The sequence below is a fragment of the Brachyhypopomus gauderio genome, chromosome 1, assembly GCF_052324685.1.
Source record: "Brachyhypopomus gauderio isolate BG-103 chromosome 1, BGAUD_0.2, whole genome shotgun sequence".
Classification (NCBI taxonomy): domain Eukaryota; kingdom Metazoa; phylum Chordata; class Actinopteri; order Gymnotiformes; family Hypopomidae; genus Brachyhypopomus; species Brachyhypopomus gauderio.
The window spans coordinates 36,510,848-36,576,725 of NC_135211.1; the positions used below are offsets into that span (position 1 = coordinate 36,510,848).

General features: G+C 44.1%; 3 protein-coding genes and 2 long non-coding RNA genes across 10 annotated transcripts in view; 3 read left to right on the forward strand and 2 right to left on the reverse strand.

Moving 5' to 3' along the window:
• The first annotated feature begins 7,232 nt into the window (after positions 1-7,232).
• On the forward strand, positions 7,233-48,382 carry LOC143519366 (uncharacterized). Its single transcript, XR_013132414.1, has 5 exons — positions 7,233-7,547; positions 7,848-7,955; positions 39,021-39,117; positions 39,416-39,523; positions 42,997-48,382. It is a non-coding gene; the product is annotated as an uncharacterized LOC143519366 (long non-coding RNA).
• Positions 16,314-25,568, reverse strand: LOC143519335 (intelectin-like). Of its 4 annotated transcripts, none has more exons than XM_077012689.1 (9): positions 25,422-25,568; positions 24,411-24,487; positions 23,265-23,330; positions 22,136-22,198; positions 17,633-17,880; positions 17,247-17,405; positions 16,895-17,015; positions 16,675-16,778; positions 16,314-16,587 (listed from the first exon to the last, which is right to left on the reverse strand). In XM_077012689.1, exons 3-9 carry the CDS (start codon positions 23,326-23,328, stop codon positions 16,435-16,437), a joined length of 912 nt encoding a protein of 303 aa, XP_076868804.1. In that variant the 5' UTR covers positions 23,329-23,330; positions 24,411-24,487; positions 25,422-25,568; the 3' UTR covers positions 16,314-16,434. The 4 variants fall into 4 exon arrangements, with proteins under 4 accessions (XP_076868804.1, XP_076868778.1, XP_076868795.1 ...); XM_077012663.1 differs by having other exon boundaries at positions 23,265-23,333; positions 25,422-25,567; XM_077012680.1 differs by having other exon boundaries at positions 24,411-24,502; positions 25,422-25,562.
• Positions 48,383-49,192: 810 nt separating the features above from the next.
• Positions 49,193-53,065, reverse strand: LOC143519359 (intelectin-like). Of its 2 annotated transcripts, none has more exons than XM_077012711.1 (8): positions 52,934-53,065; positions 52,336-52,401; positions 51,063-51,125; positions 50,476-50,723; positions 50,114-50,272; positions 49,767-49,887; positions 49,547-49,647; positions 49,193-49,461 (listed from the first exon to the last, which is right to left on the reverse strand). In XM_077012711.1, exons 2-8 carry the CDS (start codon positions 52,397-52,399, stop codon positions 49,309-49,311), a joined length of 909 nt encoding a protein of 302 aa, XP_076868826.1. In that variant the 5' UTR covers positions 52,400-52,401; positions 52,934-53,065; the 3' UTR covers positions 49,193-49,308. The 2 variants fall into 2 exon arrangements, with proteins under 2 accessions (XP_076868826.1, XP_076868817.1); XM_077012702.1 differs by having other exon boundaries at positions 49,547-49,650.
• Positions 53,066-56,162: 3,097 nt separating this feature from the next.
• Positions 56,163-60,601, forward strand: LOC143527263 (uncharacterized). Of its 2 annotated transcripts, XR_013134068.1 has the most exons (5): positions 56,163-56,390; positions 59,061-59,270; positions 59,555-59,612; positions 60,147-60,273; positions 60,491-60,601. It is a non-coding gene; the product is annotated as an uncharacterized LOC143527263 (long non-coding RNA). The 2 variants fall into 2 exon arrangements; XR_013134066.1 differs by lacking the exon at positions 56,163-56,390 and having other exon boundaries at positions 57,628-59,270.
• Positions 60,602-63,207: 2,606 nt separating this feature from the next.
• hgsnat (heparan-alpha-glucosaminide N-acetyltransferase) overlaps positions 63,208-65,878 on the forward strand; it is a 20,311-nt gene continuing 17,640 nt past the window's right edge. The window contains exons 1-3 of the mRNA XM_077012733.1: positions 63,208-63,610; positions 64,771-64,886; positions 65,019-65,155. Of these exons, the coding sequence (XP_076868848.1) occupies positions 63,517-63,610; positions 64,771-64,886; positions 65,019-65,155 (347 nt within the window). The 5' untranslated portion in view covers positions 63,208-63,516. The remainder of the gene's footprint in view (positions 63,611-64,770; positions 64,887-65,018; positions 65,156-65,878) is intronic.

Consider the following 65,878-nt stretch of genomic DNA (forward strand, 5'->3'; position numbering starts at 1 on the left):
TACACATCTTCAGTATTACTGCTCACACTACCCCACAGGGACACTACACATCTTCAGTATTACTGCTCACACTACCCCACAGGGACACTACACATCTTCAGTATTACTGCTCACACTACCCCACAGGGACACTACACAACCTCACTATTACTGCTCACACTACCCAACAAGGACACTACACATCTTCACTATTACTGCTCACACAACCCCACAGGGACACTACACAACCTCACTATTACTGCTCACACTACCCTACAAGGACACTACACAACCTCACTATTACTGCTCACACTACCCCACGGGGACACTACACAACCTCACTATTACTGCTCACACTACCCCACAGGGACACTACACATCTTCAGTATTACTGCTCACACTACTCCACAGGGACACTACACATCTTCAGTATTACTGCTCACACTACCCCATGGGAACACTACACAACCTCACTATTACTGCTCACACTACCCCACAGGGACACTACACATCTTCAGTATTACTGCTCACACTACTCCACAGGGACACTACACATCTTCAGTATTACTGCTCACACTACCCCATGGGGACACTACACAACCTCACTATTACTGCTCACACTACCCCACAGGGACACTACACATCTTCAGTATTACTGCTCACACAACCCCACAGGGACACTACACATCTTCAGTATTACTGCTCACACTACCCCACAGGGACACTACACATCTTCAGTATTACTGCTCACACAACCCCACAGGGACACTACACAACCTCACTATTACTGCTCACACTACCCCACAGGGACACTACATATCTTCAGTATTACTGCTCACACTACCCCACAGGGACACTACACAACCTCACTATTACTGCTCACACTACCCCACAGGGACACTACACATCTTCACTATTACTGCTCACACTACCCCACAGGGACACTACATATCTTCAGTATTACTGCTCACACTACCCCACAGGGACACTACACAACCTCACTATTACTGCTCACACTACCCTACAGGGACACTACACAACCTCACTATTACTGCTCACACTACCCTATGTGCATAACATGCGACTGGAGTGGAGATGTGCACACTACACGACTGATCGCTCACAAGACTCACGCACTAAACAATCTCTCGACTGTGGAGACAAAGAGGGTTGAGAGTACTGCTTGTACTGGTTGTACTGGTTGTACTGGTTGTACTGTCTGTACTGGTTGTACTGTCTTGTACAGGCTGTTTCTGCAGCGGTTTGTACAAAAATCAAGAAAAAATAATTAAAAGGAAAATGTGGGAATGATGAGTTGGAGAGATGTGGACATATTCTATATTATTCTAGAGCTGAAGGTCAGTAGTGCAATAACACCCAGTAAAACATTTGAACATAACCCATTTAAAAATGAATCGACTGAATTACTCTCTCTCTCCCTCTCTCCCCCCCCCTCTCTCACTCCCCTCTCTGCCTATCTCTTATTCCCTCTCTGTGTTCCTCTCCCCTCTCTCTTTCTCCTTCCCTCTTACTCCCTCTCCTCCCTCTTTCTCTCTCTCTGCCTCTCTCTCTCCCTCTTACTCCCTCTCTTTCTACCTCTCCTCCCTCTTTCTCTCTCCCTCCTCTCTTTAACTCCCTCACTCCCCCTCTTTTTCTCTCCCCCTCTCACTCCATCTTTCTCTCTCTCTCTCTCACCCACCCTCTCTCTCTCTCTCTCCCTCCCCTCTCTCTTTCCCTATTTCCCCCCTCTCTCACTCCCTTTCTCTCTCTCTCTCTCTCTCTCACTCCATCTCTCTCTCTTTCACTTTATCTCTCTGTCCCTCCCCCTCTCTCTCATAAAAACTTTCCTAAATGGTGTTGACAAAAACAAGATTCACAGTTTTACATCTTTAATTTCCGGCTGGTAATTTCATCATTTGTTCCCACCCCAGTATAAGATGTGTGTAATTAGAGTGAGTGACTGTATCAACGCAGGCACCCAGCACACAGTTGGACTCTCACATTCTTATTGGCTGATGTTCATTGCCAGCAGTTCAGATGCGTTTGTAAATATTGTACGATCCATGACACAGAGATGGAACATCGTGTCACCGAAAACGTTCAGTCCTCGTGCGTCTAGACGGACAGCCACGTCTCACCAAGCCCAAACATTCGTCTACAACTGCGACACTGAGACTGAAATCATGTTGTGTGCGTTACAGAGTACAGAGCACATGGGATTAAATGTGCTGAAGGATATTTCAAAACAAGAAATCGTCCTAGCGTCCTAAAAGCATCCTAAAATCATCATTAAACACCATGACAACCACGACACTGAACTCTCGCTCTCTCGTCTATGACCATCTTGCATTTAGGAAACAGGCCCAGAATGTTTGCAGAAATACGACCTTGAGTGTATCGCCATGGCAGTGACCTTTGTGTGTGGCACTCCAAACGTTGTGGTTACTGTGGCCAAGTGCAGACTGAAATAATGCGCCTTTATGACAAACAATAGTTTTTATCTGTGCCCTTAATCTCACTGAGGAATAACAATAAAATACACACACACACACACACACACACACACACACACACACACCCAGTGCCTTTAGTGTCACTGAGGAAGGACTGTTAAAATTATCTCACGTTTATGGATATAATACAGAATTTATCTCACGTTCTTCATGGTTATAATACAGGGTTTATATCTCATTCTTCGTTGTTATAATACAGAGCAGAGTTGTATAATCCAGGTTCAGAAAGTAAAAGTCCTCACCAGGATTTTGCTCAAGCTTGCTAGATTTCTAATGAGTGCAATCCAGGTAAAATGAGTGGAATCAACACAATCCAGGAAGCCTGAGCAAGATCCTGGTGAGGACTTTTACTTTCTAAACCTGGATTATACAACTCTGATACAGAGTTTATCTCACGTTCTTCATGTTATCATGTTTATCCTGTCAGGGGACAGACCTGTTAGCTTTTAAGATGTGGAGGACTGAATTTAGAGAAGTGGTTTATATCATGGTCTATGTCATACAGCATGTGTGTGGAGGGGTCTACGTCATACAGCATGTGTGTGGATGAGTCTACGTCATACAGCATGTGTTTGGAGGGGTCTACGTCATACAGCATGTGTGTGGACAGGTCTACATCATACAGCATGTGTGTGGACGGGTCTAAGTCATACAGCATGTGTGTGGAGGGGTCTACGTCATACAGCATGTGTGTGGAGGGGTCTACGTCATACAGCATGTGTGTGGAGGGGTCTACGTCATACAGCATGTGTGTGGACGGGTCTACGTCATACAGCATGTGTAGAGGGGTCTACATCATACAGCATGTGTGTGGAGGGGTCTACGTCATACAGCGTGTGTGTGGAGGGGTCTACGTCATACAGCATATGTGTAGAGGGGTCTACGTCATACAGCATGTGTGTGGACGGGTCTACGTCATACAGCATGTGTGTAGAGGGGTCTACATCATACAGCATGTGTGTGGAGGGGTCTACGTCATACAGCGTGTGTGTGGAGGGGTCTACGTCATACAGCATGTGTGTAGAGGGGTCTACATCATACAGCATGTGTGTGGAGGGGTCTACGTCATACAGCATGTGTGTGGAGGGGTCTACGTCATACAGCATGTGTGTGGACGGGTCTACGTCATACAGCATGTGTGTGGAGGGGTCTACGTCATACAGCATGTGTGTGGAGGGGTCTACGTCATACAGCGTGTGTGTGGAAGGGTCTACGTCATACAGCATGTGTGTGGACGGGTCTACATCATACAGCATGTGTGTGGACAGGTCTACGTCATACAGCATGTGTGTGGAGGGGTCTACGTCATACAGCGTGTGTGTGGAGGGGTCTACGTCATACAGCATGTGTGGACGGGTCTACGTCATACAGCATGTGTGTGGACGGGTCTAAGTCATACAGCATGTGTGTGGACGGGTCTACGTCATACAGCATGTGTGTGTAGAGGGGTCTACATCATACAGCATGTGTGTAGATGGGTCTACGTCATACAGCATGTGTGTAGAGGGGTCTACATCATACAGCATGTGTGTGGAGGGGTTTACATCATACAGCGTGTGTGTGGAGGGGTCTACGTCATACAGCATGTGTGTGGAGGGGTCTACGTCATACAGCGTGTGTGTGGAGGGGTCTACGTCATACAGCATGTGTGTGGACGGGTCTACATCATACAGCATGTGTGTGGACAGGTCTACGTCATACAGCGTGTGTGTGGAGGGGTCTACGTCATACAGCGTGTGTGTGGAGGGGTCTACGTCATACAGCATGTGTGGACGGGTCTACGTCATACAGCATGTGTGTGGACGGGTCTAAGTCATACAGCATGTGTGTGGACGGGTCTACGTCATACAGCATGTGTGTAGAGGGGTCTACATCATACAGCATGTGTGTAGACGGGTCTACGTCATACAGCATGTGTGTAGAGGGGTCTACATCATACAGCATGTGTGTGGAGGGGTTTACGTCATACAGCGTGTGTGTGGAGGGGTTTACGTCATACAGCGTGTGTGTGGAGGGGTCTACGTCATACAGCATGTGTGTGGAGGGGTCTACATCATACAGCGTGTGTGTGGACGGGTCTACGTCATACAGCATGTGTGTAGAAGGGTCTACATCATACAGCATGTGTGTGGAGGGGTTTACGTCATACAGCATGTGTGTGGAGGGGTTTACATCATACAGCGTGTGTGTGGAGGGGTCTACGTCATACAGCATGTGTGTGGAGGGGTCTACGTCATACAGCGTGTGTGTGGACGGGTCTACGTCATACAGCATGTGTGTAGAAGGGTCTACATCATACAGCATGTGTGTGGACGGGTGTATGTCATACAGCATGTGTGTAGAGGGGTCTACGTCATACAGCATGTGTGTGGATGGGTCTACGTCATACAGCATGTGTGTAGAGGGGTCTACGTCATACAGCGTGTGTGTAGAGGGGTCTACATCATATATGGTAGGAATGGATGATCCTCTACAACACGTGTCAAAGTCAAGGCTTGATTATCTATGGCCCCCTGGATGATATTTAATTACTATTAGACCCGGCCCGCAGGCCACAGCCGCCCGATGGTGTTTTGCACGCACAAACACTACACAATGCAACAGTAGCTCACGAAGTCACTGCAGCGCGCACAAGCGGCGAGGGTCTGCACGGCGAAAATGACGTAACCGCAGTGGCTCCGCCCGTGCACGAGGGCGTCGTACGCTGCCGATTTGCGAGGTCGTGCATCTCTCAAATTTTGTAACTGCGCGCACCAGTTAAACTTAAATAAGTTAAATATTTATACATATACTTGAAATGATTCGAAATAATTCGCTTTTTATTCACATTATTTAATGGTTGTTTATTTTCAAAACGCCCGATCTTAACGTCTTCACGTTCTCTCATGTTTCATCCTGGAATTACAAGAGGCTCGTATTTGTTAACGTAATATAAGAGAACTGTTCAGTCAGATAGCTATTTGTTGTGAAACAAACAATTTCAAGCATTTTAGTACTTTAGCCTAAATTCCAGCACTTTTTAAACCTTTATTACTTTATTCATTTAATGTACCATTACTGAACATGTTTTCTTAGAAAGAAGTTTGTTTTTATCTGTTTGCTTGTTGAAAAATGTTTTCACTTGAAATTACTGACAGATCCATAAGAAAATATTTCTTTATTCATTTAAACATTAAATAATATACACTGTGTTGGTCTTGGTTCAATAGGCTATGTGCAATCATTTCAATATGTTTTAATAAACATTGAACCAGTCCGGCCCTCGGCTTGTAGCAAATTTGTTTTTTTGGCCCTCGGTGTATTTGACTTTGACATCCCTGATCTACAACTTTGTGTTGTTCCTCACTGAACTATCAGAACACCACCTGGTTAGAGTCGGTGCTTTAACCCTAACCCTTATCAAGGGGGTGTGGTTTACATTCAGGGCTAGAATGGCCATCTGGACAGTCCAGCAGGCTGTCCATTCAGTCCCCATCAGCTTGGCTTCATGGTTCATTGACCTTAAGATAGAGTGATGCTGAAAGTCGACAGCAGAGGGCGCTGATGTCATTTAATTGATATGCATAAAAAACTGAAACGTGATTTGTTGATCACTTTTGTTTCAGTGGTCGTTGCAAACAGGAAATAAAGGGAGAAAGGTGAGCGAGACCTTAGATGCTTAGAAATGTAAAAATCAGACAGAGTTGTTCAGCACCTGCGACGTCATCACCATATGAACAAACGATAGTGTGGCAGCCAGACGGCTCTGACGCCTGAGACACACCCACACACTCATGATGGTGAGGGACAGACAGCAGAGAAACTGCGAGGCATACACACCAGAGACAGGTAAGAGGGGAACTGACCACTACTTCATGACTAGCCTACATTACTCATGCAACACCACTCACATCTTTATTCACAGCATCTCTGGTTTACTAAATGACTGAATTCACATGGCAAAATAATCACTAGTGTGTGTGTGTGTGTGTGTGTGTGTGTGCTCTAACTGCACAGATGGGTTAAAAGCGGAAAACAAATTTCGATTGTGGTGAAAAATCACAATTGACAAAATATGGCACATTTACATTCATTGCTTATGTGAAATGTGATACGGAGTTAAAAGAGTCCGTATAAAACACATGTAATTATTATGGTTGCCATCTTCAGGGAAGACATTAGGGACACCAAATTGGCAGGCATCATTTTAGCCCCGCCCATGTCTTAGCCCCGCCTGTATCTTAGCCCCACTTTCATCCATTCCAAAACACCACAGTCAAGTGCTGTTTCAAAATTAAGCTTAAAAAACGCAGTGAAATGAAATGACCGAATAATAATCTGTTTGTAACTGATTTGATTTTATCAATTTAAGTGACATTGTAAACATTACAAAAACATGGAAACCACAAATGATTCCCTCTCAATGAAACATGGTCACTCCCTCCCTCTCTCTCTCCCTCTTTCTCTCCCTTTCTCCCTCTGTTTCTCTCACTCCCTCTCTCCTTCCCTTTCTCTTCCTTTCTCCACTCTTCCTTCTCTCTCTCACTCCCTCTCTCCTTCCCTTTCTCTTCCTTTCTCCACTCTTCCTTCTCTCTCACTCCCTCCCTCTTTCTCTCCATCCCCCAGTCTTCCTTCTCTCTCTCACTCTCTCCCTCCCTCTCCCTGTCTCTCATTCTCCCTCCCTCCCTCTCTGTCTGTCACTCACTCCCTCTCTCTCTCTCACTTCCTTTCTCCCTCTCTCATTCCCTTTCTCTTCCTGTCTCCATCCCCCACTCTTTCTTCTCTCTCTCTTCTCTCTCTCTCTCTCTCTCTCTCTCACACACACACTCCCTCTCTCTCTCTCTCCCACAGTTACTCTTAATAGTCCATGATGCATTTTGAAATGGTTTTATATCATTAAACGTTATATATGCTTTTATATCATTAGAGATGATATACAGTAGATTATATAAGGTCTTCCATCACTTTACCGCCACCAGCCACCAGAGGGAGCAGACAGGCTAATGTAGCCAGATGATCAGAGCTTCATCGGAGCTCAACACCTACAACTGGAGACAGCCCGTAAGAAATCTGAAGGTAATCCAGAGGGATGTGGTGTGGATTGTGGTCGTACATGCTAAACTATAATATAATATAGTTTGGTAAATTATGCATCGTTTTTCTGTTTATTTTTCAATATATATTTTGATTACTTTATGTGGAGGGCTTATGTGGTGTCTTGGTTTGCTTTAGAAGATGGAGGTGAACTACCTTATTAATAATCAGGTGGTATCACCCTGGTCACAGTCACGTGAAAGAAAAGATGTTGCCCGTGATCACAATAGTGTGAAATAAAAACGTTCAGCTGAGATCATATTAATTTCTCACATTTCTCAGGTCATAATTCTGGTGGCCAACCCAGCCCACTGCTGCCAGAGCCAAGATGGACCTGAATGGTGTTCAACTGGACGGGTGTTTTCAACACAAACTGGATCAATCTGAAAGGTTTTAATGAAATCTGTGGTAGTGTAATGGTGTCTGTCCCTACACTCACACCTGTGTAGTGTAACGGTGTCTGTCCTTACACACACACCTGGGTAGTGTAACGGTGTCTGTCCCTACACACACACCTGTGTAGTGTAATGGTGTCTGTCCCTACACTCACACCTGTGTAGTGTAACGGTGTCTGTCCTTACACACACACCTGTGTAGTGTAACGGTGTCTGTCCCTACACACACACCTGTGTAGTGTAATGGTGTCTGTCCCTACACTCACACCTGTGTAGTGTAATGGTGTCTGTCCCTACACACACACCTGTGTAGTGTAATCGTGTCTATCCCTACACACACACCTGTGTAGTGTAATGGTGTCTGTCCCTGCACACACACCTGGGTAGTGTAATGGTGTCTGTCCCTGCACTCACACCTCACACCTGTGTAGTGTAACGGTGTCTGTCCCTACACTCACACCTGTGTAGTGTAATGGTGTCTGTCCTTACACTCACACCTGTGTAGTGTAATGGTGTCTGTCCCTACACACACACCTCTCACCTTTCACTTCTCACCTTTCACCTCTCACCTCTCAACTTTTCCTCCCTCACTCACCCAGGTAGAACTTATGATGCTTGGTAATATAGTGGATAAACATAAATTATGACTAAAAAGTAAAAAAAAGACTAGATAAGGTTCAGAAATTAATATAGTATCTGAGAGGGAAAATGTGTCAAATATGTCATTTGAATGTGTAATGCGTCATTCATTGTATGTCATGCCAACGAAGTCCAGGTTAGATACAGTTGTTTTCCCCAGGCTCATGTGCTATATCGGTATGATTTGTTAAAATCTCTTAGCTGTCGTATTCAGACATTACTGAATACGTTAGGAGGGCAGCAGACTCTCTTATGAGCTCAGAATAAACTCTTGGTGTGTAAACGTTTGCTCTGTAGCTCCTGCTGATACAAGCCTCATCGCTGGACTTATCCAGATTCACCCGTCTTGATCCCAGATCAAAGCAGGACTTTCCTTACTTTCTTTAGACTACGACTCAGTGCTTCTCACATCCTTGGCTCTGTTCCCAAAATCCAAACACTGGCACCAATTAAGTATTATATTGCGATCAATCGATCGCCAGTGGTTGGCGCCAGAGCAAACTAGTAACTCATTGAATCAGATATGGATCAGAGGTAAATAAACTAGATTTTTTTTTCGGCGTGAGATATCAGAAGTGTGACCATTACACTACACATGGCTGATGCTAACTCCACACCATGGCTGATGCTAACTCCACACCATGGCTGATGCTAACTCCACACCATGGCTCATGTGAGGAGTGACAATGTTTTAATCAGTGCAATTCTGGTTGTAATTGATTGGATTGTTACCTGGTGTGGACTGTTAGGAGGGGAGGAGTCTGGACGTTGTCCCTATAAATGGGGACAGAAGATAAATGGAGAGGAGCGCGCTTTTTAAAGGACATGGAGCAGTTTGGTCCGGGGTTGTTTTAACTGGAAAAACCGCGACAAGAGTGATTACTAACACACGTCGGTTTGACTGTGGAACGGCAGACAGCGGGCATCAGGTTACGCCATAGTGACATCGCCTGAGCGAGGAGTCCGTGGGTGATGCCGCTGGTTGAGACTGCCGGAGTGAGTTCTACCTGCGCTGTGTACCGCTTCACTGGGAGTAGGCGTTGCTTGCTCCCGGGCAAAGCGTGAGTATAGTTGCTGCGAATTTAAGCCGCGATTAGAGATTTACTGCTTCCACAGCTCTTGTGGGCTGTGGTTTTTGCGATCGAGTACTGCTCCAGTTCTCCTGTGTTTCAGCGCGACGTGGCCGAAACGGTGACGCGGGACCAATTGGATTGGTGGTGGACTCCTCATCGACTCCTCCCCTGGACTTTTATCATTTTATTATTTTTCCCGTATAGTGTTGTGTGGACAGTCCCCTCCGGTGGTTGCCGGTAGACTCCGTGTGTGATTTGTGGTGGATTATATTTTAGTGACAACGTGTTTGTGTACTTTTTGGTTAATTTAGTTTGCTGTGTGGGTTTTACTTTGGTGGGTTTTATTTTTGGTAGGTTGTCTGGCGGCATCTTCTGTGAGGGCAGATCCAATTGTGTTTTATGCTATATTGTAATAAATTTGTGGAATATATCCTTTAGTGTTTTGATTGCTCACCACCTGATCTGGAACCTTTGGGTGAAATACGACTATTTTATTAAGAGTTCCTAGGGCTCTCTTCCTCCTAGGTGGCGTAGTCTGGGTTAAAGTAGTCCGTCCAGCTTGGACAGGTTACATTTTCTGGCGCAGTCGGCAGGATCAGGTATTGTGAGCAATCTTAGTAGGTTTATTTTTTTATTATTTAATACATTTTCTTTTAAAATGATGATGCCTATATTTGCAGGTGCACCCTGGCTTCCAAAATTCAATGGGGGAAAAGGGGAACTTAATTATTCAGAATGGAAAGAGCAGATCCAAGGGGTATTGGCTGTTACACAATATACGGAGGCTCAACAAGTTAGTTTAATTATTGGCGCATTAACTGGCGATGCCAAACGGGAAGTAAATGTTTTAGAACCAGGGGAGCGGGATAGAACTGGCAAAATTTTGCAGTTTTTAGATGGGCTATATGGGGATCAGATGAGCCTTGCAGTTTTGCGTTCCAGATTTTTTGGTTGTATGCAGAAAGATGGTGAACCACTGAGAGCTTTTATTTTACGTTTAAGGGAGTTGTTTGTTAGACTACGGGGACGCGATGAGGCTGAGGCCCCCTCCGACTCTCAATTACGTGATCAATTATTATTGGGTCTCCATAATGGAAGCCTGCGACAAGCCCTTAAGACATATGTACGGCGGAACCCTGAGGAGTCCTTTTCGGCAGTGTGCCGGGAGGCTGAATTATTGGATGGGGAACACCATGGACCTGAGCTCCCAGGTACAGGGGATTATATTAGGGGGGCATGTTCAAGTGTTAAGTCTTACCCACAGGAAGAGGATTGGAGACAAACACTGAAGCGTGAGATTCTGGGAGAAGTGAATGGACAGATGAAAGAATTGACACGTGAGTTACTTAGAGAGATAAAATCAGCTACAAGTCCCATGCCTTTTAGATCTAGGTCGGATAGGCCAGCTGTAGGGAAACGGCGTCTTCCCTTGGCTACCGATTCATGGGATCCAGAGGGGAGGCCAATTTGTCGTCGGTGTAATCAACCAGGTCATTTGGGCCGAAATTGTAGGAATGGTGTTGAAATTAGACCACCTTTAAACTAAATGTTCCTGCTGCTGAGGTCCAAGCTGCAGGAATAGGGGGGCACATCGGGACCACTGATAGGATAATTGGGGAGTGTCCATGGGTGCAAGTTTATGTGGGGGGTGTTCAACTCACTGGGCTTGTGGACACAGGTTCGCAAGTGACACTAATGCGACAAGGTGTGTATGATGAAACATTTGGAGGCATGGGCCTTCAGGAAGTTCCGACAGTGTTAACCCTTAGAGCAGCTAATGGACTTAAGATCCCATACACAGGATATGCAGTAATGGATTTTGAGGTAGAAGGAGTGAAAATTCCCTCATGTGGAGTAGTGATCGTACATGATGAGCATTTGTCTAGCCCTTTTATTATTGGTATGAACGTTGTTGCTGACTGCTGGGAAGCCCTTTTTCAGAAGCAGCCGACTGCTTCTTTAACTGGCTGCTCTCAACAGGGTTGGACTCAGGCTTTTGCCCTGTGCCAGTCCAGTTCGGCATCAAAAGATGGGTTTGTGGGGTATGTGTGGCCTGCCAGTCGCCATGGGATTAAAATACCTGCCAGGAGTGAAGTTGTGGTGTTGGGCTGTGTGCGGACTGGACCTCATGGAGCAGAGTATTGTGGGTTGGTGGAGGCAATGCCAGGATCCCTTCCAATTGAGGTAGCTCGAACAATCACCACAGTAAGGCATGGTCAAGTTTCAGTACGAATACGTAATGTCAATCCTTTCGTTGTGTCGGTTGGGCGATATCAGAAGTTGGGCCGGTTATTCAGAGTAGATGAGGCTGAAGTATGTGGGGAACGAGATCTTCATTTGATCTCTGAACCTGATGGGGCTGTACAGGTTCAGATTGTCGAGGTTGCTACCACTGTCCCTGAGGATAGAAGTCAGATGATGGATCTCCTAGTTGGGGATGCCGATCTAACTTCACAACAACAATGTGAGTTCAAGATTTTTTTGCAGAAATGGCGCAAGGTGTTTGCTACCGGCGATGAGGATTTTGGAAGAACTGAAGTGGTCCAGCATCAGATTTTGACTGGTGACGCTGCGCCAATTCGAGAGAGGCACCGCCCTTTACCTCCTAAGATGTATAAGGAGATGAAGGTTTTGCTGGCTGAGATGCTGAATAAAGGTATTATTCGGGAGAGCGTTAGTCCGTGGGCCGCACCGATTGTGATGGTTAGGAAGAAAGATGGGAGTTGGCGATTTTGTGTGGACTATCGGAAGCTTAATGCTGTTACACATAAGGATGCTTTCCCTTTGCCTAGGATTGAGGAAACTTTGACAACATTGACTCAATCTAGGTGGTTTTCTACCTTGGATTTGGCTAGTGGATATTGGCAGGTGGGTATGGACCCCCGAGATCGGGAAAAGACGGCATTTGTTACTCCGCTAGGCCTATATGAATTTGAGCGGATGCCATTCGGATTGTGCAATGCGCCGGCTACCTTCCAGCGATTGATGCAGCAGTGTCTGAGTGGGTTGCTTACTGAATCATCATTGGTTTATTTGGATGACATTATTGTGTATTCCTCTGATTTTTCAACTCATTTGCAGCACCTAGATGCAGTTTTCATGCGGTTGTGGGAACATGGGCTGAAGTTGCGGCCTGATAAATGTAAGCTGTTACAGAGGGAAGTCAAGTTCTTGGGACATGTGGTGGACAGCCGAGGGGTGAGGCCCGATCCTGAGAAGGTTACAGCAGTTCAGGATTGTATTGCCCCAGTTACTGTGAGGCAGGTACGAGCCTTTTTGGGCCTTGCTGGATATTATCGGCGGTTCATTCCAGGGTTTGCCCGGATGGCTTTGCCATTGACACGGCTCCTCTCTGGTACTTCGGCTGCTAGCTCACGACCACAGAAGGTTGAGTGGACGGCAGCATGTCAAGATGCATTTGATCAGTTGAAGGTGGCGCTGACGCAGGCCCCTATTTTAGCCTATGCAGATTTTTCCCTACCCTTCATGGTGTATACTGATGCAAGCAATCAAGGGTTGGGTGCCATCTTGGCTCAGGTTCAGGATGGTAGAGAGCGAGTAATCGCTTATGCCAGTCGAACTCTTCACCCTACCGAACGCAATGACTCTAATTATAGTTCCTTCAAGTTGGAGCTGTTGGCACTGAAGTGGGCGGTTACGGAGAAATTTAAAGATTACTTGATGGGTACAAAGTTTACTGTGTTCACAGATAACAACCCTGTGGCCCATTTGCAGACTGCCCGGCTGGGAGCAACCGAGCAGCGGTGGGTGGCCCAACTGTCATCATTTGATTTTGAGGTGAAGTACCGCCCTGGTAAGGAAAATGTCGGCGCAGATGCGCTTTCCAGATTATTCCGACCCACAGTTTCTGTGGATAAGGCTGATGTGCAAGTGGTAGAGGCATCTCTAGACCAACTCGAAGAGGCTGTGGGATATAAGGAGTGGCAAACGTATCAAGAGGGTGACCCTGATATTGAGAAGGTTAAGGGTTATATCAAGGCTGGGCACGTACCCAGTAGAGATGAGCGTAGAGCATTGCCCCTTCGTGCTAATCGTCTTCTGCAGCAGAGGAGGAAGTTACTGATTCAAGACAATGTGCTGTGGAGAAAGGCTATAGATCCTAATACTCATGAGCTGTTTTTGCAGGTCGTCTGCCCTGCCTCCAAGTGCCAAGAGGTATGGAGGAAACATCATGAAGCTGCAGGGCATGCAGGGGTTGAGCGTACTTTGCCAAATATTCGCAGGCACTATTTCTGGCCAAGGATGGAAGAGGAGGTGCGTGGCTTTCAGGCAAGGTGTGCAACCTGCAGTCTGCAGAAAGACAGAGCCGAGGTTCGGGCCCCTTTGAACCCAATAGAGGTATCTTTTCCCATGGAGGTTATAGCATTGGATTTCCTTTCTTTAAGTAGACCTAGCGATGTTTATCAGAACATTCTGGTGATCACAGATATGTTCACACGTTATGCATGGGCCATCCCAACACGAGATCAAACAGCCCTCACCACTGTGAAAGTGCTTTGGTCCCATGTGATTAGTACTTTTGGGTGCCCCATGCGGTTCCATTCTGATCAAGGTCCAAATTTCGAGTCTGCCTTGATGAAGGAGCTGTGTACTTTGTACGGGACAGTCAAAAGTCGGACTACCCCATATCATCCCAGTGGAAATGGTAGAACAGAGAGGTTGAATCAGACTCTGTTAAACATGTTGCGGACCTTGGAGGAAGAAAAACAGAACCATTGGCCTGAATACCTCCCAGAGTTGCTTTTAGCCTATAATAATACTGTGCATGGTGCTACTAATTTCTCCCCTGCCTTCTTGATGTTTGGACGACACTGTCGTCTGCCTGTCCACATTACACTGGGTATAGATTCCCCTGTAGATAGGCTAACCCACGGAGAGTGGGTACGGGTGCATAATGGAAAAATGTCATATGCTTTCCAGCTAGCCAGACGGAGAGCCAGTGTGGCTGCTGCCCAGGGTAAGCGTCAGTATGATCGTAGAGCTGATGCTGCCCCACTACTGCCTGGAGAGAGGGTGTGGATTCGAGATCGGGGAAGACAAGGTAGAGGCAAGATGGGGGGGTTTTGGAATCCAGAAGTCTATGTGGTTATAGGCTTAGTGGGGGAGACGGGGGTGGTCTACCATTTAAGATCAGAGCAGGGTGGGAAAGAAAAAGTTTTACATCGGAATGCTTTGAAGCCATGCGTGTCGAGCCCAGAAGGTGCACCTGCAGAGGTAAGGGATGAAGTGATTGTTTGTGAACCCCCTGTACCAATATGTGGGTTGTATGTGAATGTTGCCCCAGAAGGAGGAAATGGACTGGATGTTCCCCGACGTTCAGTGCGGACAAACTTCGGACAACCTCCTGCCCGTTATAGGGAGTGACTCATCCCTATTCTGTGTGTTTGTCAGGGACTGACAAGATTAAAGAATGGGGGGGTGTGAGGAGTGACAATGTTTTAATCAGTGCAATTCTGGTTGTAATTGATTGGATTGTTACCTGGTGTGGACTGTTAGGAGGGGAGGAGTCTGGACGTTGTCCCTATAAATGGGGACAGAAGATAAATGGAGAGGAGCGCGCTTTTTAAAGGACATGGAGCAGTTTGGTCCGGGGTTGTTTTAACTGGAAAAACCGCGACAAGAGTGATTACTAACACACGTCGGTTTGACTGTGGAACGGCAGACAGCGGGCATCAGGTTACGCCATAGTGACATCGCCTGAGCGAGGAGTCCGTGGGTGATGCCGCTGGTTGAGACTGCCGGAGTGAGTTCTACCTGCGCTGTGTACCGCTTCACTGGGAGTAGGCGTTGCTTGCTCCCGGGCAAAGCGTGAGTATAGTTGCTGCGAATTTAAGCCGCGATTAGAGATTTACTGCTTCCACAGCTCTTGTGGGCTGTGGTTTTTGCGATCGAGTACTGCTCCAGTTCTCCTGTGTTTCAGCGCGACGTGGCCGAAACGGTGACGCGGGACCAATTGGATTGGTGGTGGACTCCTCATCGACTCCTCCCCTGGACTTTTATCATTTTATTATTTTTCCCGTATAGTGTTGTGTGGACAGTCCCCTCCGGTGGTTGCCGGTAGACTCCGTGTGTGATTTGTGGTGGATTATATTTTAGTGACAACGTGTTTGTGTACTTTTTGGTTAATTTAGTTTGCTGTGTGGGTTTTACTTTGGTGGGTTTTATTTTTGGTAGGTTGTCTGGCGGCATCTTCTGTGAGGGCAGATCCAATTGTGTTTTATGCTATATTGTAATAAATTTGTGGAATATATCCTTTAGTGTTTTGATTGCTCACCACCTGATCTGGAACCTTTGGGTGAAATACGACTATTTTATTAAGAGTTCCTAGGGCTCTCTTCCTCCTAGGTGGCGTAGTCTGGGTTAAAGTAGTCCGTCCAGCTTGGACAGGTTACACTCATGCTAACTCCACACCATGGCTCATGCTAACTCCACACCATGACTGATGCTAACTCCATACCATGGCTGATGCTAACTCCACACCATGACTGATGCTAACTCCACACCATGGCTGATGCTAACTCCACACCACTCCTGTGGGGACTCTGGGATTCATGTGTTTGGTAGATCCAGGCACACAACAGACCAGAAAATAAATACATTTAAAAAGAGATGTGTTGTAAATTACTGCATGGAAATCACTTTATTTTTAAAAGCTACAATGTTTTTTCTTTTGTAACGTATGCTAACACTGTTATAATAATTATGGTCAGACTGTTAGCTGGGGTTGGGCTGAGCAGGATCTCAACGGTAGAACAGAAACACAGCAGATTCAGTAATCTCTCTGGAAGCACTCCAGCCAGCTCTCGTGCCGTAGCCGTTCCAGTCAAATCCAGTGAAATCTCCACACTGTCTGGGGGTGGCTTCTGGAAAATGACCCCCTCCACCAATGCAGTACTGAAGAACACAAGCCCAGCAGTTACTGTAATGCACATGTTTGGTGTTCAGGTTCCAACTACTGTACAACTGTTTCTATTTGCTCACATGTTCGGTGTTACAGCCAGTTACTTTGACTCCAGAGCAAAGTGCCATAGCTGCCCTCTCATGGTTAAACACTCTGAAAGTGACAAAACCAGGCTCAAACTCTCCTGAAAAGATTAAAATAAAAACATTAATTGAATTTCATCAAGTTACAGTTATGTGGAGACATTCATTGACATTTCTGTGGTAAAAATCTCTTAGCAGTTAAAGAACAGTGACAAACCCCTTGTGTTAGGACCATAATGCTTCCTGATAGATGCTGCATTTCCAGTATCATACTTCACTGGGACAGAAGGTCCATTACTGCTAAGACAGGTGCCTTCTCCATATCTGACTGGGAATTTCTGAAGGGGGAAACACAAGACTACTCAATAAGGGCAGTGTAAAAGACCGTGAGATTTCTGATTAAACTACATTCAGTTCATCTCAGTGTAGTAGTCACACTACTGTATTGAGATAAGCCTGCATTTGTGAATATAAATACGTATTATGGGACCTTTTGGGCTTTTGTTGACATATATAAATATGTTCAGTCATAGAAACATAACGCATGCAAAGAAATGTAGAGGTGTGACCCTGAACAAGTAGAAGAGGTTTCCTCCATGTTGGGTGAGGAAGTGGTCGTCCGTGTGGTAGCGAAAGATGGCGTTGGTGGCCCAGTCCTGTAGCTGAGCGTTATTAGGAACGTGCCATACAGACAGATCCTGTGCCAGGATGTCGTAATACCCAGGATTCTGTGGAAGGGGAGACAGATAGTCTGGTAGGCACAGTCAACACGATGAGCTGACTAAGCATCTCAGAAGACGTTCAGCCAATGAAAACCTCTGCTGTACCTGTGCTTTACATAGCTGTGCTCTGGCCTTTGTGTAGTGTTATCTAGACAAACACAACAGCTTAGCTCACCTCTCTCAGCACTTTCTGACACAGAGGAGGCAGATGTAAGTTCTGTGTTTTACTGTACCTTATAATCATCACTGGTGGCTGCTTCTGCTGTCCCAAACGTCACCGTGTTAGCCCAGGTTCCCTCTCCCCCTGGTAGGTTGGGGTTACTACCTTGCTGGCTAGACCAGCGATCCCCAACGGTGCATTTTCCATACATGTTGTTCTCATGGACACTGGCCACCAGCGTCCAGCCCCCTCCATCAGTGGTCATATCACAGTAGGTCTGGTACACCACCCCTCTCTCTGTGGTGAGATTGTACAGCCCATCTGCAGGTGGGATGGGAGATGTTTGATTAAAACAGTATTTGTAACGTTTGTGGAGTCTGGAAGTGATGAGGTGGACGCATGTGCTGAGCAGAACAAGGTGTTTTGAAGGGCAATCCAAAATCAGGGTCACATAAACAGGCAAGGGTCAAATCCAGGAGAAAGTAATTCATATTTAATACAGCTAATCACAACCAGCAAGAACAGACTTACATACAGGAATAACTGGACAGCACTATGAACCACAGAGATGTTACCAATATAATGACCAGCACAGACTACACAGAAACCAGGGATAAAATACAGGGGAAATCAAGGACAACCAAGTACAAACACCTGGGAACACTAATGGGAGGCAGGGTTACAAACAAGGAGTGAACAGAAACCAGACTCAATGACTTTCAAAATAAGAGTACACAAAGGGAAACCAGGAAATATAAACCAAAACAGGAGGGTAGTAGACAGGAATCGTAACAGTATCCCCCCTTAAATGCGTGGCTCCTGACGCACAACACAAAAACCAGACTATGAGGGCAAAGGACTGGAACAAGAAACAGGCAGAGACGAGGGAATGGGACTGAACCACGAGTGGGACCAGACGAAACAGGAACAAAGAGAGGAACAGGCAGGCAAAATATGACAAGGGGCCTTGGGGAACTGGACAGTGACTGGCAGAGATCCAGGAACAGGGCTGGACGAGACAGGACTGGGAGCAGACATGGGAGTGGGGCCAGGGAAAGGGGCAGAGGCAAACACAGAGGCAAAAATACTATGCACAACAGATACAGGTACGGGTACAAAGTGGGTCACGACCTGGGGAACAGACACGGGGACAGGAACAGAGATGACACCACTGGGCACGGACACGGGAACAGCAACATGGACTTGGACAGACACAACTACAGGAACAAGGACCAACACAAAACCAGGAATGGGAACATTGGCACAGAAGCAGAAGCAAACAATACATCAAGTCCATGCCCACAAGTGGGCAACACAGTCACTGAGGGAACAGGATGGATGGTGACAACCTGGCGGGGTGCGGGGACAGGCGGCGGGGGCCCCTCCTGGGCCTCTGGGTCGCTCTCAGGCCCCTCCTGGGGAGTGTGTCCAGTAACCCCAAAAAAAACCTTTGGGGTCTCCAGGGGTGAGGCTGGGATGGTGGATGGGATGAGTGGAGGGAGGTCAGTGGTGACGTCCATGGGTGCAGCATGGAGCACAGGAGACATGGGCGTGGTCCCTCCTTCACCGGAGCTGGCGGGGAGGCATTGGCGTCCTCCACCACCACTGGTGCCTTGGAAACCCTGGAGGAACATACAGATACAAGATCCCCTCGGCAGCTCTTTTTGCGTTTGCTCCTCGCTCTCTCGCTGCGTCCTGGTAAGGCTGGTCATTCTATAACGTTTGTGGCGTCTGGAAGTGATGAGGTAGACGCATGTGCTGGGCAGAGCAAGGTGTTTTGAAGGGCAATCCAAAATCAGGGTCATATACACTACCGTTCAAAAGTTTGGGGTCACCTAGACAATTTTGTGTTTTCCCTGAAATCTCATACTTTTATTTATCAAATGAGTTGCAAAATGAATAGAAATATAGTCCAGACATTGACAAGGTAGAAATAATTTTTTTTTTTTTTTTTTAATAATTTTCTGCATTAAACTTTGCTTTCGTCAAAGAATGCTCCCTTAGCAGCAATTACAGCATTGCAGACCTTTGGCATTCTAGCTGTTAATTTGCTGAGGTAATCTGGAGAAATTTCACCCCATGCTTCCAGAAGCCGCTCCCACAAGTTTGATTGGGTAAATGGGCACTTTTTTTGTACCATACGGTCAAGCTGCTCCCACAACAGCTCAATGGGGTTGAGATCTGGTGACTGCGCTGGCCACTCCATTACCGATAAAACACCAGCTGCCTGCTTCTTCTCTAAATAGTTTGTGCATAATTTGGAGGTGTGCTTTGGGTCATTGTCCTGTTGCAGGATGAAATTGGCTCCAATCAAGCGCTGTCCACAGGGTATGGCATGGTGTTGCAAAATAGAGTGATAGCCTTCCTTATTAAAATCCCTTTTACCTTGTTCAAATCTCCCACTTTACCAGCACCAAAGCAACCCCAGACCATCACATTACCTCCACCATGTTTGACAGATGGTGTCAGGCACTCTTCCAACATCTTTTCAGTTGTTCTGCGTCTCACAAATGTTCTTCTGTGTGATCCAAACACCTCAAACTTTGATTCATCTGTCCATAACACTTTTTCCAATCTTCCTCTGTCCAATGTCTGTGTTCTTTTGCCCATATTAATCTTTTTCTTTTATTAGCCAGTCTCAGATATGGCTTTTTCTTTGCCACTCTGCCCTGAAGGCCAGCATCCTGGAGTCGCCTCTTCACTGTAGATGTTGACACTGGTGTTTTGCGGGTACTATTTAATGAAGCTGCCAGTTGAGGACCTGTGAGGCATCGATTTCTCAAACTGGAGACTCTAATGTACTTGTCTTCTTGCTCAGTTGTGCAGTGGGGGCCTTCCACTTCTCCTTCTACTCTGGTTAGAGCCTGTCTGTGCTCTCCTCTGAAGGGAGTAGTACACACCATTGAAGGAAATCTTCAGTTTCTTGGCAATGTCTCGCATGGAATAGACTTCATTTCTCAGAACAAGAATAGACTGTCGAGTTTCAATTGAAAGTTGTTTTTTTCTGGCCATTTTGTGAGTTTAATCAAACCAACAATTGTAATGCTCCAGATTCTAAACTAGCTCAAAGGAATGTCAGTTTTATAGCTTCTCTAATCAGCAAAACTGTTTTCAGCTGTGCTAACCTACTTGCACAAGGGTTTTCTAAATATCCAATAGCCTCCTTACAGAGTTAGCAAACACAATGTACCATTAGAACACTGGAATGATGGTTGTTGGAAATGGGTCTCCATACATCTATGTAGATATTGCATTAAAAACCAGATGTTTACAGCTAGAATAGTCATTTACCACATTAATAATGTATAGAGTGTAGTTTTGATGCATTTAATGTTAGCTAAATTGAAAAAAAAAAAACTGTTTTTCTTTCAAAAATAAGAACATTTCTAAGTGACCCCAAACTTTTGAATGGTAGTGTAAACAGGCAAGGGTCAAATCCAGGAAAGAGTCATTCATATTTAATACAGCTAATCAAAACCAACAAGAACAGACTTACATACAGAAATCTCTGGACAGAACTATGAACCACAGAGATGTTACCAATATAATGACCAGCACAGACTACACAGAAACCAGGGATTAAATACAGGGGAAATCAAGGACAACCAAGTACAAACACCTGGGAACACTAATGGGAGGCAGGGTTACAAACAAGGAGTGAACAGAAACCAGACTCAATGACTTTCAAAATAAGAGTACACAAAGGGAAACCAGGAAATATAAACCAAAACAGGAGGGTAGTAGACAGGAATCATAACAATATTGGATTACACTTGGTGAACAATATACATTCTTCATACTCTGGTGTCATCTGGTAGTTTCTAAGATTTTGTCTTAAGTCAAAAAAACTTGTTAAAAAATTATTAGTTATACTTATAACTAATAAGTTAATGAGATTACATGAGTCAGCAAATGTTTATACCAATGAAGATCTGCTGGTTCATATAAGAGTTAATAAAAGAGTTAAGAGTTATATAAGAGTATATATAAAATAAAAAGATAAGTGTTGTTTAACCTGGCTGTTCAAAGATTAACTCTGGAGGTTATTAAATCTGGTAGTACGTCTAAATATTAGCCCTGGGTTTTTTTTTTACTTGGCTGTTCATCTAAATATTAGCCCTGGGGGTTGTTTGGCCTCAGCATATATACAGGGTGGCCAACTCTCACGCATTGAGCATGAGATACACGCATTTAACCATCTTCACACGCTCTCACGCCACACTTCCGATTTCTCACGCCGAAAAGAAAAATCTAGTTGTTTTTTACCTCTGATCCACATCTATGATTCATCTGGTATCAATTTACGTTTGCCACCCCCGCTCAACAACTTCCGTTCGCCACCCCTCCAGGTTCAAATCTCACTCCAAGTGATCTTCAAAAGTTGGCAACCCTGATATATGTGATGTACATATATCACATAGCAAAGGTCTCGGGTGTATTTTTTTAGTAGCACCTTATGTGAAATGTAAGATGTATAACCACAGTTCTGTAATTGTGACACTATTTTCTTTGTCTTTACATTAGTAATTGTGTCACCTACCTTCTTTGTCTTTATATTAGTAATTGTGTCACTTACCTTCTTTGGTTTTATATTTTTCCATGACGTCTTTGCAGCTCCTTGGGCTGTAATACTCCGTGACTGTATTCAGAAATTAAATGATTCAATAATAAAAATGTAATTAATTAATAATTATTGAATTTATATAACAACAGTAATCATATTAATAACAACAATTATAATTATAGGTTTTATTATTATATATTAATTTTAGATATTAACGGTTGGCACTGTAATGTGTGAGAGGCAAAGTTAGAGTAGTTCAAAAGAAAATGTTTATTTTAAACAACATGGAACATGCAGCGGCAAAAAACAAGAAAGTGACACAGATGCAAACTTAAACGCACAAACGTTCACAAGACAAGTGCAACATATAATGCGCTTTTAACCCATCTGTGCAGTTAGAACACACACACACTAGTGATTAACTAGGGGGCTGTGGATCACACACACACACACACACACACACACTAGTGATTACTAGGGGGCTGTGGATCACACGTGCCCAGAGCGGTGGGCAGCCCTAGCCCGGCGCCCGGGGAGCAGTTGGGGTTAGGTGCCTTGCTCAAGGGCACCTCAGTCATGGCCTCAGGTCTGGGAATCGAACCCACAACCCTCCGGTCACAAGACCAGTTCCCTACCACCAGACCATGACTGCCACACATATAACATGAGAGACACAAGAGACCAGGTGAAAGCAGGTGAAACCAGGCCCGGTGAAACCAGGCCCGGTGAAACCAGGTGAATGCAGGCCCGGTGAAACCAGACCCGGTGAAACCAGGTGAAACCAGGCCCGGTGAAACCAGACCCGGTGAAACCAGGTGAAACCAGGCCCGGCTCTAGACAGTTTGGCTAAGGGGCAGCACTCAGTTGACATGAGCATATCAATTATGAATTTTTCATATCAGACAACCATAGGGGCAGTATAGATGACCATAGGGGCAGTACAGATGACCATAGGGGCTGTACAGATGACCATATGCTCCATACAGATGACAATATGAGCCATTAAATTAAATTGCTTACTATTATTATTGTAATATTGTCACTTTGCATTTTTGTCTGAGTTTAGAGACCACAATTCCCTTTATTGTAAAGAGTAAAGAGAGTGAATAGAGTGAACAGAATGAATAGAGTGCTGTCGTACCTTGATCAGAGCTAGAGAGCTCTAAGGAAGAAACTATTAGAAACACAAGAACCCACATAGTCATCTCTGCTGCAAGAGAAGTCAAAGATACAGGATATACAGTTACTGACATGAGTACATCGGTTTAAAGAGCTTATTCTGGACATACTTACATGAGTACATGAGTTTAAAGAGCTTATTCTGGACATACTGACATGAGTACATGAGTTTAAAGAGCTTATTCTGGACATACTAACATGAGTACATGAGTTTAAAGAGCTTATTCTGGACATACTGAAATGAGTACATGAGTTTAAAGAGCTTATTCTGGACATACTTACATGAGTACATGAGTTTAAAGAGCTTATTCTGGACATACTGACATAAGTACATGAGTTTAAAGAGCTTATTCTGGACATACAGACATGAGTACATCAGTTTAAAGAGCTTATTCTGGACATACTGACATGAGTACATGAGTTTAAAGAGCTTATTCTGGACATACTAACATGAGTACATGAGTTTAAAGAGCTTATTCTGGACATACTGAAATGAGTACATGAGTTTAAAGAGCTTATTCTGGACATACTTACATGAGTACATGAGTTTAAAGAGCTTATTCTGGACATACAGACATGAGTACATGAGTTTAAAGAGCTTATTCTGGACATACAGACATGAGTACATGAGTTTAAAGAGCTTATTCTGGACATACTGACATGAGTACATGAGTTTAAAGAGCTTATTCTGGACATACTGACATGAGTACATGAGTTTAAAGAGCTTATTCTGGACATACTGACATGAGTACATGAGTTTAAAGAGCTTATTCTGGACATACTGACATGAGTACATGAGTTTAAAGAGCTTATTCTGGACATACTGACATAAGTACATGAGTTTAAAGAGCTTATTCTGGACATACAGACATGAGTACATCAGTTTAAAGGGCTTATTCTGGATAATGAAAAAACACCTGATGAAAATGTAGTTTTAATGTTTATTTTCTTAAAACCTAGCTTTTTTTTTATTTTGTGGTCTGAAAAAAAGAACCTAATTAAATTATGTAACAAAAATTCCTAAGAATATTTTTTTATCCCTAAGAAGACGATTAAAAACTGTGTAGTTTAGAAAGTCAAAATCAACAGCCAGAAGAAACACACTCACTCTCTGTGTGGTCACACCAGTCAGTAGGAGATTCCTCTGATTCCAGTTATTCTCTGAGTTGAGGTTCAGTTTGTTGGCTGTATGAAGAGACACTATGAGCAGAATGAAGGTGTTTGTTCTGGTGATTGTGAGAGACACACGGCGCCGCCCCCCTGACCATGTGAGGAACATCATAAACCCACCCCACTGCACACGGGACACCTCGCCCTCTGCATTAAACAAAATATCCCTCACAAAACAGAAGAATTCCTAAAAATCTGAAAGTCTTCATGTCTTTAATTCATCGTCAGCTCAGTGCAGCAGGGACACACACTGTGGGGACAGACGTGACTGTAGGTCCCATACGAGTCCAGTATCATTTAATGAAGCAATAATACACTAGAGGTTCGTGCTATAACGTGTAATATTGGCACTGCTGTGCTGCGGTCGTAGGCACGAGTGCCGTAGATCAGCACAGCAGTGCCAATATTACACATTATACACAGTATTATTGCGATTATACCACAGTTCAATTATCGCTGTTTATTGAAAGATTTTGAGTTAAAGAGGACGACCTGTTTGGTTAAAAATACTCCGCCAGTTAAAATAGATCCATTCAATGGCTGGCTGCTAAACTTACACAGCACTGGAACAGCCTTACCCAATAAATATTATAGCGGTAAATATACACAAAAACAACTGTTGATAAAGTTGTATTTATTAAAAATAAAGTACAACAATTATTGACCATCCACGGCTGATTGGAGGTTCGTTCAGGTATCTGTTCAGTCCAGCTCTTAAACCAACGAAGCTGCTGATGCCATATAACTTCACGTTTCTGACGGATCCATAAAAACGTCGTAAAAGCTGATTAATCTCATTTTTGTTTATAATACTAAAATCTACTGCAATGTCGTTGCTCTTTAACCAGGATGTAAATACATTAAGAGCCCAGGACGTTTGTTTTACGGTATTAACTTCATTTCTCTGATTTCCAGCTCATACAAATCATTGTTTGTAAGCGTGACAAACCTTGGCTCATTGGAGGAATCAGTCTGGTCATTTATAGCTTCATCCTCCAGTTTCCGATCGAAACAAATAGATTTAACGAACTCCCTGTAATTAATTTTGATAATGTTGCTGCTTGTTTGTAGTTGCGCTGTTTGACTTGTAAACGCTGCTTCGTTGCTAGGTTACCTGTATGTGGCGGAGTAATACATGGAGAGCTTCGGTTACAGTGCTATAACGTGTAATATTGGCACTCCTAGATCGCCTCTCAGCCAATCACATTGTAGGGTCACAACTAACTGTGGTATAATCAAGATGTAGGTCATTCAGATTTGATTCAGATTCAGAAATATTTGAATGTAGTGGAATATCAGAGTGTAAATGTGAAATGACCTTAACAAACAGTGTGAAACGATCTTAACGAACAGTTAATGTGATGTTTTGTGCGATTTGTGGGGTGCCACATCTCACATTGGTTGTTTTTTTTCACAGATTCCTGTTCCAATAGATTCTGCTTCATTTTCAGCACATAGTTTTATGGTTTGAACTTTTTGTATGTCTTTCCCTACTGTTGTCACATGGAATATTACTTATAATAAAGTAGAGGCCATGTTGTAGTTCAGTTTAGTGTTATTCACCAGGTTGTGTCAGCTCACCACTGCTTCTGTAGACTAAGTTCCATAATAATAATGTACTAAATAGTCATGCATTGGCTAAGAGTAGATACATCTGTGGATTGTGGTTCACCAGTTACCATTTAATAAAAAGCTTCTCTGAAAGAACAGTGTGGGATGTCTTTGGCTTTCTGGGTGATGGTTCTTCATTCTTCAGCAGTGGTTAGCAGTAGGGATGCAAATGATTAATCAACTTTAGATTAATTAAGTGCGTTCGCGCAGTGTCCTGTGCTCGTCGTTGTCAGAGTTGTTGGAAAAAATAAATTTAAAGGTGAATAACTTAATGTTTAAACTTAATGTTTTCCTGAAAGACTGTGGAAGAGCAGAAGTGAGAAGGCCTCAGTGGCCTTGAGGAGAATAGAATGGGCCTATTCAGTGTAAGCTGCAAAACAAGCAGTTTGAGATAAGGAGATGGATGGCTAGAGAGGAGCAGGGGGGGCTCTAAGGAAGAGTAGCAAAGGTGGGTGCAGATATCGAAACTTAGAGAAGAATCGAAACTTAGAGATGAGGTATGAAAGGGAGGACATCGCCCAGCACGAGGACTTTTTGCTTGGACGCTGCTGAGATCCACTTGGGTTAGGTAGAGTTCTAGGCAACTAGCACCAGTGCACTGGAGAGTTTGTACCACTTATACTTTGACTATATATATATATATTTTTTACAATTTATTTATAAAGCACATTTTAAAATAGCCAAGGCTAACCAAAAGTGCTGTACAACAGATTAAAAAAGTATACACAGTATCCATACACACACCCATATACATACATATATATATATATATATACATATACATACACATACATACACACACATATACACACATATACACATACAGACATATATGTACATACCGTATATACATACATATATACATACACACACATATACATACATAAAATTGAACCTACAATAAAATCTAATAAAAAAATATAAGATAAATCACTAAGAAGGCCATAGACCATAAACCACATTATTGAACTGATTGACGTATCACTTGCAGTCATGAGCAAGTGAAAAAAGATAGGTCTTAAGGCATGATTTAAACTGCTCAATTGAAGACACTGATCTAATTTCATAGGGCAAAGAGTTCCACAAAGTTGGGGCAGCAACAGAGAAAGCCCTATCACCCTTATGTTTTAAACGTGAGGTTGGAATTTTAAGCAGTAGTTTGTTAGAAGACCGAAGAGACCTGTTTGCATTATATGGGCTAATCAAATCAGAAATGTACCGCGGGGCCACACCATGAAGAGCCTTAAAAACAAACAGTAGGATTTTAAAATGGATCCTGTACCTGATAGGAAGCCAGTGTAATGAAGCCAGGACTGGAGAAATATGGTCACGTTTTTTTGTTCCGGTAAGGAGTCTAGCAGCTGCATTTTGAACAAGTTGCAGACGGGCCAGAGAGGACTGATTTACCCCCATGTACAGGGAATTACAATAGTCAAGGTGTGTTGTGATAAAAGCATGAATAACAGTCTCGAGATCCTTAAATGACAAAATCGGTTTAAGTTTAGCAATTTGGCGTAATTGGAAAAAACTTGATTTTACAACGGAGTTGATTTGCTTTTCAAATTTAAGTGCTGGGTCAAAAATAACTCCAAGGTTTTTCACACAATGAGATAAATTTTGAAAATGACAACTCAGATTATTTTTGAAGGATTCAATGTTACCAGGCTTGCCAAACAGGACAACCTCTGTTTTGTCCTCATTGAGCTTAAGAAAGTTTTTAGTTAGCCATAGTTTGACTTCCCTCATACACGCTGACAAGATGTTTAGAGAGTGCGTATCCCCCGGTTTCAGTGGTAAGTATAACTGAGTATCATCAGCATAGCAATGATACGAGATTTCATATTTTTTTTAATTAAACCTAAAGGAACTAAATAAAGTGAAAAGAGAATGGGGCCTAAGATGGAACCCTGTGGCAAACCAGTAGCAATGGGAGATGATAAAGACACTGACTTACCCAATTGGACAGCAAAAGAGCGATCTTTTAGGTAGGAAGAAAACCAAGCTAGTGCTTTCCCCTGGACCCCTGCCACCGTGTTAAGACGCTTTATTAAAATATCGTGATCGACAGTGTCAAAAGCGGCGCTAAGGTCCAGCATGGCTAAAACGACACATGAATTACGGTCCAAATTAAGGAGGATATCATTCGTTAATTTAAGTAAGGCTGATTCTGTGCTGTGATGAGCTCGGAAACCTGATTGAAACTTGTCCAAGATATTATTCTCTGCTAAATAAGAAGAAAGTTGATTACAAACAACCTTTTCCAGGATTTTTGATGTGAGCGGCAATTTTGAGATGGGTCTATAACTAGACAAGGCAGCTGGGTCCAAATTAGGTTTTTTAATAAGAGGCTGAACAACTGAGTGCTTGAAACACAAAGGAACCAGTCCACTTAAGAGGCTAGAATTTATAATAGCGCATACACTAGATCCGATAGTGTTCCAGACTTCTTTAAAAAGGCGTGTTGGAAGGGTGTCCAGTATAGATGTGGCTGGCTTCATACTAGACACAATCTTAGTCAACAGGGACAAAGAGATTTGGTCGAACTCTGACAAAGAAGCAGAGCAGGCAGGATTCTCAAGGATCGCATTGTCCAATAAGGGAATGGTTGATCTGATAGCTTGAATTTTGTCAGAAAAATAGCTACAGAATTTCTCACATAATTCTGGAGACTCTTTAATATAAGAGGTATCAGCCGGTGTTAAAATCGAGTTTATCGTATTAAAAAGAACCCTAGGATTGTTTGAGTGAGTAGAGACTAAATTTGAAAAGTATTTAGCTCTGGCCGACTTCACAGAAAGCTGGAACTTGATCAAAGAATCCCTAAAAATTTTGTATGAAACTTGGAGCTTATCTTTTTTCCAGTTTCGCTCTGCTTTCCTGCACAGTAGTCTAAGTGAGTGTGTTTCAGTGTTAAACCAGGGCTGTTTTTTAGCTTTGGGCTTTCTAAGTCTAAGTGGAGCTATATCATCCAGGATATCTGAGCATGTTGAATTAAAGGTATTAGTGAGGTCTTCTAAGTTCAGTTTTAAAGAAGAGGGTTCATTGGCAGAGTGAAAGGGTGATGCTAAAAAGGCATCAGTGAACAAATGGGAAGTGGACTGATTTATTGTACGAGAATAGTACGAGTTATTATGCACTTTAGGTGATGATAATGAAAAGGTTGAGTTAAAAACAACTGGTTTATGATCTGAAAGACAGAAATCCTGCACTTCCACATTACATACAGAGAAACCTGATGAAAGCACAAGATCAAGAGTGTGTCCATGCTGATGAGTAGGACTAGTAACAGACTGAAGAAGGTTAAATGAGTCCAGTAAGTTTTGAAATTCTGTTACCAACGGTTTAGCGGGGCAACAGATGTGAATATTAAAATCCCCAAGGATCAAAAGGGAATCCGTGGTTGGAACAATTAAAGATAAGAAGTCTGAAAATTCCTGTATGAAGTTAGTATTGCTTTTGGGAGGACGATAGAGAAGAACACAAAGTAGCGGAGATGGTAATTCCACTTTAAACATCTGGACCTCAAAGCTTGAGCACATTTCCACGGGCATTACCTGGCATTTGAAGTGAGAGTTGAACAAGGACAGCAGTCCTCCACCTCTGCCAGCCTTCCGTGGCGTGTTCAGGAATGAAAAGTTCAGAGGAGTCAGTTCATTCAGAGCAGATGAATCACCTGGCGTGAGCCACGATTCAGTCACAAATAGAAAGTCCAAATCACGTGACTTAATAAAGTCGTTCAGAATGAAAGTTTTGTTTGAGACTGATCGCGCATTAATAAGAGCCATCTTTACCAGAATGGGCTTAAAATGTATCGGCGGCTGAAGATCCAAGTGATGAAGATTCTGGTGGTTAATCCCTCCACTTCTTACGTGCAATCGCCCCGTAAGGCGAAACTGAGCCGGCGAGGAAGCGGGGAGCAGCTGAATGAGGCCGGAGTATCCACACTCCATGGAGCGTCGGGAGCAGTGATGTCAGTAACGCGTTACTTAGTAACGCGTTACTCTAATCTTACCACTTTTTTCGGTAACGAGTAATATAACGCGCTACTATTTCCAGTCCAGTAATCAAATTAAAGTTACTTATCCAAATAATTGCGCGTTACTATTTTTATTTTCCCTAGTAAAAATATATATTTTTGCTTTCTTCTTGGCTCAGTTCTACTTTTGTGTCTGACCGTAGCGCTCGACTCCGCATGCTGCGCGCGACCCTGTGAGAGCGCGAGCACGTTTTACAAGTCATTTTTTGCAGTGTCCTCCCGTAACGATGTGTGGTAGTATAAAGAAACACCCATCAAAAACAGGGGAAGGAACATTTACCTGAAGAATTTTAATGTTGCACTGTGTTCCACGTTTGTAAAGTGCTGTGTTAGTGGAATTTTGACTAACGTCGCCTACTTTAAAATGCTTGAAATTGTAATGGTATTTCGTTTCACAAGCTGTCTGACTGAGCGCTACGAACGTTTCGGGAAACCCACCCCAGTTCGCTTGTATTACGTTTACAGATAAATTTACACATAATACCGCGCAGCTACACGCGCCAGGGTTGCTTTATCAATAAAGTTTCCCTCCTCGGGATTTTTGGATTAAGCAGTTTCTGCCTCGGTTACCGAACCTGCTTCAATACATTGTTACTGCTAAAAATGCACTTCCAATAAAGTGAGTATTGGAAAAATTTATTTTGCTGCTGAATGTAACTACTAAAGTAACTTGTAATCTAACGTAGTTACTTTTAAAATCAAGTAATATGTAACGTAACTAAGTTACTTTTAAAAGGAGTAATCAGTAATCAGTAATCGGATTACTTTCTCAAGGTAACTTAGCCATCACTGGTCGGGAGATATAGCGATCGCCTTCAAGTTTGAAAGTCAGAGGCGCGCTGTGGATCTCCGATGATTGTCCAAGTAATCTCCCAGTCCTCACCCGAATTCCTCCTCGCTTTCCACGCTTTCTCCGGCGTCTTTTCCTCTGAGCATTGCCGCAGTGAAGGCCACAGACGCTGACAGGTAAGGAGGTGTAACGCCATGAACTGAAAGGGCAGTTTTCTCTGAGATTTTCACTGTACGCTTCCATCATAATGGATCGAATTAAAAGAAGTGTCTCCCGATCATAGGAGAGAGCAGATAATGCAGTAGGTGCTATAAAAGCCACAATTAGGTAAACAGTCACTATGGCTATGGTAAATTTAGGCGAGAGGGGACGAGCAGCCAAACAACACACCGGCGCCATCTTTAATCCACAGTCTGATGTCCTGTGATATATATATATATATTGTGATATATATATATATATATATATATATATATATATATATATATATATATATATATATATATATATATATATATATATTGTATTCAATTATATTCCATATAAATTAATCTAAAATAACTTTTGGTGTTAAGACTTTGCTTGGGTAACTCAGTCAAAACCAATTGGTTCATCGGGGCAGTGTTGGGGCCTATCTGGGTCAAGAAAAAATATCCCAACAGAGTCTACACGTCCCTGTGTGTTTTCATGTTAAATATGCGCTTACTGCTCCATCTGTGTTTTCATTAAACGTAACGTTCGTCTGAAAGAGGATTTCTGTCTCATCCTTCCTCGTGCCTCTGGACGTTACTGAACGACGAGCCGACAAGAGACACCATGCCAGGATACACCACCCAGGCCAAGAGGGGCCAGAGACCCAGCCGGCACCACCATGCCTCTTCTCCTGCCCAACACCGCAAGGCCAACGTAACCCCCGAGATGATGGAGCAAGACCCGTTATGTAAGGTCATGCTGCTTCAGGCTCTGGAAGCCTCTTCTGCAGAGATGGCAGACTATTTCCGAGAAGCCGCGGAGCGGATGTGGCGGGAGCGACACCCCTCTCCTTCCCGAGACCTCTCCCCGATAAGGTTAGGTGTCCTTGAGCTCTGCTCTAACGCCAAGACCCCGGAGAGCGAGTTCAGGGATGAGGAATCGGAGGATGAGGAGGAGGAAGAAGGCGAGGACTGTCCCCCCTTCATGGGCTCCGCCCCCTCCGTAGATTACGGTGAGGGTGAGGAGGAAGAGGAGGAGGAGGAGGAGGAGGAAGAAGACCGGGCTCCCTCGGTTTGTTCCGCCCCCACCGTGGACTACGATGAGGGTGAAGGGGGAGAAGAGGAGGACTATCCTCCCTCCGTATGCTCCGCCCCCACCGAGTATTACGGTGAGGGTGAAGAGGAAGAAGACCATCCACCTTCCGTGTGCTCGGGTTTCACCAAGTACACGGACAGCGAGCTACTGATGGAGGAAGAGGATGAGGGGAGCTCACTCTACTCGGGGTACTCATCCAAGACTGTGAGGGGGAGGAGGAAGCCTCTCGAGCCTTCCACATGTCTGCACTTAAACCCCTACGAGAGGGGCCCTTAAGCGAAGACCATGCCGCTAGGCCGACCTCGCCCCTGCAGCTTCCCAACAGTCCGGCGTACCATGTACACCAGCTGATGGACTCCAGGCGCAGAGGTAAGGGGCTCCAGTACCTGGTGGACTGGGTCGGCTACGGGCCTGAAGAGCGCCGCTGGGTTCCGGCCTCCCATGTGCTGTGCCCCTCCCTCATCGCCTCCTTCCACCAGGCTCATCCTGACCGTCCTGCGCCTTGTGCGTTTCTTTAATAGTGATACAATCAACCCGATGACTGATGATGCAGGGGGCACCAACCAAAATCTTGCCTAGGGCACCACATTGGTCAGGGCCGGCTCTGTACACACACAACCAGTGCCTTTAGTGTCACTGAGGAAGGACTGTAAAAAATAGTTATAACTTAACATGCAGTTAACACAAATTCCATACATGCACATCATACATGACAAGTTCCTGCTCTAGTGGTTATAATACAGGATTTGTCTCACAGTCTTCATGGATATAATACAGGGTTTATCTCACGTTCTTCATGGTTATAATTCAGGATTTATCTCATGTTCTTCATGGTTATAATACAGGAGTTATCTCATGTTCTTCATGGTTATAATACAGCGTTTATCTCACGTTCATGTTAGCATGTTTATCCTGTCAGGGGACAGACCTGTTAGCTTTTGAGATGTGGAGGACTGAATTTAGAGGGGTGGTTCATATCATGGTCTATGTCATACAGCATGTGTGTGGAGGGGTCTACGTCATACAGCATGTGTGTGGAAAGGTCTACGTCATACAGCATGTGTGTGGAGGGGTCTAAGTCATACAGCGTGTGTGGACGGGTCTACGTCATACAGCATGTGTTTGGAGGCGTCTACGTCATACAGCATGTGTGTGGAGGGGTCTACGTCATAGAGCATGTGTGTGGAGGTGTCTATGTCATACAGCATGTGTGTGGACGGGTCTACATCATACAGCATGTGTGTGGAGGGGTCTACATCATACAGCAGGTGTGTGGAGGGGTCTACATCATACAGCATGTGTGTGGAGGGGTCTACGTCATACAGCATGTGTGTGGAGGGGTCTACGTCATACAGCATGTGTGTGGAGGGGTCTACGTCATACAGCATGTGTGTGGAAAGGTCTACGTCATACAGCATGTGTGTGGAGGGGTCTACGTCATACAGCATGTGTGTGGACGGGTCTACGTCATGCAGCATGTGTGTGGAGGGGTCTAAGTCATACAGCATGTGTGTGGAGGGGTCTACATCATACAGCATGTGTGTGGAGGGGTCTACGTCATACAGCATGTGTGTGGACGGGTCTACGTCATACAGCATGTGTGTGGAGGGGTCTAAGTCATACAGCATGTGTGTGGAGGGGTCTACGTCATACAGCATGTGTGTGGAGGGGTCTACGTCATACAGCATGTGTGTGGACGGGTCTACGTCACAGCATGTGTGTGGAGGGGTTTATGTCATACAGCATGTGTGTGGAGGGGTCTACGTCATACAGCATGTGTGTGGAGGCGTCTACGTCATACAGCATGTGTGTGAAGGGGTCTACGTCATACAGCATGTGTGTGGACGGGTCTACGTCATACAGCATGTGTGTGGAGGGGTCTACGTCATACAGCATGTGTGTGGAGGGGTTTATGTCATACAGCATGTGTGTGGAGGGGTCTACGTCATACAGCATGTGTGTGGAGGGGTCTACGTCATACAGCATGTGTGTGGAGGGGTCTACGTCATACAGCATGTGTGTGGACGGGTCTACGTCACAGCATGTGTGTGGAGGGGTTTATGTCATACAGCATGTGTGTGGAGGGGTCTACGTCATACAGCATGTGTGTGGAGGCGTCTACGTCATACAGCATGTGTGTGAAGGGGTCTACGTCATACAGCATGTGTGTGGACGGGTCTACGTCATACAGCATGTGTGTGGAGGGGTCTAAGTCATACAGCATGTGTGTGGAGGGGTTTATGTCATACAGCATGTGTGTGGAGGGGTCTACGTCATACAGCATGTGTGTGGAGGCGTCTACGTCATACAGCATGTGTGTGAAGGGGTCTACGTCATACAGCATGTGTGTGGACGGGTCTACGTCATACAGCATGTGTGTGGAGGGGTCTAAGTCATACAGCATGTGTGTGGAGGGGTCTACGTCATACAGCATGTGTGTGGAGGGATCTACGTCATACAGCATGTGTGTGGAGGGGTCTACGTCATACAGCATGTGTGTGGACGGGTCTACGTCACAGCATGTGTGTGGAGGGGTTTATGTCATACAGCATGTGTGTGGAGGGGTCTACGTCATACAGCATGTGTGTGGAGGGGTCTACGTCATACAGCATGTGTGTGGACGGGTCTACGTCATACAGCATGTGTGTGGAGGGGTCTAAGTCATACAGCATGTGTGTGGAGGGGTCTACGTCATACAGCATGTGTGTGGAGGGGTCTACGTCATACAGCATGTGTGTGGACGGGTCTACGTCACAGCATGTGTGTGGAGGGGTTTATGTCATACAGCATGTGTGTGGAGGGGTCTACGTCATACAGCATGTGTGTGGAGGCGTCTACGTCATACAGCATGTGTGTGAAGGGGTCTACGTCATACAGCATGTGTGTGGACGGGTCTACGTCATACAGCATGTGTGTGGAGGGGTCTACGTCATACAGCATGTGTGTGGAGGGGTTTATGTCATACAGCATGTGTGTGGAGGGGTCTATGTCATACAGCATGTGTGTGGAGGGGTCTACGTCATACAGCATGTGTGTGGAGGGGTCTACGTCATACAGCATGTGTGTGGAGGGGTCTACGTCATACAGCATGTGTGTGGACGGGTCTACGTCATACAGCATGTGTGTGGAGGGGTCTACGTCACAGCATGTGTGTGGAGGGGTTTATGTCATACAGCATGTGTGTGGAGGGGTCTACGTCATACAGCATGTGTGTGGAGGCGTCTACGTCATACAGCATGTGTGTGAAGGGGTCTACGTCATACAGCATGTGTGTGGACGGGTCTACGTCATACAGCATGTGTGTGGACGGGTCTACGTCATACAGCATGTGTGTGGAGGGGTCTAAGTCATACAGCATGTGTGTGGAGGGGTCTACGTCATACAGCATGTGTGTGGAGGGATCTACGTCATACAGCATGTGTGTGGAGGGGTCTACGTCATACAGCATGTGTGTGGACGGGTCTACGTCACAGCATGTGTGTGGAGGGGTTTATGTCATACAGCATGTGTGTGGAGGGGTCTACGTCATACAGCATGTGTGTGGAGGCGTCTATGTCATACAGCATGTGTGTGAATGGGTCTACGTCATACAGCATGTGTGTGGAGGGCTCTACGTCATACAGCATGTGTGTGGGCGGGTCTACGTCACAGCATGTGTGTGGAGGGGTTTATGTCATACAGCATGTGTGTGGAGGGGTCTACGTCATACAGCATGTGTGTGGAGGCGTCTACGTCATACAGCATGTGTGTGAAGGGGTCTACGTCATACAGCATGTGTGTGGACGGGTCTACGTCATACAGCATGTGTGTGGACGGGTCTACGTCATACAGCATGTGTGTGGAGGGGTCTAAGTCATACAGCATGTGTGTGGAGGGGTCTACGTCATACAGCATGTGTGTGGAGGGATCTACGTCATACAGCATGTGTGTGGAGGGGTCTACGTCATACAGCATGTGTGTGGACGGGTCTACGTCACAGCATGTGTGTGGAGGGGTTTATGTCATACAGCATGTGTGTGGAGGGGTCTACGTCATACAGCATGTGTGTGGAGGCGTCTATGTCATACAGCATGTGTTAATGGGTCTACGTCATACAGCATGTGTGTGGAGGGCTCTACGTCATACAGCATGTGTGTGGGCGGGTCTACATCATACAGCATGTGTGTGGATGAGTCTACGTCATACAGCATGTGTGTGGAGGGGTCTACATCATACAGCATGTGTGTGGAGGCGTCTACGTCATACAGCATGTGTGTGAATGGGTCTACGTCATACAGCATGTGTGTGGAGGGGTCTACGTCATACAGCATGTGTGTGGGCGGGTCTACATCATACAGCATGTGTGTGGATGAGTCTACGTCATACAGCATGTGTGTGGAGGGGTCTACATCTTATATGGTAGGAGTGGATGATCCTCTACTGAAAGAGCACAACTTTGTGTTGTTCCTCACTGAACTATCAGAACACCACCTGGTTAGAGTCGGTGCTTTAGTGTCCTTATCAAGGGGGTGTGGTTTACATTCAGGACTAGAATGGCCATCTGGACAATCCAGTCCCCATCAATTTGCCTTCATGGTTCATTGACCTTAAGATAGAGTGATGCTGAAAGTCGACAGCAGAGGGCGCTGATGTCATTTAACTGCTAAGCATAAAAAACACTGAAACGTGATTTGTTTTTGTTTCAGTGGTCATTGCAAACAGGAAATAAAGGGAGAAAGGTGAGCGAGACCTTAGATGCTTAGAAATGTAAAAATCGGACAGAGTTGTTCAGCACCTGCGACGTCATCACCATATGAACAAACGATAGTGTGGCAGCCAGACGGCTCTGACACCTGAGACACACCCACACACTCATGATGGTGAGGGACAGACAGCAGAGAGACAGACAGCAGAGAAACTCCGAGGCATACACACCAGAGACAGGTAAGAGGGGAACTGACCACTACTTCATGACTAGCCTGCATTACTCATGCAACACCACTCACATCTTTATTCACAGCATCTCTGGTTTACTAAATGACTGAATTCACATGGCAAAATAATCAATAGGGCAGTCATGGTCTGGTGGTAGGGAACTGGTCTTGTTCCCGGAGGGTCGTGGGTTCAATTCCCAGACCTGAGGCCATGACTGAGGTGCCCTTGAGCAAGGCACCTAACCCCAACTGCTCCCCGGGTGCCGGGCTAGGGCTGCCCACTGCTCTGGGCACGTGTGATCCACAGCCCCCTAGTAATCACTAATGTGTGTGTGTGTGTGTGTGCTCTAACTGCACAGATGGGTTAAAAGCGGAAAACAAATTTCGATTGTGATGAAAAATCACAATTGACAAAATATGGCACATTTACATTCATTGCTTATGTGAAATGTGATCTGAGTTATCCAGATGAGTCCGTATAAAACACATGTAATTATTATGGTTGCCATCTTCAGGGAAGACATTAGGGACACCAAATTGGCAGGCATCATTTTAGCCCCGCCCATGTCTTAGCCCCGCCTGTATCTTAGCCCCAATTTCATCCATTCCAAAACACCACAGTCAAGTGCTGTTTCAAAATTAAGCTTAAAAAACGCAGTGAAATGAAATGACCGAATAATAATCTGTTTGTAACTGATTTGATTTTATCAATTTAAGTGACATTGTAAACATCACAAAAACATGGAAACCACAAATGATTCCCTCTCAATGAAACATGGTCACTCCCTCCCTCTCTCTCTCCCTCTTTCTCTCCCTTTCTCCCTCTGTTTCTCTCACTCCCTCTCTCCTTCCCTTTCTCTTCCTTTCTCCACTCTTCCTTCTCTCTCTCACTCCCTCTCTCCTTCCCTTTTGTTGTGGTTTTCATCTTAATCCCTTCATAGTTTGTTTACATTACAGTATTGAATCAACAGCTTATCATAATTCATATATATTTTGAGAAGTCATAAAGTATTCATCAAATATCTAATATTAATCACTATATGTTTTGCTTACATTATATTATTGATCAAGTTGTTTGTTAGTAAGAATGACGGTGTAAGCGCTTGTGTGACACTTCCAATACTCCATGCGTCTGCAGTAGGCTAAAAATGGGATGTGTGAGAGGAGGCTCACTGTGACCTTATGTGGTAAGGCCAGGTAGTAAGACCTCGCTTCCAGAATAGAGACAGCTGTAGGTTGAACTATGGAATGTGCAGTTCCTATGTTTAGGAAGGAAAGCATATATAATGGTGAAGAGAGCAGACAGCTTCAGAGCTGCACATGGGGTGACATGATTAGGTAATGTGAGCTCTCCAGAGATCTCTGTATTTAATTAATTAATAGGCCTATGTGTATTTTTTAATAAAAGGCTAAAGACAAGACTGGTAATGTTTTCTTTTGCAATCAACGAACACGCTAGGCTAAGGTAAGGAAAGGTTAAGCGCAACACTTTCTCTCCCTTTCTCCACTCTTCCTTCTCTCTCACTCCCTCCCTCTTTCTCTCCATCCCCCAGTCTTCCTTCTCTCTCTCACTCTCTCCCTCCCTCTCCCTGTCTCTCATTCTCCCTCCCTCCCTCTCTGTCTGTCACTCACTCCCTCTCTCTCTCACTTCCTTTCTCCCTCTCTCATTCCCTTTCTCTTCCTGTCTCCATCCCCCACTCTTTCTTCTCTCTCTCTTTCTCTCTCTCTCTCTCTCTCTCACACACACACACACACACACACTCCCTCTCTCTCTCTCCCACAGTTGCTCTTAATAGTCCATGATGCATTTTGAAATGGTTTTATATCATTAAACGTTATATATGCTTTTATATCATTAGAGATGATATACAGTAGATTATATAAGGTCTTCCATCACTTTACCGCCACCAGCCACCAGAGGGAGCAGACGGGCTAATGTAGCCAGATGATCAGAGCTTCATCAGAGCTCAACACCTACAACTGGAGACAGCCCGTAAGAAATCTGAAGGTAATCCAGAGGGATGTGGTGTGGATTGTGGTCGTACATGCTAAACTATAATATAACTAGTTTGGTAAATTATGCATCGTTTTCTGTTTATTTTTCAATATATATTTGGACTACTTTATGTAGAGGGCTTATGTGGTGTCTTGGTTTGCTTTAGAAGATGGAGGTGAGCTACCTTATTAATAATCAGGTGGTATCACCCTGGTCACAGTCACGTGAAAGAAAAGATGTTGCCCGTAATCACAATAGTGTGAAATAAAAACGTTCAGCTGAGATCATATTAATTTCTCACATTTCTCAGGTCATAATTCTGGTGGCCAACCCAGCCCACTGCTGCCAGAGCCAAGATGGACCTGAATGGTGTCCAACTGGACGGGTGTTTTCAACACAAACTGGATCAATCTGAAAGGTTTTAATGAAATCTGTGGTAGTGTAATGGTGTCTGTCCCTGCACTCACACCTGTGTAGTGTAACGGTGTCTGTCCTTACACACACACCTGGGTAGTGTAATGGTGTCTGTCCCTACACACACACCTGTGTAGTGTAATGGTGTCTGTCCCCACACTCACACCTGTGTAGTGTAACGGTGTCTGTCCCTACACACACACCTGTGTAGTGTAACGGTGTCTGTCCTTACACTCACACCTGTGTAGTGTAATCGTGTCTGTCCCTACACACACACCTGGGTAGTGTAATGGTGTCTGTCCCTACACACACACCTGTGTAGTGTAACGGTGTCTGTCCCTACACACACACCTGTGTAGTGTAATGGTGTCTGTCCCTACACTCACACCTGTGTAGTGTAATCGTGTCTGTCCCTACACTCACACCTGTGTAGTGTAATGGTGTCTGTCCCTGCACACACACCTGGGTAGTGTAATGGTGTCTGTCCCTACACACACACCTGTGTAGTGTAATGGTGTCTGTCCCTACACTCACACCTCACACCTGTGTAGTGTAACGGTGTCTGTCCCTACACACACACCTGGGTAGTGTAATGGTGTCTGTCCCTACACTCACACCTGTGTAGTGTAACGGTGTCTGTCCCTACACACACACCTGTGTAGTGTAACGGTGTCTGTCCCTACACACACACCTGTGTAGTGTAACGGTGTCTGTCCCTACACACACACCTGTGTAGTGTAATGGTGTCTGTCCCTACACACACACCTGTGTAGTGTAATGGTGTCTGTCCCTACACTCACACCTGTGTAGTGTAACGGTGTCTGTCCCTGCACACACACCTGTGTAGTGTAATGGTGTCTGTCTCTGCACACACACCTGGGTAGTGTAATGGTGTCTGTCCCTGCACTCACACCTGTGTAGTGTAATGGTGTCTGTCCCTACACACACACCTGTGTAGTGTAATGGTGTCTGTCCCTACACTCACACCTGTGTAGTGTAACGGTGTCTGTCCCTACACACACACCTGGGTAGTGTAATGGTGTCTGTCTGTCTCTACACTCACACCTGTGTAGTGTAATGGTGTCTGTCTGTCTCTACACTCACACCTGTGTAGTGTAATGGTGTCTGTCCCTACACACACACCTGTGTAGTGTAACGGTGTCTGTCCCTACACACACACCTGTGTAGTGTAATGGTGTCTGTCCCTACACACACACCTGTGTAGTGTAACGGTGTCTGTCCTTACACTCACACCTGTGTAGTGTAATGGTGTCTGTCCCTACACACACACCTGTGTAGTGTAACGGTGTCTGTCCTTACACTCACACCTGTGTAGTGTAATGGTGTCTGTCCCTGCACACACACCTGTGTAGTGTAATGGTGTCTGTCACTACACACACACCTGTGTAGTGTAACGGTGTCTGTCCCTGCACACACACCTGTGTAGTGTAACGGTGTCTGTCCTTGCACACACACCTGTGTAGTGTAACGGTGTCCGTCCCTACACACACACCTGTGTAGTGTAATGGTGTCTGTCCTTACACTCACACCTGTGTAGTGTAATGGTGTCTGTCCCTACACACACACCTGTGTAGTGTAATGGTGTCTGTCCCTACACTCACACCTGTGTAGTGTAACGGTGTCTGTCTGTCTCTACACTCACACCTGTGTAGTGTAATGGTGTCTGTCCCTACACACACACCTGTGTAGTGTAACGGTGTCTGTCCCTACACACACACCTGTGTAGTGTAACGGTGTCTGTCCCTACACACACACCTGTGTAGTGTAATGGTGTCTGTCCCTACACACACACCTGTGTAGTGTAACGGTGTCTGTCCTTACACTCACACCTGTGTAGTGTAATGGTGTCTGTCCCTACACACACACCTGTGTAGTGTAACGGTGTCTGTCCCTACACACACACCTGTGTAGTGTAATGGTGTCTGTCCCTACACACACACCTGTGTAGTGTAACGGTGTCTGTCTGTCTCTACACTCACACCTGTGTAGTGTAACGGTGTCTGTCCTTACACTCACACCTGTGTAGTGTAATGGTGTCTGTCCCTACACTCACACCTGTGTAGTGTAACGGTGTCTGTCCTTACACACACACCTGTGTAGTGTAATGGTGTCTGTCTCTACACTCACACCTGTGTGGTGTAACGGTGTCTGTCCCTACACACACACCTGTGTAGTGTAACGGTGTCTGTCCCTACACTCACACCTGTGTAGTGTAATGGTGTCTGTCTCTACACTCACACCTGTGTGGTGTAATGGTGTCTGTCCCTACACACACACCTGTGTAGTGTAATGGTGTCTGTCCCTACACACACACCTGTGTAGTGTAATGGTGTCTGTCCCTACACTCACACCTGTGTAGTGTAATGGTGTCTGTCCCTACACTCACACCTGTGTAGTGTAATGGTGTCTGTCCCTACACACACACCTGTGTAGTGTAATGGTGTCTGTCCCTACACACACACCTGTGTAGTGTAATGGTGTCTGTCCCTACACTCACACCTGTGTAGTGTAATGGTGTCTGTCTCTACACTCACACCTGTGTGGTGTAATGGTGTCTGTCCCTACACACACACCTGTGTAGTGTAATGGTGTCTGTCCCTACACTCACACCTGTGTAGTGTAACGGTGTCTGTCCCTACACTCACACCTGTGTAGTGTAATGGTGTCTTTCCCTACACACACACCTGGGTAGTGTAATGGTGTCTGTCCCTACACACACACCTTTGTAGTGTAATGGTGTCTGTCTCTACACTCACACCTGTGTGGTGTAATGGTGTCTGTCCCTACACACACACCTGTGTGGTGTAATGGTGTCTGTCCCTACACACACACACCTGTGTAGTGTAATGGTGTCTGTCCCTACACACACACCTGTGTAGTGTAATGGTGTCTGTCTCTACACTCACACCTGTGTGGTGTAATGGTGTCTGTCCCTACACTCACACCTGTGTAGTGTAATGGTGTCTGTCCCTACACTCACACCTGTGTAGTGTAATGGTGTCTGTCCCTACACACACACCTCTCACCTCTCACTTCTCACCTTTCACCTCTCACCTCTCAACTTCTCCTCCCTCACTCACCCAGGTAGAACTTATGATGCTTGGTAATATAGTGGACAAACATAAATTATGACTAAAAAGTTAAAATAAGACTAGATAAGTTTCAGAAATTAATATAGTATCTGAGAGGGAAAATGTGTCAAATAATGTGTCATTTGAATGTGTAATGAGTCATTCATTGTATGTCATGCCAACGAAGTCCAGGTTAGATACAGATGGTTTTCCCAGGCTCGTGTGCTGTATTGGTATGATTTGTTAAAATATCTTAGCTGTCGTATTCATAGACATTAGACATAGGCTGCTTCCTGCCGACGCTGCTGCGGAGCGAATTTTGAAATTGTTTTTCTAAAGTGTACTAATCTGTTTACGTGCTAATCTTTATTTTTTGCCTTCCTAGATAATTTTTTACAGATAGTACTTCCACCGTCAAGACGGGCAGTTGAATATTCCGGCCGCTGATCAACTTTCTGCTTCTAAAAATCAGCTAGCGTAAGTTTGTATAAATCGGCTAGACACGGTAAGTGTTTTGATTTATTCATGGCTGGTGTTGGTTTGTTTCCTTGTTCGGAGTGTGGCATGTTTAGTCTAGACCCTTTCGCCACTGATAGTAATAGTGATAGTATTTGTGAGAGGTGCCAGTTAGTTACTTCTCTTGTGGCGAAAGTGGAAAGCTTAGAGCGCCGCGTCCACTCATTATTGAGGGATAGAGAGACAGGGACAGGGTCTGTAGTAGGTGTGGACGCGCCAGGGAGAACTAGCGCCTCCGCGACTCCGGCGATAGAGCCCTCACAGCGGGGCGAATGGGTGACGTCTCGGCGGCGTAGTCGGAGAGCGAGGGCTGCAGCTACCGCTAACGCCAGCCCACCAGAGCACCACTCCCCGGTTCACGTGTCCAACAGGTTTGCCCCGCTCAGTGTTACACCCGCTGAGGAGACTCTGGTCATAGGAGACTCTATAGTCCGACACGTGAAAGTCGCTATTCCTGTAGGGGCTCTAGCGGTTACAGTCAGCTGTTTACCGGGAGCCAGAGCGCCGGACATTAGTGGCAACCTTAGACTGTTAGCCCATAAACGATTCTCTAGGATAGTGATTCATGTAGGGGCCAACGATATACGTCTGCGGCAGTCAGAAGTGACTAAGGCTAATGTTAAAGAGGTGGTTAAATTAGCCCAGACGATGTCCGATGCCGTAATCTGCTCTGGCCCCATCCCAATGCGGCGCGGTGATGAGCAATACAGCAGGCTCACGTCGCTAAACCGCTGGATGTCCAAGTGGTGCTCCGAAAATCAAGTGGGCTTTATTGATAATTGGAAAGAGTTCGAGGGCAAGCCTGGTCTTTTAGGCAGGGACGGTGTCCACCCCACCCGGGATGGCGCTGCCCTGTTATCTTGCAGCATAGCCCGTAGTCTGTTAGTTAGTGGGCAGTGTAGTACTAGGAGCTACTGACTAACCAGAGTCGCGACCAGGCCGCAGACTAACGGGCTAAACCTGTCTGCGAGTTGCTTAGAGACGTCACCAAGATCCCATAGGATTGAGACTGTGTCTGTGCCCCGGGTTAAATTAAATCATAAGAAAATAGTTCGTCCTAAGTTTTTAACTAATATTCAAACTTCACATCCAATTATTACCTATATGACCGATCTGAAAATTGGATTAATTAATATTCGATCACTCAACTCTAAAGCAGTTTTTATGAATGAACTTATAACTGACCAGAAAATTGATATTCTATGTCTAACTGAAACGTGGATTCAATCTGGTGACTATTTATCTCTAAACGAAGCCACTCCTGTGGGATATAGTTATATACATTAACATAGATTGTCAGGCAGAGGAGGAGGAATATGTATAATATATCGTGATTGTTTAGAAATTCATCAGAAATACTTGGATATCTTTAATTCATTTGAGATGCTGTCTATTAATGTAATTAGTCCATCTGAAAATAAAAGTTCATTTTCCCTAACAAATGTATATAGACCACCAGGGCCTTACTCAGATTTCTTAAAAGATTTCACAGATTTTACAGCAAATTTAGCAGTATGTAGTGACAAAATAATAATGGTAGGAGACTTTAACATACATTTTGATAATGCGGAGGATCCACTGACAAGGGCTTTTACTTCTATATTGAACTCTGTTGGCATTACACAAAACGTTGTAGGACCCACACACTATCAAAATCATACCCTAGATTTAATCTTAGGGCGTACTCACACTAGGCACGGTTTGCTGGTTCCGTGCTGGGGCCCGGTTATCCCCCCTCCCCACTCCCCCGCTGGCCTGCACTCACACTCGCTTCAGCAACCCGGCCTGAGCACGCTTACGTCATCACAACGCCGCTTTATTTGGAAAAAAGCGCGCTCGCACAACACTATAGAGTTCACGATTCTCTTTTTATTGTATTTTTGGAGTCGTTTTGGGAGTGCAGAAACACGGTGCAAGCACAGATTTATCGATAATTTAACACAACGATTGTCTGCTAATCGCTTTGCCGCTACGACTGTTTAACGTGAGCGTCGCATCACTGATGTCATGTTTGAGTTCCAGCGAAATGAACCAATCAGACGAGGCACCAAGCGGGCCCGGGCACGGATAGCGCTCACACTAGAAGCGAACCGTGCCCGAGTCCACATGAATCGTGCCCTGGCCCACCTCTTCAAAGCGGGCCCGAGCACGGTTAACTGATCCGGGCCCGGGCACGGTTGGAGCGCTCACACTAGCCAAACGAACCGTGCTTCGGCAGGCAACCGTGCCCAGGCCCGGATCACAGAGCCTAGTGTGAGTACGCCCTTAACGTTGGGTATTGACGTAGATAATATAGATATACTCCCGCAAACTGTAGCTATCTCTGATCACTATTTAGTCAAATTTGAGATTCATCTTAACATAAATACCCGCCCGTCTCCTCGGCAGTGTATAAAGCGCTCGATAAATTCATTAACAGCAACACAGTTTATTGAAGCCCTCCCTGATTTAACTGCTCTAGCCCACTCGCCATCCTATCCAGGAGAGTTAGATAGTCTAACCAACTGCATAGAGAATACCTGCAGATCAGCTCTAGACATAGTAGCTCCACTCAAATATAAAAAGACTAGATCTAAAAAACTCGCTCCGTGGTACACTGACCAAACTAGAAACTTAAAACAAATAGTACGTAAATTAGAGCGTAAATGGCGATCTACTAAGTTGGAAGTATTCTACTGTGCCTGGAAGGATAGCATCATTGACTACAAACGGGCACTCGCTAAAGCACGCTCAGCATACCTAGCCTCACTGATAGAGAAAAATAAAAACAATCCTAGATTTCTTTTTAATACTATTTCCAAACTTACAAAAAATCAAGCAGGCGCAGAACCTCAGATTCCAGTAAACCTCACTAGTAATGTATTTATAGATTTTTTTGATAATAAAATAGAGAATATTAGACAAAATATAAAACCTTTTATTAGCAATACAACTGGTATGTCATCTGGTTTGGTTGACATCGATTTAAATCGCATACTGGGAGAAAAACTTGATGCTTTTCATCCACTCCCACAATCAGAATTAGAGAAAATAATTTCTTCCTTAAATTGTGCTACCTGCACACTAGACTCGGTTCCATCAAAGTTATTAAAAGAGGTATTACCAGCGGTAACTGAACCTCTTCTAACTATAGTTAACTCATCCATTACAATAGGTCACATGCCCAAATCATGTAAATTAGCAGTTATTACACCTCTGATTAAGAAACCAAATCTTAATCCTACTGTACTATCTAATTATAGACCCATTTCAAACACATCATTTATATCTAAGATCATAGAAAAAGCTGTTGCCCAGCAATTATGCCTATATCTGCATAGGCATCACATATTTGAAAAGTTCCAATCTGGTTTTAGGCCCCATCACAGTACTGAAACAGCATTAGTTAAAGTAACAAATGACCTCCTCCTTGCTTCAGATCAAGGTTATGTATCGCTGTTAGTGCTTCTTGATCTTAGTGCAGCTTTCGACACAATTGATCATAGGATCTTGCTAGAAAGGTTAGAACGCTGGGTTGGAGTCTCTGGCACAGCCCTTTCATGGTTTCATTCTTACTTAACAAATCGCTATCAGTTTGTAGAGCTCAATAATATTCCATCCAAACGTACAAAAGTTAAATATGGGGTCCCGCAAGGCTCCATTCTAGGACCACTATTATTTACATTATATATGCTACCATTGGGCACAGTTATAAACAAACATGGTGTCAATTTTCACTGCTATGCAGATGACACTCAACTTTACATATCAGCCAAACCTGATGACAAACTCAGTTTAGGAAAAATTGAGGCCTGTGTAAGAGATATTAAATGCTGGATGTCTCTAAACTTCCTCCAACTTAATGAGGACAAAACAGAAGTTCTCCTTCTGGGCCCTAAGGCCTCAAAACAGAAAATTCCAGATCTAATGCTTAATCTCGCAGGCTACCCCATTACACCTGGCACAGTAGCCAAAAACCTAGGTGTCATACTCGACTCTGACCTATCATTTGATAAATACATAGATAATACTACTAGGATAGCTTTTCTACATCTCCGTAACATTGCTAAATTAAGAAATGCATTATCACAGGATGATGCGGAAAAATTGGTGCACGCCTTTGTTAGCTCTAGATTAGACTACTGCAATGCACTACTGTCAGGATGTTCAAATAGGAATCTAAATAAACTTCAAATAGTTCAAAATGCTGCAGCCAGGGTTCTGACCAGAACTAGAAAATTTCAGCATATCAGTCCAGTCCTATCAGCCCTGCATTGGCTCCCAGTTAAATTACGTATTGACTTTAAAATTCTTTTATTAACTTATAAAGCATTGCACGGGCTTGCTCCTGAGTACCTTCAGGAACTTATTTCCTATTACGAACCCCCACGCCCACTAAGATCACAGGGTGCTGGTCTTTTATTAGTTCCAAAAATTAATAAGGTAACAGCAGGGGGAAGAGCCTTTTCTTGTAAGGCCCCCAGCTTTGGAATAATCTTCCTAAATGCGTCCGGGACTCCGACACAGTCACAATCTTTAAGTCTAGGTTGAAAACCCACCTATTTGGTTTAGCATTTGATAATTAACATCCCCCCTTAGATAAAGGTACAGATCCAGGGGTTCATAGACGAAGGGTTTTATGGTAGACTGGGGCGCTGGTGCTGTCATCCTGTCACTGCTCGTGGTCACTCAAGTTTGTTGACAGTGCAGTGGACGGATGCCATTGTCTCAGAATGCCCCCAAGCCTATGTTACCTTCTGGTTCTGCCTTTTTAGCTAGGCTGTAATAATTTAACTAAATGCCGGAGTTGCTGCCACACTCCGGAAATGTTTATAATTTTACCTGTCCTGTATATGTCCTCATACAGAGCTAATTTTCCCTGTTTCATTTCTCCACATGGCTGCCCGCCTGCTTGAGGAATAATGAGATGAGGAGACCAGCGATCCATCCTGAGCCAGCCACCTCCTGCCTAACCAGATGCATACATCATGATGGACATTATTACATATTTTTCCTTTTCTTTCTCTTCTTTCTGTCTAAATTGTTGTTGTTGTTGTCATGGTGACCGGTGTCGGCCAGAGGAGGATGGGTTCCCCCGCTGAGTCTTGGTTCCTCTCAAGGTTTCTTCCTCATGCAAAAAAACTAGGGAGTTTTTCCTTGCCACTGTCGCCTTTGGCTTGCTCACTGGGGGCTAGGACTCTGCACTTGTAAAGCTGCTTTGTGATAACAACTGTTGTAAAAAGCGCTATATAAATAAAATTTGATTGATTGATTGACATTACTGAATATGTTAGGAGGGCAGCAGACTCTCTTATGAGCGCAGAATAAACTCTTGGTGTGTAAACGTTTGCTCTGTAGCTCCTGCTGATGAAAGCCTCATCGCTGGACTTATCCAGATTCACCCCGTCTTGATCCCAGATCAAAGCAGGACTTTCCTTACTTTCTTTCACCCGTCTTGATCCCAGATCAAAGCAGGACTTTCCTTACTTTCTTTAGACTACGACTCAGTGCTTCTCACATCCTTGGCTCTGTTCCCAAAATCCAAACACTGGCAGCAGTTAAGTGTTATATCGCGATCAATCGATCGCCAGTGGTTGGCGCCAGAGCAAACTAGTAACTCATTGAATCAGATATGGATCAGAGGTAAATAAACTAGATTTTTTTTCGGCGTGAGATATCAGAAGTGTGACCATTACACTACACATGGCTGATGCTAACTCCACACCATGGCTCATGACCGACTCCACACCATGGCTGATACTAACTACACCCTGACTGACTCAACACCATGACTGATGCTAACTCCACACCATGACTGATGCTAACTCCACACCATGGCTGATGCTAACTCCACACCATGGCTGATGCTAACTCCACACCATGGCTGATAACCGACTCCACACCATGGCTGATACTAACTACACCCTGACTGACTCAACACCATGACTGATGCTAACTCCACACCATGGCTGATGCTAACTCCACACCACTCCTGAGGGGACTCTGGGATCTATCTGTTTGTTAGATCCAGGCACACAACAGACCAGAAAATAAATACATTTAAAAAGAGATGTGTTGTAAATTACTGCATGGAAATCACTTTATTTTTAAAAGCTACAATGTTTTTTGTTTTGTAACGTATGCTAACACTGTTATAATAATTACGGTCAGACTGTTAGCTGCGGTTGGGCTGAGCAGGATCTCAGCGGTAGAACAGAAGCACAGCAGATTCAGTAATCTCTCTGGAAGCACTCCAGCCAACTCTCGTCCCGTAGCCGTCCCAGTCAAATCCAGTGAAATCTCCACACTGTCTGGGGGTGGCTTCTGGAAAATGACCCCCTCCACCAATGCAGTACTGAAGAACACAAGCCCAGCAGTTACTGTAATGCATGTCTGGTGTTCAGGTTCCAACTACTGTACAACTGTTTCTATTTGCTCACATGTTCGGTGTGACAGCCAGTTACTTTGACTCCAGAGCAAAGTGCCATAGCTGCCCTCTCATGGTTAAACACTCTGAAAGTGACAAAACCAGGCTCAAACTCTTCTGAAAAGATTAAAATAAAAACATTAATTGAATTTCATCAAGTTACAGTTATGTGGAGACATTCATTGACATTTCTGTGGTAAAAATCTCTTAGCAGTTAAAGAACAGTGACAAACCCCTTGTGTTAGGACCATAATGCTTCCTGATAGATGCTGCATTTCCAGTATCATACTTCACTGGGACAGAAGGTCCATTACTGCTAAGACAGGTGCCTTCTCCATATCTGACTGGGAATTTCTGAAGGGGGAAACACAAGACTACTCAATAAGGGCAGTGTAAAAGACCGTGAGATTTCTGATTAAACTACATTCAGTTCATCTCAGTGTAGTAGTCACACGACTGTATTGAGATAAGCCTGCATTTGTGAATATAAAGACGTATAATGGGACCTTTTGGACTTTTGTTGACATATATAAATATGTTCAGTCATAGAAATATAACGCATGCAAAGAAATATAGTGACCTTGAACAAGTAGAAGAGGTTTCCTCCATGTTGGGTGAGGAAGTGATCGTCCGTGTGGTAGCGTAAGATGGCGTTGGTGGCCCAGTCCTGTAGCTGAGCGTTATTAGGAACGTGCCATACAGACACATCCTGTGCCGGGATGTCGTAATACCCAGGATTCTGTGGGAGGGGAGACAGATAGTCTGGTAGGCACAGTGAACACGATGAGCTGACTAATGAAAACCTCTGCTGTACCTGTGCTTTACATAGCTGTGCTCTGGCCTTTGTGTAGTGTTATCTAGACAAACGCAACAGCTTAGCTCACCTCTCTCAGCACTTTCTGACACAGAGGAGGCAGATGTAAGTTCTGTGATTTACTGTACCTTATAATCATCACTGGTGGCAGCTTCCGCTGTCCCAAACGTCACCGTGTTAGCCCAGGTTCCCTCTCCCCCTGGTAGGTTGGGGTCACAACCTTGCTGGCTAGACCAGCGATCCCCAACGGTGCATTTTCCATACATGTTGTTCTCATGGACACTGGCCACCAGCGTCCAGCCCCCTCCGGCGGTGGTCATATCACAGTAGGTCTGGTACACCACCCCTCTCTCCGTGGTCAGGTAGTACAGCCCATCTGTAGGTGGGATGGGAGATGTTTGATTAAAACAGTATTTGTAACGTTTGTGGCAGCTGGAAGTGAACAATATACATTCTTCATACTCTGGTGTGGTCTGGTAGTTTCTAACTTAGAAACTGCCTTAAGTTTTTGTCTTAAGTCAAAAAAACCTGCTCATGACATTGATTTAGCCTGGCTGTTCATCTAAAGATTAGCCCTGGGGGTTATTTAACCTGGTGGTACATCTAAAGATTAAAGATTTAGTAGCACCTTATGTGAAATGTAAGATGCATAACCACAGTTCTGTAATTGTGACACTATTTTCTTTGTCTTTATATTAGTAATTGTGTCATATACCTTCTTTGGTTTTATATTTTTCCATGAGGTCTTTGCAGCTCCTTGGGCTGTAATACTCCATGACTGTGTTCAGAAATTAAATTAATTAAATTAAATTAATAATTATTGAATTTATATAACAACAGTAATAATAATAATAACAACAATTTTAATAATAGGTTATATTATTAGATATTTTAGATATTAATTTTAGATATTAACAGTTGGCACTGTAATGTGTGAGAAACAAAACCAGGCCCGGGGAAACCAGGTGAAACCAGGGGAAACCAGGTGAAAGCAGATGAATGCAGGCCCGGTGAAACCAGGTGAAACCAGATGAAACCAGGTGAAAGCAGATGAATGCAGGCCCGGGGAAACCAGGTGAAACCAGGTGAAAGCAGGTGAAACCAGGTGAAAGCAGATGAATGCAGGCCCGGTGAAACCAGGTGAAACCAGGTGAAACCAGGTGAAAGCAGGTGAAACCAGGTGAAAGCAGATGAATGCAGGCCCGGTGAAACCAGGTGAAAGCAGGTGAAAGCAGGTTAAACCAGGCCCGGCTCTAGACAGTTTGGCTAAGGGGCAGCACTCAGTTGACTTGAGCATGTCAATTGTGAATTTTTCACATCAGACGGGGCAGTACAGATGACCATAGGGGCAGTACAAATGACCATATGGGCCATACAGATGACCATAGGGGCAGTACAAATTACCATTGGGGCCATACAGATGACCCTAGGGGCTGTACGGATGACCCTAGGGGCTGTACGGATGACCCTAGGGGTCAAACAAATGACCATAGGGGCCGTAGAGATGACCATAGGGGCAGTACAGATGACCATAGGGGCTGTACGGATGACCCTAGGGGCTGTACGGATGACCCTAGGGGCCATACATATGAGGTGGTTCTGTAGAACTGTAGGTTTTCTCTTAGTGGAGGATTTGGTGCTGTTTGCATCTGCTAGAAAAACAGAAAGATCTGTGGAGTATCTTCAAGAAGAAAAACAATGTTCATTGCAGCGCCACCTAGTGCCTGTCCTGGATGAAACAGATAACAATGACAAACACAAACTCACACAGAGTCGCACGAAGATACACACACAGACAAACAACCCCAAGGGAGGAGTCAGGGGAGGAGTCAGGGGCAGAGTCAGGCATGTAATGAACTGATTTAATTGGACAGTCGACTGAACATGTCTATGATCTATAGGATGATGCACATTAATCATATCCAACACTCATTAAATTGCTTACTATTATTATTACAGTGAATAGAGTGAACAAAGTGCTATCATACCTCGATCAGAGCTAGAGATCTCTAAGGAAGAAACTATTAGAAACACAAGAACCCACATGGTCATATCTGCCGAAAGAGAAGTCAAAGATACAGGATATACAGTTACTGAAATGAGTACATGAGTTTAAAGAGCTTATTCTGGACATACAGACATGAGTACATCAGTTTAAAGGGCTTATTCTGGATAATGAAAAAACACCTGATGAAAATGTAGTTTTAATGTTTATTTTCTTAAAACCAGGGGCGAGGCTAGGGTATTTTTAGTGGTGCTAGAGCACCACCGTGAGGTTGCTCAGCACCCCCTGGCTCAACACATTTTTTAAATATTACATTATGCAAAAAACTTGCTCTGCACCTGCGCAATACTTTGGTATTGTGCCTCTGTGAGCACTGGGGGCTGGGCACCCCTAAAGACCAGATCCTAAAATCGCCCCTGCTTAAAACCTAGCTTTTTTTAAATGTTGTGGTCTGAAAAAAAGAACCTAATTAAATTATGTAACAAAAATTCCTAAGAATAATTTTTTTTATCCCTAAGAAGACGATTAAAAACAGTGTAGTTTAGAAAGTCAAAATCAACAGCCAGAAGAAACACACTCACTCTCTGTGTGGTCACACCAGTCAGTAGGAGATTCCTCTGATTCCAGTTATTCTTTGAGTTGAGGTTCAGTTTGTTGGCTGTATGAAGAGACACCATGAGCAGAATGAAGGTGTTTGTTCTGGTGATTGTGAGAGACACACGGCGCCGCCCCCCTGACCATGTGAGGAACATCTTGAACCCACCCCGCTGTACACAAGGGTCAAGACACCTCGCCCTCTGCATTAAACTAAATATCCCTCACAAAACAGAAGAATTCCTAAAAATCTGAAAGTCTTCATGTCTTTAATTCATCGTCAGCTCAGTGCAGCAGGGACACACACTGTGGGGACAGACGTGACTGTAGGTCCCATACGAGTCCAGTATCATTTAATCATCAAGATGTAGGTCATTCACATTCGATTCAGATTCAGGAATATTTGAATGTAGTGCAATATCAGAGTGTAAATGTGAAACGATCTTAACAAACAGTGTGAAACGATCTTAACAAACAGTTAATGTGATGTTTTGTGCAATTTGTGGGGTGCCACATCTCACATTGGTTGTTTTTGTTACAGCTTCCTGTTCCAATAGATTCTGCTTCATTTTCAGCACAGAGGTTTGTGGTTTGGTTTGTACCACGGGATATTACTTATAATAAAGTAGAGGCCATGGTGTAGTTCAGTTTAGTGTTATTCACCAGGCTGTGTCAGCTCACCACTGCTCCTCTACACCAAGTTCCTTAATAATAATGCACTAATTAGTCCTGCGTTGGCTAAGAGTAGATACATCTGTGGATTGTGGTTCACCAGTTACCTTTTAATGAAAAGCTTCTCTGAAAGAACAGTGTGGGATGTCTTTGGCTTTCTGGGTGATGGTTCTTCATTCTTCAGCAGTGGTCAGCAGTGGTTAGCAGTATTCTGGTCAGGACGTTGTGAAACGTAGCGTGTTCCTCTGCTGATTTGCAAGTCATCAACTTTCTGTTCTTCTTCAGCTTTTTAATAAGCGGTCCACCATTTTACAATGAATCTACCGCACAAACTGGAATGAATCATCTGTATTAGTTTATATTTAAGCAGTAATAGTTCTGAACTGGAATGAATCATCTGTATTAGTTTATATTTAAGCAGTAATAGTTCTGAACTGGAATGAATCATCTGTATTAGTTTATCATTTAAGCAGTAATAGTTCTGAACTGGAATGAATCATCTGTATTAGTTTATCATTTAAGCAGTAATAGTTCTGAACTGGAATGAATCATCTGTATTAGTTTATCATTTAAGCAGTAATAGTTCTGAACTGGAATGAATCATCTGTATTAGTTTATCATTTAAGCAGTAATAGTTCTGAACTGGAATGAATCATTTGTATTAGTTTATCATTTAAGCAGTAAGAGTTCTGAACTGGAATGAATCATCTGTATTAGTTTATCATTTAAGCAGTAATAGTTCTGAACTGGAATGAATCATCTGTATTAGTTTATCATTTAAGCAGTAATAGTTCTGAACTGGAATGAATCATCTGTATCAGTTTATCATTTAAGCAGTAATAGTTCTGAACTGGAATGAATCATCTGTATTAGTTTATCATTTAAGCAGTAATAGTTCTGAACTGGAATGAATCATCTGTATTAGTTTATCATTTAAGCAGTAATAGTTCTGAACTGGAATGAATCATCTGTATCAGTTTATCATTTAAGCAGTAATAGTTCTGAACTGGAATGAATCATCTGTATAAGTTTATCATTTAAGCAGTAATAGTTCTGAACTGGAATGAATCATCTGTATCAGTTCATGTTTAAACAGTGCCAGTGTATCCTTACTGGTCAGCATCCGCTGGCCCAAAGCATCCTCATGTCAGTCTGGATCATGACCTGTAGATGCCTTATCTATAAGGTCTTATAGATGCCTTATCTATAAGGTCCTGTACCTAACTTATCTATAAGGTCTTGCAGATGCCTTATCTATAAGGTCCTGTACCTACCTTATCTATAAGGTCCTGTACCTACCTTATCTATAAGGTCTTATAGATGCCTTATCTATAAGGTCTTATAGATGCCTTATCTATAAGGTCCTGTACCTACCTTATCTATGAGGTCTTGTAGATGCCTTATCTATAAGGTCCTGTACCTACCTTATCTATAAGGTCTTATAGATGCCTTATCTATAAGGTCCTGTACCTACCTTATCTATAAGGTCTTGTAGATGCCTTATCTATAAGGTCCTGTACCTACCTTATCTATAAGGTCTTATAGATGCCTTATCTATAAGGTCCTGTACCTACCTTATCTATAAGGTCTTGTAGATGCCTTATCTATAAGGTCCTGTACCTACCTTATCTATAAGGTCTTGTAGATGCCTTATCTATAAGGTCTTGTAGATGCCTTATCTATAAGGTCCTGTACCTACCTTATCTATAAGGTCTTGTAGATGCCTTATCTATAAGGTCCTGTACCTACCTTATCTATAAGGTCTTGTAGATGCCTTATCTATAAGGTCTTGTAGATGCCTTATCTATAAGGTCCTGTACCTACCTTATCTATAAGGTCTTGTAGATGCCTTATCTATAAGGTCCTGTACCTACCTTATCTATAAGGTCTTGTAGATGACTTATCTATAAGGTCTTATAGATGCCTTATCTATAGGGTCCTGTACCTACCTTATCTATAAGGTCTTATAGATGCCTTATCTATAAGGTCCTGTACACAGCAAATTCGAAAGACACAAAATAACTCTATGGGAGTTAATTTCAACACTTTTAAAATGTCTATATGGGTCCACACCCCAGGGTGTTATTTTAACACTTTTCAAAGTGTTGTAGTAATTACACTGCAAGAGAGTTATTTTTAACTACTTAAAAGAGTTAAAATGTACCACTGTGCAACACTACTCAGTGTTCAAACTTTTCAGCACCAGAGTCCAGTGTTATAAACTGACTACCTTACAGTGTCAATTTTTTCTCAACTGATTTATCATGCTGATATTGATTTGCATACTGCAGCTTTGGGTGTGCAATTAATTCAATTTAACTTGAAAAATAGAATCACATACTACATGTTTTATCATTTTTTTTCTCAACATGTGCACCACATAAAATAAAACCATTAAAAATACAGAATGACATTCTCATATTTTCAACATATAACAATATGGCACTATGCAAGCTCTTTTATCATTCTCATTGAAGAACTACTTATCAAAGGATCTGAAATATGTAAGCTGATGTAACGAATTGACCAGGCGGAGAGGGATCCAAATGCGGAAGTAGGTCGCTTTTATTTACATAAATCACACACACGGAGAATGACCAGTAGATCACTAGCATTAGCAGCGGTAACGTTCTCTTGGGGTGGTCGTGACGGTCCAGGGTCGTAACGGGAGAGCAGAATCCAGGAGGTACAGAAGGGCTAGGGAGGAGACGAGGTCTATGGAGCGAGCAAGGGTCAGAACACGGGGAATCAAACAGGAAATAGAAATGCTCGGTATGTGGCATGAGTCAACAATACTTCGCGACTGAGACGTGCTGGGGAAGGTGTATAAGTGTGACTGAAAGGGGGCGTGGTAATGAGAGGCAGGTGAGGCTGGTTAGGGAAGATCAGGTGGCATTCCTTATACTTACACTCTCAGAGTTATTTTAAAGAAGAACTTGACGTACTTACACTCTCAGAGTTATTTTAAAGGAGAGCTTGTTTAACACTTTATTTTTACACAGTTTTTTTGGGAGTTGGGAGTAAAACCACAGAGATGAGACTCTGTTCAGAGTCGGATTAACTCGGGCAATAGTCAGATTGACTCTCTACTCTCAAATATTTCACCAACACCAAACATTTAACTCTGCTGATTTTGCTGTGTACCTACCTTATCTATAAGGTCTTGTAGATGCCTTATCTATAAGGTCCTGTACCTACCTTATCTATAAGGTCTTGTAGATGCCTTATCTATAAGGTCCTGTACCTACCTTATCTATAAGGTCTTGTAGATGCCTTATCTATAAGGTCCTGTACCTACCTTATCTATAAGGTCTTGAAAATGCCTTATCTATAAGGTCCTGTACCTACCTTATCTATAAGGTCTTGTAGATGCCTTATCTATAAGGTCCTGTACCTACCTTATCTATAAGGTCTTGTAGATGCCTTATCTATAAGGTCCTGTACCTACCTTATCTATAAGGTGTTGTAGATGCCTTATCTATAAGGTCCTGTACCTACCTTATCTATAAGGTCTTGTAGATGACTTATCTATAAGGTCTTATAGATGCCTTATCTATAGGGTCCTGTACCTACCTTATCTATAAGGTCTTATCGATGCCTTATCTATAAGGTCCTGTACCTACCTTATCTATACGGTCTTGTAGATGCCTTATCTATAAGGTCCTGTACCTACCTTATCTATAAGGTCTTATAGATGCCTTATCTATAAGGTCCTGTACCTACCTTATCTATAAGGTCTTGTAGATGCCTTATCTATGAGGTCCTGTAGATGCCTTATCTATAAGGTCCTGTACCTACCTTATCTATAAGGTCTTGTAGATGCCTTATCTATAAGGTCTTGTACCTACCTTATCTATAAGGTCTTGTAGATGCCTTATCTATGAGGTCCTGTAGATGCCTTATCTATAAGGTCCTGTACCTACCTTATCTATGAGGTCTTATAGATGCCTTATCTATAAGGTCCTGTACCTACCTTATCTATAAGGTCTTGTAGATGCCTTATCTATGAGGTCCTGTACCTACCTTATCTATAAGGTCTTGTAGATGCCTTATCTATGAGGTCCTGTAGATGATTTATCTATAAGGTCCTGTAGAAGCCTTATTTATGAGGTCCTGTAGATGATTTATCTATAAGGTCCTGTACCTACCTTATCTATAAGATCTTGTACCTGTGTTCAATTCTGGGGCCACTCCTATTTAATTTATACATGCTTCTACTTGGACAGATCATACTAGACTCTGGGCTGTTCTACCATAACTACGCAGATGACTTTCAGATCTATTTAACCCTTTCACCAGACAACTACAGTCCCTGTAACTCTCTCTGTAAGTGCCTTGAAAACATTACTAATTGGATGGGTCAAAGCTGAATCTGGATCTAGACCCATACGATTGTAAAGCTGCTTTGTGACAACGTGTTGTGAAAGGCGCTATATAAATAAATTTGACTTTGACTTTGAATAAAGATAAAACAGAGATTATTATATTTGGCAGTAGCAATGAAAGGCACAGACTAGCTGCCTACTTAGACTCTAAAACCCTACACTCTAAAGAGCTAGCTCGTAATCAAGGCATATTAATAGATTCTGATCTAAGTTTAGCAGCTGCATGAAATCAATAATTTAGTCAGCGTTTTATCATCTTAAGAATATCAATAAGATCAGAGATTTCTTGACAAAAGCAGATCTTGAGAAACTCATTCATGCTTTTGTCTCTAGCAGGTTGATTACTGTAATGACCTCCTAACAGGACTCCCAATAAAGTCAAACAGCTACAGCTGATTCAAAATGAAGCTACTAGAGTCACTAGGAGCAAAAGAAGTGATCACATCACCCCCATTCTTACGTTCTTACACTGGTTACCAGTACAATACAGGATAGCCTTCAAGGTGTTATTACTGGTCTATAAATCACTTAATGGTGTAGGACCAGTGTATCTATCTGACATGCTGCAGGTCCTGTATACCTTATCAATATGTTCGTTTGCATACATGAAGGTGTCCACCTGACTCCCTCCTGCTCTGTGTTTGGTTTATAACATATGCTGAGAATCTGATCACCCTGATTCCCAACATATACTTCATGCATCATGGTAAGCATTTGGGCACGGTGTTCAGATGTGTGTTCAACAGTACATGCAGTATGTTCAGATGTGTGTTCAGATACATGTTCAGCAGTGTATTCAGTACTGTACACTGTGTGTATTTAGCAGTGTGTTCAGTACTGTACACTGTATGTATTCAGCAGTGTGTTCAGTAGTGTACACTGTGTGTATTCAGCAGTGTGTTCAGTAGTGTACACTGTGTGTATTCAGCAGTGTGTTCAGTAGTGTACACTGTGTGTATTCAGCAGTATGTTGAGTAGTGTACACTGTGTGTGTTTTGTTCTGGACGCCTTTGCATAATCTAGGTGTTGTAATTTGTGGTGTTCTTCAAACCAGCAGCTCACTCAAAAAGTTCCAAGTGTGTTAAAAGTAACACACACACAGCAACACAGCTTGAGTTGTCAGCAAAGATGTGTGCGGATCAGTGGACCAGTTTGTTTACAGCAATGGCAGATCGTGGAGCCTGTCAATAGTTCCCGGAAGTTAGCAGCGAATACGAGCAGCGCAGTCAAACTGGAGCAGTGGACCATCTGTGATACACTTTTACAGGTTAATACGCTTAAAAAATCAGATTGTGTATTATAAGTACATCAGAATCAAATTAACATGTGCATTAAAATGTGCATTAAAGCATTTTAGTGAATTATCCACCTCTTAATAAGCAGATTTAGGGAACTAATAAGGAGGGGAGCCATTCTTGTGATACATCACTGCTGATATTGACTAGAATGCATATTTAAGACTTCTAACTAGTACACAACAGTGTAATTTATAGATCAAGTGTTTGTAGGTTTTGTTAATCTGTTGACTATTATCTGTATTATGCTCAGCAGACTTTGGATTGATGGCAAAGGGAGAGAGAAGGTCATCAAGAGAGATTGAAAACACAAGGTAAGTTGAAACTAGGGTGGCACTTTTGATCAATGAATCTTACAAGACTAAAGAGGAATACAACATACTAAAATGGTATAGTACAGTATGATATATGTAATCATATGTAACCATACCAGACTTGTATTCTATTATTGTATTATTTATGTTGTATTTAATTTATCCTGTTAGTGTATATTAGTTGCCTGCTGTGGGATAGTTGGGTGCTGACCATGATGAGATTGAAAACACAACAAGTTAAGTTTCAAATAGCAATAATGGATCACTGTTTATTACACTGCCGTATGTTGGCTGTAGGAGTGTAGGAGTAGTGATGTTGGCTGGGGCGCTGGAGCACTTGTAGGAGTAATGATTAGTCCAAATGTTTCTGTTGGACTGACTAATGGGCTTGATGGCACATTTGGAGCTGTTTGGGGGTTGCTGGATTTTGAAGCTCGGCTACTGGAGTTGTTTTTCACCTTTCTGGATTGGCTCTTGTTTCCAAGCTGACCATCTTTTAACCGTTTCTTCTTTCTGTCATTCCGTATTGTGCAGGGGGCTTCCTCTTTCTGAGTGCGGGGCGATGCACAAACATGGTGGAAACAGCATCTGCTCTCAGCCTAGTCTTGTCCTGTTTGGTTCTGATGAACTGGTCTGCCTCAAAATGTGCCTGCAGAGTGATGTGAGTTTACTCCTCACACATGACAACTCAGTTTTGTCTACCCATATACATATCCCATAGTGGGTGAATACACAGTATTAGAGAACACTTACTGGATACGTATACACTCATTACACGTATAAAAAACAACCAAGGATGTGCAACAAGTTCAAATTCATATCACATCAATACTCATAATAATCATTTTCTCCTGTTTTTTCTCCTCTCTCTCTTTAAGCCAAAGAACCATAGGGGATTCAATGGAGCCACAGAAAAACTGCTTGACATGATATTCATATTTGAGATTATTAGAGATTTATTTAATGAATTAATTGCTGTAAATAAGTGTGTATTAAAAAGACAAGATATATATAATTTATCAATGTATTTTAATATGTTATATACTGTCTGGATGTAAATGTAATGTGTTTTAATGTACCATTTTAAAGCAGATTTCTGCACAATGAAGTCAAAGAAAAAATTCCTTCTGTTGTATCTGAAAGTCAGAAAATGTACATTAGTCATTTAGATTACTTAGGCCCCCAATACCATGGGATTACAGAAATCACCATGATTTACAGATATGTTAATGTTAGAAAATTAATCTGATCTGAATTTCTCACCCCTTCCTGACCCTCTAAATATATAAATGAACGTAATATATAACAATTATAAAACAATCAAAGCATTAAACAGCAATGTGCTCTAACATTAGCCTAAAGTTTATCGCTATATGTTCACAATAATCCTCAAATCGCAGTTCTGTCTCTGTGTTTATGTGCTCAAATTGAAGTTCCTGGAACTATCTGAAGCCTCCGTGAATCACGGAACCATCAAGCGTTTTGAATTGAGTTGTTTAATTTGTCCAACAGGGGGGGTAGTGTGCTTGTCATATAATTACCATCAGGGGTGTAAAAGAAGAAATAACTATTCCTATAAACAAAAGCATATTCAAGTTAGTGGACCTTGAGTAGTCTCATGATTTCAAACATTTAATTTAGACACCCTTAAGAATGCTTTTGTTTATTTTTGTTTTCCTATGATAAATTTTTTTTATAAAAACCTCATCTTCCTCCTCATATAGTCTTCTTCTCTACATACTTCTTCTTCTCTCTCCCTCCTCTTCCTCTGATCTAGCCTTCTGTTGTTCTCTGTTCATTATCAGCGGCTTGCTGATACTCTTTTGAATAAAAACTGCAGAATTATCGCCTGTAAAAAGTATGTGAATTAGCATTACATTTATTAGTGATGCTAACGTTCATGTCTAAACACAAGAAGGGCTTATGTCATCATTACTGTTAACTAATGTTAGCGTTGCTTCTTAGTTTAATGTTTGTTGCGAGTAAATAGATTTATGATTTAACCAGCAACATCAAAACACCTCACAACTCCTCACAACACCTCACAACTCCTCACAACGCCTCACAACACCTCACAACTCCTCACAACTCCTCAAAACTCCTCACAACTCCTCAAAACTCCTCACAACACCTCACAACTCCTCAAAACTCCTCACAACTCATCACAACTCATCACAATTCCTCACAACTGCCCTCGGTTGCCAGTTTCGCTTCCTCCGCGGGCTCATGCAGGTCTTCTTCTGTACACTTAAACCATGCTGGACCTTCCTATTTGGCTCATTAGGGCCATTGGCTCTGTAGTGTTTGGTCATGAAATTGCATCCACCTATAATATCGCTCTTGGGCGAAAGACAGATGAGTGACAGGACAGGGGCGCTTCAGGGGACCAATCAGATTTCAGCTGGGGCCAGCGCCCCTGTGGCCCCAACCCTAGAACCGCCAGTGGCTCAAGGTATGTGTGTGTTCACTCCGGACAAATAAAAGCTGCATTGTATGTACTTCCTCCTTATTTGACGTTATCCGTATTTGATGAGCCCCTGAGACTCACACAAACATTTCAGTATTCAAGTCTCTCAAATCTGATTACATGAGGAAATCTCAAACTCCCAAAGGCACTACAGGATCCATGAGACCCGGACAGACTCAAACACCAGGATTACGTTTGTTAGAATAGATTAGGATGTTGAGAAAATGATCACATAAGAAAGAACTCAATTAATACTTAAAAAAAACTTCTGAACTGAATTTGTAGTGGAGGTCAGTGAGGTGGAGTCTGCCTTCTGGCACCATGGCAGAGTTTTGGTCCACACGCATGTCCAGAGCGCCCCACGTACGGGTAGGCTGCCATATTGGATTCTCCATGTGTGCAGTCACGCTCATTCGCGTGTGCCTCTGAGGAACATCTCTGATGTTCTCCACAGCACTGGTGTTAGTTTCAGGGAGATCCCCTCACAGAAGACATTCACACCCAGGCACCAACGTTTGAACTGTTATCATAAAGGAGCCACGGCTTCACCTGCACTATAGTCCCTGGGGGTGTGGCCCTGCCCCTCGGCCTGGGGGTCTGGGGGTGTGGCCTGCTCTCTGTTCTAGGGTTCTGGGGGTGTGGCCTGCTCCCTGTTCCAGCGTACAGGGGGTGTGGCCTGCTCCCTGTTCCAGTGTTCCGGGGGTGTGGCCTGCTCCCCGGCCTCGTGACCTGGTCAGTGAGCTCATCATCTCCGGCTGTCTTCATCCATTCACCTTGTGAATTCTGATTTATTTAATTTTTTTATTGTCTACAAAATGTCCGTGAACTAAGGCTGTGTCCAGTGTTTTTATATTTTATTTAACTGGATTTGTACCTTTATATATCTGTGCATTTATTTGAGCATTTTCCCCAGAAACATTTTGCGGTATACTTCCTGTGGTTCTTATGGGGAGTACGATTTATTCCACAATAAGAGAGAGAGAGAGAGAGAGAGAGAGAGAGAGAGAGAGAGAGAGAGAGAGAGAGAGAGAGAGAGAGAGAGAGAGAGAGAGAGAGAGAGAGAGATAGATAGAGAGAGAGAGAGAGAGAGAGAGAGGGAGAGATTAAAGGTTGTAGTGAAGTAAACAGGACGTTTATCAGCTGTTATTCTTTGGACTTTTATTGACGTCTTTCAATAATCTATTTATTTGTGAATACAGTCCGCGTACGTTCACGCTCTCATTTAAATTAGACCGAATCGTCTTTAACTCCGTCTGAGTCTTCGTGGTCCAACAGTGTCCCGGTGTTGTTTCGGTACCGGATCCGCGTATCTTCAAACGCGTTAGTGCCGTATGAGCCTCGCGGCGTCCACTACCGTGTGGTGAAGCGTGGTGAAGTGTCGTGAAGAAGGAGGAAACGCTGGAGTGCGCTGAGGAGCAGGAGAAGGAAGCTGGCGAGATGTCCTCCACCACCCAGGACGGGCGCCTGGTTCTGGCACTACTCGCGGTTCTGTTGGCCGTGTACGCAGCGCCGCTCACCGCAGACACGCCCGGTGAGTCTCACCCGAGACCCGGTACCACCAGAGTGTGTGTGTGTGTGTATGTGTATGTGTGTAGGACACCGAGACGCACGTCCCACCCGGGACATCAGCTGACTGCGTGTGTGTCCCGTCCAGCTAGTTAGGTGACATCGCTGCGACAAACACACACATACACACACACACACACATTGAGACGAGCGCGTGTTCAGGACGCTGACGGAGTGGAGTGTGTTTTACAACAGGACTAAACCCAACCTGCGGTCTCTGATATGTATTATATATACGGTCTGTGGTCCACACTCTCACCTGCACTAACGGTGTGTGTCGTGGCCCGGCTACCTCATCAGCTCTGAGGGCGACACACTGATACATCTTCGTGGTGCGCGGTTTGTTTACAAGCCTAGTGAGCCGATAATACTTTTAAAACCGGCGTAGTGGAAAACTGGAGACTAGCGGTATGAAGTATCTGTGATATTGTGATTGTGATTTGAGTCTCGTTGGTGAGACGCGGTTCTTCTGTCACACGTTTATAATAAACCACATACGAGGTGCAGCAAAGGCACCGCACACGACTGAGGGAGCTTCAAAACTACTGACACTGTCTGTTCTCTTCTTCCTAAAGGTGAGCGCAGGTCAGTGGCGTTGTAACGAGTGTTGATAACGGAGTTTATCCACTTTTTACCTAGAAAACAACAGTTGCGTACATAACAGAGCTCGTAGTGTGCGCCCACCTCTTCCAACCGTGACAAGTCCTGAAACATCACGACTTATGTTTATATCTAAGAGAGAGGAAGAGGTGTGTGTGTGTGAGTGAGAGTGTGAGAGAGAGAGAGGAAGAGGTGTGTGTGTATGTGTATGAGTGTGTGTATGTGTATGATGTGTGTATGAGTGTGTGTGTATGTGAGTGTGTGTGTGTGAGAGAGAGAGAGAGAGAGGAAGGGATGGGTGATGTTCAAGTGTGTCCATGTGTATGATGTGGCTCTTTGCTGTAACACAGTTTAAAAGTGTCTCTTGGTCTCTGACGGGTTGGCCACCCCTGGGTTTAGGACGGATCGGCTGGTCACACTAAACCCCAGAGGGCACGTGCACTGTAACGTAGCGAGATGATTTTAGTGCCGCGTGCGCTGTGTTGCCTGGGTTACGGTCACACGGTATTTACACACGTGTTTCAGTGTCCCGGTCTCGGCGTAAGACCCCCGTGATGAAGATGGACGAGGCGGTGCTGTCCGTGATCAGCGACGTCCAGACCGACATGCTGCTGTCCGTGCTGTCGGACCATTGCTACCAGGTAACCCCGCACCTGCGTGACCCAGGTGACCCTGTGATCAGCACATTCACCTGTGTTTATAAACTGGTAGGGTGTTCTCCTGCGTGGGTGCAGGTCTCTCCTTTACGGTAGTGTGTGCTCTTCCTCCCCCAGTGTCTGCCCCAGCCCGTCGGAGAGGTACCCGCAGGCCCGGGACCAGGTGTACCCACCACGGTGGGCTTCACAGTCAGCACCCAGCACGCCCTCACCCTGCAGCTGAACAGCACACCAGCAAACTCAGAGCTCTGCAGGTGTGTGGACGGCACACCTGTGTCGTTTGTAGGTGATGTGCAGACCCCACTGTAGCGCTACAGCCACAGGCTTAGTTCATTCTCCAGATTAATGTGCATTTCTAGTCTTGTTTGACAAATACAAAATTGAACAGTTTATTCCTTGTATCAAGATATTTGCCTATAGAATGTGAATGTGTGCTTGCGTGTAGGTCTTAGCGTGTAGGTCTTCGTGTTTTTGCGTGTAGGTCTTAGCGTGTAGGTCTTCGTGTTTTTGCGTGTAGGTCTTAGCGTGTAGATCTTCATGTGCTTGCGTGTAGGTCTTAGCGTGTAGGTCTTCGTGTTTTTGCATGTAGGTCTTCGTGTTTTTGCGTGTAGGTCTTAGCGTGTAGGTCTTCTCGTGCTTGCGTGTAGGTCTTAGCGTGTAGGTCTTCGTGCTTGCGTGTAGGTCTTCGTGTTTTTGCGTGTAGGTCTTAGCGTGTAGGTCTTCGTGTTTTTGCGTGTAGGTCTTAGCGTGTAGGTCTTCGTGTTTTTGCGTGTAGGTCTTTGCGTGTAGGTCTTTGCGTGTAGGTCTTTGCGTGTAGGTCTTTGCGTGTAGGTCTTAGCGTGTAGGTCTTCTCGTGCTTGCGTGTAGGTCTTAGCGTGTAGGTCTTCGTGCTTGCGTGTAGGTCTTCGTGTTTTTGCGCGTAGGTCTTAGCGTGTAGGTCTTCGTGTTTTTGCGTGTAGGTCTTAGCGTGTAGATCT

Coding starts and splice junctions, on each gene's coding strand:
- LOC143519359 (XM_077012702.1), bottom strand. CDS start 52,399: ATGACCATGTGGGTTCTTGTGTTTCTAATAGTTTCTTCCTTAGAGATC. Junction 51,126..52,335: donor GATCTCTAGCTCTGATCGAG/GTATGATAGCAC, acceptor TTCTGAACACAG/TCATGGAGTATTACAGCCCA. Junction 50,724..51,062: donor AAAATATAAAACCAAAGAAG/GTATATGACACA, acceptor TCCCACCTACAG/ATGGGCTGTACTACCTGACC.
- LOC143519335 (XM_077012689.1), bottom strand. CDS start 23,328: ATGACTATGTGGGTTCTTGTGTTTCTAATAGTTTCTTCCTTAGAGCTC. Junction 17,881..22,135: donor AAAATATAAAACCAAAGAAG/GTAAGTGACACA, acceptor TCCCACCTGCAG/ATGGGCTGTACAATCTCACC. Junction 17,016..17,246: donor ACCTCTTCTACTTGTTCAGG/GTCACACCTCTA, acceptor TTCCCCCTTCAG/AAATTCCCAGTCAGATATGG.